General features: G+C 34.0%; 1 protein-coding gene and 1 long non-coding RNA gene across 3 annotated transcripts; both read left to right on the top strand.

Annotated features, from left to right (window-relative positions):
* Positions 1-15896: 15896 nt before the first annotated feature.
* On the top strand, positions 15897-29005 carry LOC127084514 (uncharacterized). Its single transcript, XM_051024976.1, has 5 exons — positions 15897-15920; positions 28002-28163; positions 28261-28351; positions 28437-28563; positions 28665-29005. The coding sequence occupies exons 2-5, from the start codon at positions 28018-28020 to the stop codon at positions 28760-28762; spliced, it is 462 nt and encodes a 153-aa protein (XP_050880933.1). The 5' UTR covers positions 15897-15920; positions 28002-28017; the 3' UTR covers positions 28763-29005.
* A 16429-nt stretch (positions 29006-45434) lies between these two features.
* On the top strand, positions 45435-46504 carry LOC127084515 (uncharacterized). 2 transcript variants are annotated; one of them, XR_007788724.1, is made up of 5 exons: positions 45435-45488; positions 45592-45753; positions 45888-45974; positions 46064-46190; positions 46292-46504. It is a non-coding gene; the product is annotated as an uncharacterized LOC127084515 (long non-coding RNA). The 2 variants fall into 2 exon arrangements; XR_007788723.1 differs by having other exon boundaries at positions 45888-46190.
* The last annotated feature ends 14444 nt before the right edge of the window (positions 46505-60948 follow it).

The raw sequence follows: 60948 nt of genomic DNA, 5'->3' as shown, positions 1-60948 counted from the left end.
TCAGCTCGAGAGCTCTAACATCCGCACCTGGACTGACTTAGCGACGACTTTCTACAAGCACTACCAGTACAATTCTGAATTGGCGCCTACTCGGCTACAGTTGCAGAATATGACTATGGGATCTAAAGAAAGCTTCAAAGAATATGCTCAAAAATGGAGAGATTTGGCTGGCAGAGTCAAACCCCCCATGACTGATCGAGAATTAGTGGACATGTTCATGGGTACACTGACTGGTCCATTCTACAGCCATCTACTGGGAAGTTCTTCAACAGGTTTCACTGACCTTATATTGACGGGTGAACGTGTTGAAAGTGGTATTCGAAGTTGAAAGATACAGGCAGCTACCTCCGCAAGCACCAAAAAGACCCATCAGGGAAAGAATGAATCAAATGCTGTGTACGGTGAAAGGAGTCGTAACAAGAAAAATCGTGACCATACCATTGGAGCAGTTACGATTGCAGCACCGCCATCTCAAAACTTCCAGCACAAACAAGACAGGCCAAGAAGGCAGTTTACCAAGATCAATATGACTTTAGCACAGGCACTGCAGGGTATGCTAAAAGCAAATTTGATTACCCTCAGAGATCCTCCTACGAATCCCAACACTACTTCTTCTCGTTATAATCCCAATGCCAGGTGTGCATATCACTCCGATAGCCACAGGCATGATACAAACGATTGTTGGTCGTTGAAGAATAAGATTCAGGATATGATCGACGCTGGTGAAATTGAATTTGATCCTCCAGGGACTCCTAATGTCATCACTGCACCTATGCCTAACCATGACAAGACTGTTAATGCTGTGGATGACAATTCTCACATTTCTAACGTAGCTGATTTAACATCTCCTCTCCTGATCATCAAGAAGAATTTATTGCAAGCTGGTTTATTTCCAGGTTGTGCTGAAACTTGCGATCGCTGTGTACTCCGACCCAACGAGTGCTTGAAGTTGAGGAATGGTATTCAACGGCTGATGGATGATCGCACAATTCTCTTCGAAAAGGTTCCTAAGGTGGAAAACCCTACTGAAGAAATATTTGTGATTGCTAGGTCCAAGGTTCCAGTGAAGATTACCGCTACCAGAGCACCTGTGAGGATTACTGCTGAGCCCAAGGTAGCTCCCCTAATCATTACTGCACCTGGCCCAGTACCGTATTCCTCCAGCAAAGCCATTCCGTGGAATTATGGAGGTGATGTTTACATCCATGGCATAAAGCAAGTTGGTAATGCTGCTAATCCTAATGACATTGTTGGGACTAGTAAAGTTACTCGAAGTGGAAGGATCTTCTCTCCAGAAATCTCACCTCCCGCCCCTGAAACCCGAGGAAAGGAACCAGTCAACCCTTCTCAGTCAGGGACACCCGTCGAAGTTGCTACCGAAGATGTTGCCAAACAAGAAATGGAAGAAATGCTGAAAATCATCCGCAAAAGTGATTTTGATGTGGTAGAACAGCTGGGGCATACTCCGTCTAAGATCTCGATGTTATCCTTGTTATTATCTTCTGAATCTCATGCCAAAGCGTTGATAAAATTCTTGAAGACTGCTCATGTACCTCAGGAGACCTCCGTCGATCAGTTCGAAAACTATGTTGCTAACCTGACTGTTGGCAATGGCTTAGGCTTTTCCGATGCTGATCTGACACCAGCAGGAAAGAATCACAATAAAGCTCTGCATATCTCCATTGAGTGTAAGGGGATCATCTTGTCTCATGTGTTGATCGATAATGGCTCTTCTTTGAATGTACTACCGAAAGCCGTGCTCGATAAACTTGATTGTAAAAGCATTGAACTGAAGCCTAGTGACATTGTGGTGCGTGCTTACGATGGTGCGAAGAGTGTTGTCCATGGTGAAGTGGTTCTCCCTATCAAGATCGGACCTCAAGTCTTCAACACTATCTTTCATGTAATGAACATTCGTCCTGCCTATTCTTGCTTGCTGGGACGCCCTTGGATTCATGGGGCAAGTGCTGTAGCCTCGTCTCTCCATCAAAAGCTGAAGTATCCAATAGAGGGTAAGATTGTCACTGTGTGTGGAGAAGAAGAGTATATTGTCAGTAGTGTGCAGGCCTTCAGATACGTCGAGATGGACGGCGAATTCTTTGAGACTCCCACTCAGTCATTTGAAATGGTTCACCCGCCCAGTCCTGTCCTTAAGCCAACTCCCCTTGTGCCCAAGGTTATCCGTGTTCCTCCTGCCATGATTTCTCTGAAGGACGCTCAAGCCGTGGTTGAAAATGGTGGTCGTATTGGTTGGGGTCAACTGATCAACGTACCATACAAGTCTGACAAGTCTGGTCTGGGATTTAACTCTGAAAAGATGGTCAAATATCAAATTAATGCTGTAGAAGATGCTGATAGCGATTGCGATCTGGATAGCTGGATTTTCCCAACAATTGGTGACGGACTCAATAATTGGAAGGCTGAAGACACTATCCCGATTTCCTTTAGTCAGGAGTAATTGTTATTGTCTATTTTAGTATTGCAAATTTTTTAGTTTTTACAATTAAACTTCTTAAAGCATTGTGTCTATGCCCGGGGCACAATAGCTAATTTGTTAAGGGTTTTGTCATTTTCATAAGCATATTCACATTCAATAAATCAATGGACTTTTTGCATTCAAATATTGCGCTCTTTATCTTTCCTGTCATCTTCCAAAAAAGCTATGTTTCTTACACACACTCACGTAACAAATTGCAGATCCATACCCACTCTGGATCCTGTTGATAATAGTTCTACTACTGTTCATTATGACTTTGAAAATCCGATCTACCAAGCGGAGGATGGAAGTGAGGAAGATTGTGAAGTACCTGGAGAACTTGCCCGACTGTTACTGCAAGAAGAAAGGATTATACAGCCGCATGAAGAGTCAATTGAAATTGTAAATCTGGGTACTGAATTGGACAAGAAAGAAGTCAAAATAGGAGCAGGCTTGAAAACAGTGTCAAAGGAAGATTGATTCAGATGTTACATGACTATATGGAGATTTTTGCTTGGTCTTATGAAGACATGCCAGGATTGGATACTGATATAGTAGTGCATCGTTTGCCAACGAAGGAAGATTGTCGTCCTGTTAAGCAAAAGGTTCGCCGCATGCGTCCTGAAATGTCCGAGAAAATCAAAGCCGAAGTTATGAAACAATTTAACGCCGGTTTCCTAGCCGTTACTTCTTATCCTCAATGGGTTGCTAATGTGGTACCAGTGCCGAAGAAGGATGGTAAGGTGCGAATGTGCGTAGATTACAAAGATCTGAATAAAGCGAGTCCCAAAGATGACTTTCCACTCCCGCACATTGATGTTCTGGTAGACAATACCGCTCAACACAAAGTATTCTCCTTCATGGATGGATTCTCGGGTTATAACCAGATTAAGATGGCACCTGAAGACATGGAGAAAACTACGTTTGTGACGCAATGGGGCACTTTCTGTTACAAAGTAATGCCATTCGGTTTAAAGAACGCCGGGGCAACGTACCAGCGTGCTATGGTGGTTTTGTTCCATGATATGATTCATCATGAAATAGAAGTATATGTGGATGACATGATAGCCAGATCTCATACTGAAGAAGAACATCTCGATCATTTGTACAAATTGTTTGAGAGGTTGAAGAAATACAAGCTGAGATTGAACCCGAACAAATGCACCTTTGGAGTAAGATCCGGTAAACTCTTGGGATTTATTATCAGTGGTAAAGGAAATGAGGTTGACCCGGCTAAGGTGAGAGCTATCCAAGAAATGCCAGTGCCCCGTACAGATAAGGAAGTCAGAGGTTTCTTGGGACGTTTGAATTACATCGCCCGGTTTATCTCCCATTTAACTGCTACCTGCAAACCCATCTTCAAACTACTGAGGAAGAATCAAGAGATGATATGGAATGACGAATGTCAAGAAGCTTTTGACAAAATCAAGAAGTATCTCCAGGAACCTCTGATCCTGATACCACCAGTTGAAGGAAGACCTCTAGTCATGTATTTAACCGTGTTAGAAAATTCAATGGGGTGCGTGTTGGGGCAGCATGACGAGTCTGGTCGAAAAGAGCATGCCATATACTACCTTAGCAAAAAGTTTACCGACTGTGAAACAAGATACTCACTGCTCGAGAGAACTTGTTGTGCTTTGGCCTGGGCTGCTCGCCGACTAAGACAGTATATGTTGAATCATACCACTTTGTTGATTTCTAAGATGGATCCCATCAAATACATATTTGAGAAACCTGCCCTCTCCGGAAGAATAGCGAGATGGCAGATGATTTTAACAGAGTATGATATCCAGTATACTACCCAGAAAGCAATCAAAGGAAGCGTGCTAGTCGATCATTTGGCTCATCAAGCAGTGGATGATTACCAATCTATGAATTTTGAGTTCCCAGATGAGGATGTCATCCTTGTTAATGATTATGAAGAACCTGGACCAGATGAAGGACCCGAACCGGGATCCCGATGGACTATGGTTTTTGATGAATCTTCTAATGCATTGGGCAATGGTGTTGGTGTTGTAATCGTTTCCCCCAAGGGTTCTCATACGCCTTTCACTGCTAGACTATGTTTCGATTGTACCAACAATATGGCCGAGTATGAAGCATGTATTTTGGGACTCAGAGCTGCTATAGACCTGAGAATCAAGTTTTTGAGTGTGTACGGAGACTCAGCATTAGTAATCAGTCAGATCAAAGGAGCATGGGACACTAAACATCTAAATCTCATCCCTTATCGAGAGCGGGTGTTGACGTTAATCCCATATTTTGAAGAGATTACATTCGAACATATTCCGCGAGAGGAGAATCAGTTGGAAGACGCATTGGCTACCATGTCATCTATGTTCAGAGTCAGATGGGACAATGAAGCTCCCATGATCACCATTGAACGATTAGATGAACCAGTATATTGTTATGAACTTAATACTGAGGGAGTAGAGGAGAAACCTTGGTTTCACGAAGTAAAAAGATACTTAGAAACTCAGGAATACCCGGAAGGGGCATCCATCAATGACAGAAAATTCCTGAGGAAGTTCTCCGCTAAATTCTTTTTGAGTAATGGAATATTATACAAACGTAATCATGATTCGACTTTGCTTCGTTGTATGGATAAAAAGGAAGCAGAAAAGATTATGGAAGACATGCACGACGGTATTTTTGGGACTCACTCTAGTGGACATACGATGGCCAAGAAGATTCTGAGATCAGGGTATTATTGGTCTACCATGGAAGCTGATTGCCACCATCACTCCAGAACTTGTCACAAGTGCCAGATCTATGCGGATAAAGTACATGTGCCTCCTGCTCCATTGAACGTGTTGACAGCCCCTTGGCCCTTTGCAATGTGGGGCATTGATATGATCGGAGAGATTAAACCTACCGCTTCTAACGGACATCGCTTCATTCTTGTTGCGATTGATTACTTTACAAAGTGGGTAGAGGCAGCCTCATTTGCTTCTGTTACCAAGAATGTGGTGGCACGGTTCATCAAGAATAGTCTTATTTGTCGATATGGCGTCCCTGAAAGAGTTATCACTGACAATGGCACCAATTTGAACAACAAAATGATTACTGAACTCTGCACGCAGTTCAAGATAAAACACCATAACTCTTCTCCGTACCGGCCAAAGATGAACGGCGCCGTGGAGGCTGCTAATAAGAATATCAAGAAGATCATACAAAAGATGACAGTAACGTACAAAGACTGGCATGAGATGTTACCATTTGCTCTTCATGGTTATCGCACTTCAGTACGCACTTCGACAGGGGCAACTCCCTTCTCTTTAGTCTATGGAATGGAAGCCGTTCTACCAGTGGAAGTTCAGATTCCCTCTCTAAGAATCATGAAAGAGGCAAGCTTAGATGAGGATGAAGGGATTCAGACTCGACTCGATCAGATAAATTTGATTGATGAAAAGAGACTCGCGGCTGTTTGTCATGGGAAGATATATCAGAAGCGCATGACCCAGGCATTTAACAAAAGAATCAAGGGACGGGTGTATCAAATCGGCGAATTGGTGATAAAGCGTATCATTCTACCACAAAGTGACCCCAGGGGCAAATGGACTCCCACATACGAAGGGCCATTTGTAGTTAAGAAGGTATTCTCTGGTGGAGCCATGATACTTGCTACGATGGATGGCGAAGACTTCCCACATCCCGTGAATGCAGACATAGTTAAAAAATACTACGCATAAAAGAGACCCGCTAGGTCGACGTACCTAGGCAAAAGTAAGGGCATCCCGGCGAACCAAAAGGGTTCGGGCAAAAATTAGGGATAAACATATAAAAAAATATACACCCGGCAAGTCGAAAACCTGAAAAGGCGGCTTGGGCAAAAAAGGGTATCCTGGTGGACTGAAAACCTGAAGAGGCGGTCCAGGCAAAAATTAGGGATTGAAAGCGTATGACTATGTCCCGTTCTCAGACGGCTTCATCCAAGTTCGAGGGAATGAACAAGCCAATCAATTCTATCCGACAGCAGGAGATGAGATGCTTGAAGACATAATGACAGTAGCGGAATTAAAATCGATAGGACTTTTCCTTCATAGCTTTTTCTTTATGTTCTCGACAATTTCCTCTTACTAGGATTTCTATCTCTTTGTACACAAATTGCCTGTTTATAGGCCCTCTCTCAAAATCAATACAATTTTATTTCCAAAAAGATACTTTTGTTTTACTTTTTCTGTTTTGTTTGCGTAAACGTCCATTGATTTAATTTGAATTAATATGTGCATTTGAATATGATCGATGTTTGTCAAAAATACATGCATAAAATAGAAATAGCGATTACTGCAAGACTTCAGGATCGAGGAGAAGGTCTAACCATGCTTTCCAATGAATCCGTTGCTAGTTCTATTCCCCAGCAAAGCCAGTTATTCCCCAGAAGCAATTGACATCACCGGACAGGCTGGTCATCTCTTCCATCCCCCAGCCCGACTCTGTTGAATATTTCTACCATCAGACGGAAATCAAGTATCCCTAGCTGAGAAAGGGTCATCAATACAAGTATCTCCAACCAGAAGATGGGGATTTATTTTCCCCAGGGAGTCGCCAAAAAAAAAAAAAAAAAAAAAAAAAACTTTTCAGACGCATAATTCATTCATTACATCATTTCACCATATACGCATGCATACATTGTTCGCATTTATTTTCATAAGCATAAAACATCCCATGCATCATGACATGGCATGGAGCTAACTTTATTTTTCAGTTAATTATCCTCCTGATACAGTCAAAACAAAGGTCCATCCAGACGGACATCTTTATCAATTACATTCAAGATTCAACTACATCTCTCAGATATAATCCATATGAACATTCATTCTACAAACACTCGGATATCCTCCTAATGGTGTCATCTTTAAGCCCATCCCAGATATTCATTGCAAATACAACATACACAAATACTATCAGATATAGCCTAGCGTACGGTTCATTCTGACTCAGCTCAATATATGACTCCTTCAACTCAGATACGATCTAACGTACGATCCATTCTGACCTTCAACTACTCCAATACGGTCTAGCGTACGACCCATTTGGACCTTCAAATCCTCAGATGCTGCCTAGCGTACGGTACATTCCGGGGTGTAGTCTAGCGTACGACTACTTTCTTCTTCAGATACAGCCTAACGTACGGTTCATTCTGCAACTCCAATACGGTCTAGCGTACGACCCAGTTGGACCCTCAAATCCTCAGATGCTGCCCAGCGCATGGTACATTCCGGGGTGTAGTCTAGCGCACGACTACTTTCTTCTTCAGACACAGCCTAACGTACGGCTCATTATGCCACTCAGATACGATCTAATGTACGATCCATTCTGACCTTCAAATCCTTAGATACTGCCTAGCGTACGGTACATTCCGGGATGTAGTCTAGCGTACGACTACTTTCTTCTTCAGATACAGCCTAACGTACGGTTCATTCTGCAACTCCAATACGGTCTAATGTACGACCCATTTGGATCTTCAACTCAGATACGATCTAGCGTACGATCCATTCTGATCTTTCATCCCCAGCAAAGTCATCCGCCTAATGAACAATTCACTCCGCTATTCAGATACGGTCTAGCGTATGATCCATTCCGATCCCTTATCCCCAACAACGTATAACACACTCTGACTCCCCAGCGAAGGCGACGGCCTAATGGATGACTCACTATACGGTCTAGCGTATGACCCGGTATGACACCCATGTCTTCAGATATCATCTAATGAACGACGCACTCTGAAGCTTTCATCATCAAACCTCTTGGATGGCATCTTTAAGTCCATCTTCATTAAGACAAACTGTTGATTAACAAGTGGAAATTTTGGGGCATTCTAAGTGTTCAATAATCTTCCACCTCCAGACCACGAATGGCATACATACCATCCAAATTCTCTCGGTTCAAGAAAATTGAACAGGGGCAGCTGTCATACCCCAAAAATTTGCCCGTTAATTTTGCAAGACATTTTTTAAGGCATCCCAACTTATTTTCCAAGGCATTGACCTTAAAGGAACCAAGACCCAGCTCACAGATGGCCAAATCTAGAAAATGACCCAAACTGGCAAGCTCGCTAGGCGAGCAAATCCTTTGCCTAGCGAATCCTTCGCTACAATACTCGCCTAGCGAAGCTTGCGAATACCAGAAAATTCTGGGCTTCATTCTGAGCCCATTAGGTCACAACAAACCATTATAAATACCAAGGACTTCATTCAGAAAACAGGACGAAAACAGAACGAAAACGGAAGGAAGACGGGAGATAGAGAGAAGGCATAGCAAAACCCTGGAGGCTAACCCAGAGAATTCGGAGCAACCCTAAAGGAAACCCTGAAGGAAGCTCATCCGCATCAAGGTCACCTCCGCCCAACTCAATCCGACTTGCCAATTCAAGGTTGCAATTCAATTGCAAACAGGTTTTGCATTACTATTACCGCTTTATGTTCTTAATTTGCATATGTGATATTATAATTGAATTCATAAACATATCTGAGGCTTTGCATGTGAATTTAAGTGTGCCTGAATATTGTGAATGCTGAACCAAGTGATTTGTGTATTGGACGCCATAAGGCATGCAGCAGGCTGAGGTCATATTGTTCTGAAATTCAAAACCCGCAGCCGCTCGCTAGTACGTCGCTAAGCGAGCATGTAGCGAGTATTCGCTAAGCCTTCGCTAGGCGAGGCAGAGGCGAACGTGACAGTCGCTAATATTTTGGGTGTTCTGTTATGTGCTTATTTGATCTGTTCTATGTTAATCATGCGTTATTTTGCCTGACATTCCTACTGCTGTGTTTTCCTTTGCGGTGCAATCCTCGATTGCACCCCCATTTGGTATTCTGACCTGTGTGCTGAATGTTGTAAGGGTTCACATATTCCCAGGAACAAGTAGCTTGCTAGGTATTCCACTTTATTTGTGGGATACCCTTGTGGGGATTCATCCTAATTATTTAGTTGATTTTGATGTGGAGATTCATCCTAATTGTTTAATCGATTTTAATGTGGAAATTCACTCTAATTACCTAATTGATTACGGCTATCTAATTAATTGTAAAACTTTGCCTTTAAATAAGTGATCTTGGACCTCTCTTTGTTACCCTACGACTCCGGTATTACGGTCATGTCCCGTGAATGTGGGGATACACTTAGCAAAGACCCTTCGATTAAATCATCACGTCCCTATAAAATAAATCATAGTCCCTCGGATGTTGCCTTCGAATATATGATTTCGTCCCTCGATGACCCTTCGTTGTAGCCTACGGTTAAATGATGATCGTCCCTTCGAATGCTAAGGTATCCTTACAAATGTTGCCTTCAATGACCAATCGATGACCCTATGATGACCCTTTTGCATCCAAAGGATAAGACTACTTATTTCTCAATAGTAAGGACAGTTTTACCCTCATAAGGATAGGAAAGGCCCATAAAGACCTTAGGCAGGTATAACTCTTAATTGCCGGCTCACCACCTAAAACATTTTTCATACCTCCCACTTTGCAATTACTAGAAAATCACCACTTGGTATACATTCATACTAGAATCATTGCCAAGTTATATTTTTCTAAACAGCTTTCAAAATTAAACGAGATAAATACTTTGTATATATTCATACATGAATCATTACAAAGTTAAACTCTCTTTTCAAAACATTTTCTAAACAACTCTCACACACTTTTTCAGACAAGAAAAACATAAGTGATCAAGCAATTAAGAGCCCATGGATAACCATGGATACAAAGGGTGCTAACACCTTCCCTTTGTATAATGTACCTCCCGAACCCAAAATCTAATTAAGGTCTTTCCTGTTCTTTTCCACCTTTCCTTATTGGATAAAAGAAAAGTCGGTGGCGACTCTTGCTATCCGCGACATTTGCTTTCCGAAGCAAAACACACAAAGTCAGTTCACCGTATGACAGAACTGGCGACTCTGCTGGGGACCCTTAAAAGGAGAGGTTACCTTAAAAACAAGATCACTTATTCAAATTGTCTGATTTACTTTTAAGGGATTGCTTGGGTATTTTATGCTTGAGTGAAAGATCCTACACTCGGATCTAGTGTACCTTAGGTAAGTAGCAATAGATCATCGCGACTATCCGGCGTATACGGGAATGGTCAAAATGATGGCTACGGTTAATGCGACACTTTGGATGTCCTGATGTTCCTCATGTTTACTTGAGAAAAAATTTGGCTCCCGCGCGGTGTCATCAAAGCATTAACCAGACCTTTAGAACCCTAATTGACTCATCCTAGCCATTAGAAAGTAGTGAGATAACTGACTTCGGTTCCGACTGGGGTTGGTTGAGACTCGATACTACACTCTTTGAGATTGGACTTTGGGGAAGCTTTGGTCAACCACTTGGTGTTGCACTGAAGTGGACTTAAGGAAAGGTCAATGATTTGAGATCCTTCTAGAACCCGGTTACTATTCTAGGACAGGTTGAACCAACCAAACTTCAGTGGGGAGGGTACTTACCTATGGAACTCATGCAAGCCTTAAAACTTAGGGGTGATGGTTGTGTGACTTGCTTGTTATTTACATAACATCATAACATCATAACATCATGGCATTGTACTAACCATTTCAAGGACATAGGGATTTAGCTTTGCTCTGTTAAACAAGTTATGGCTTTCAGGAAGACCATCCGGATCAATCTTGTAACGATCTCTCCTCAACTCAAGGATTTAGTGTCAGAACTTCCCGATCATGCTCAGTTCATCAAGAAACATGGTTCTCTCCTCAATTTGGTTACCACTGGTTTCAAAGAGGATATGATGAGGGTTCTATTCCAGTTCTTCGATCCCAAACATCATTGCTTCACCTTCCCAGATTATCAGTTGGTACCCACATTAGAAGAATTCTCCAGGATGCTTGGGATACCTATCCTTGATCAAACACCTTTCAGTGGTTTAGAAAAGATTCCGAAGTCTGAAGAAGTTGCCGCGGCTTTACACATGACAAAGTCCGATATTGAAACCAATTGGGTAACAAGAAGTGGAGTTAAGGGTTTACTTGCCAAGTTTCTGATAAGTAAGGCCCGAGAATTCTTAAAGGTTATGAATGTTCATGCTTTCGAAGACATTCTAGCGTTACTAATCTATGGTTTGGTTTTATTTCCTAATCCCGACCAATTCGTAGATATGAATGCTATTAAGATATTTCTCACTCATAACCCTGTGCCTACCTTGCTCGGAGACATTTTGCATTCCCTTCACACTCGTACTATGAAAAGGCAAGGGACTCTCATGTGCTATATACCTTTATTGTCTAGGTGGTTTATTTCGCACCTTCCTCAATCAGTCTTGAAGAATGAGCAGAATTTGAAATGGTCTCAAAGGATAATGTCACTCTCCCATTCGGACATCTGTTGGTGTCCTCATCTTGAAGAAAATGTTATCATCATCGACCGTTGTGGAGAATTCTCTAACATACCACTCCTGGGGATAAGAGGAGGTATTACTTATAACCCAACTTTAGCCCTACGCCAGTTTGGTTATGCTCGAAGAGACGGTCCACATGAAATAATCATCCAAGGCACGGCGTTTGACTATGACAACGATTCCCAAGGTCTCCGTCAAAGATTTGTACGAGCTTGGGGCATGGTGAAAAGAAGTACTTTAGGACCGAAAAACTCTATTCCTATGGAACCTTATCTCAGATGGGTACGCGCAAGAGCTCGTGAACTTGGCATGCCATATCTTGCAGTCGGACCGCTGATTATTGAACCAGAAGCTGAAGGAGGTACTTCTCAGATCATTCCTTATCCAGATATGCCTACCGATATTGAAGAGTTGAAGAGATCCTGGATCCAGTTGAGGGAGGAAAGGGATACTTTTGAATCTTAGTTTTGTGCTGAAAGGAAGAAAGTGTTAGAACTCACCAGCCAGCTTAATGAGGAACGAAGACTCAATACATATCTTCGTCCGAAAAGAAGCCGTCCCTGGGAGACTTGAGCTTTTGTTGTATTCTATTATTTATTATAATGAACATTGATTAAAAATTATTAATAAAAGTTTCCCTCTTTTTGGTGGTTTACGCAAAGTTAAATTCCAGGAGTCCTTGAAAACATTTCATACATTGCATAGCATAACTTTGCATAACAGGTATCCTAAAAGATCAATATTCTCACGGTCTTCCTTCTAAACAGAAAAATGGCTCTCGAACAAACTGTCAAAGATCTCCAGGCTCAGAATGCTCAATTCCAGGAGATGATGCTGAGCTTATCCAAGGGGCAGGAGGAACTGAAGGCTCTCTTGCTCGAGAAGAAGAAAGACCAGAAACCTGTGAGTTACATTAACCCGGGAAGAAGGCGTAAAGGACAGGCTGCGGGAATCAAGATTAGACTTCCGAAGGATCAAGAGGAGGAGACAGAAAATGATTCGGAAGATGAGAATGTTGATCCTCTCAACCAGGAGGACGACGAGGAAGATTATGAAGATGAACAGTACTCTCCAAAAGAGGATAAGTATAAGTTGCTGGAAGAACGTATGCTAGCTATGGAGGGTCAAAAGGCGCCCGGTCTGGATTTCGAAAGCTTGGGACTGGTCTCTGATGTGGTCATTCCTCGCAAATTCAAGATTCCCACTTTCACTAAGTACGATGGTGCATCTTGTCCTCAGATGCATCTGAGAGCTTATGAGAGAAAGATTCAGCCGTATACCACTGATAGGAAGCTATGGATCCATTTCTTCCAAGAGAGTCTATCTGGCACACAGTTGGAGTGGTATTATCAGCTCGAGAGCTCTAACATCCGCACCTGGACTGACTTAGCGACGGCTTTCTACAAGCACTACCAGTACAATTCTGAATTGGCGCCTACTCGGCTACAGTTGCAGAATATGACTATGGGATCTAAAGAAAGCTTCAAAGAATATGCTCAAAAATGGAGAGATTTGGCTGGCAAAGTCAAACCCCCCATGGCTGATCGAGAATTAGTGGACATGTTCATGGGTACACTGACTGGTCCATTCTACAGCCATCTACTGGGAAGTTCTTCAATAGGTTTAACCGTTGAAGACCTCACACTTTTCAAAACCTCCATTAGAAAATCACCACTTGGTATACATTCGTACTAGAATCATTGCCAAGTTATATTTTTCTAAACAACTTTCAAAATTAAACGAGATAAATACTTTGTATGCATTCGTACAAGAATCATTACAAAGTTAAACTCTCTTTTCAAAACATTTTCTAAACAGCTCTCACACACTTTTTCAGACAAGAAAAACATAAGTGATCAAGCAATTAAGAGCCCATGGATAACCATGGATACAAAGGGTGCTAACACCTTCCCTTTGTATAATGTATCTTCCGAACCCAAAATCTAATTAAGGTCTTTCCTGTTCTTTTCCACCTTTCTTTATTGGATAAAAGAAAAGTCGGTGGCGACTCTTGCTATCCGCGACATTTGCTTTCCGAAGCAAAACACACAAAGTCAGTTCACCGTATGACAAACATGCTTATATTTCCCCATGACACTGAGGGACTTTTCACCACAGTTGAAAGTTCCAATCATGGTGAAAATGGATTAAAATTAAATAAAAATAAAATTGCGGGTCCCAACCTATCACAATGGGTACTTCAAACAACCGGTGTTGTATGTCTCAACCTATCACAAAGATTACTTTAAATAACTGTTGTTGTATGTCTTTTAATAAATAAATAAAAATAAAAATGTAAGTGCTAGGATTCGAACTCATGACCAAGCGCCACGTTCCACCACGTTTGAATGTTCCAATCGTGGTGAAAAGTGACTTAAAAATAAATGAAAAACAAAAACGTAGGTGCTAGGATTCTAATCGTTGTGAAATGTCTTTTAGTAAATACCAAAAAAAAACGCCCATTTTTTTTATTACCACGGTTAACAGGAAGACTTTGTAAAATGGGTATTACGAAAAGTCTATTTTGTAGTAGTGTTTATTTGTAATATTCATTTATTGATATTGAATGATTAATGATTTTATTGGTTTGTTGTTAATGTTGTGTTAGTAAAATGTTTAATATTGTTGTTATTGTAAGAAAAGTTAATGTAGTTGTTGTTTGTAAAAAGTATAATGTTATTTTTGATGAGATTGAACATTTAATGTTTTTGTTGTCAATGAGATCGATGGTTTTAAGGTTTCATGTTGTTGTTGTTATCCTAATTGTTTCAAACGTGGTTCAAATCATAGGTGTTTAACAACTGGATACTATTCACAAAAGAAGACTTTAAGACGTCTATTAAAGTCAGAAAACTTTGGTTTTTTTCCTTTATTGTTTAATCATTCGTATATGTTTTAGTTTCGTTGTAAAAAAAAGTGTGTCATTTTGGCTTTGGTGTAGATAATGTATATTTTTGATATATGTAGTTTTATTTCACAAATTAGTCATTTGTTCTATTTCACAAAATGTATAATTTAAGTTCTATTTCAAAAAAATATAGGTTAAAATTAAAATTTTGTAAAATTAAATAATAATAATAATAATAATAATAATAGTTTTCCACTCAGTTAAATCACTAAACCCTGCATTACATCATATATAATAATATACCGAGAGAAAAAGTAAGGTGTACTTTCTAGTTTTGAAAATATAAAAAGTTATTGCTGAGAATCGAATCCATGACCAATATCTTTTTTTTCTCTCAATTGAAACTTTCAACTGAGGAGAAGTGTGGTGTGCATTCCAACTTTTCCCCTCACCCTTTGACACGAGATGATGAAAAATGACGAACTTTTCACAATTACCTAACTTCCTCAGTCGAGGTAAAATGTCATTTTCAGTCGAGATAGAAGACCTTTTTCGTAATATTGGTTTGAATTTAATATTTTTAAAATATATTACATAGACTTTATTGAACGAATGTATTTAATATATAATTATCAAAAATGATCTACAGTGAATCATTATCATATTAAATAAAAAACAATTTTATCATAATAAAAAATAAATAAATTTCATAAATTTTATTGAAAATATTAAAGTTATAATTGAACAAAATCAATATTAGACACCTTTAAGAAATATAAAAACTTAAATACAAATGTGTAATTTTGTTTATAGGGTCCTTTTTTTCCATTAAAGATACCCAATATCAAACTACATTTGTACATCCTATTGACAAAAGATTGTAAATCTTGATTCAATTCAGATAATGAACTTTAATTTTAATTAAAAATAATTATTGATCATATTCTTTATTTATTTTAATATTTTATCTTGTATTATTAGGCTTTTTTTTCAAGAAACATAAAAAAAATTGTCATCCTCATATTTTTTAATAAGCCATTTGTCATCCTTATCAAATATACATTGTCATTTTTATTTGCCTTTTTGGATGTTAATTTAATGAAAAATATATATAATTAAAGCAATTTATTGTATATGTAAAATATTGCTTTAGCAAAGAGTATATTTCCTCTATAAAAGTTGGGCAAAATTCTCATTTGAGTACTCATCTTTGTTAATCTTTGCTATATTTTTATTATTGTAAGTACATATAGATCATCAAAATCTAGCAAGCTTAGGACAATATTGTTTTTCTAAATTTTAAAATTGAAATTTAATTTCTTTCATCTTATTGTTTTTGTAGGTGCTTTGAAGAAATCATGGATCATCAAGCTCTAACATAATTGATAATCAAAGGTTGCCACACCATGAAAATGTGACTAATGTCACTTTGTCTAATATGGCCAATGGGGTCCCAAATCCTCATGGAGATGATCTAATTCTAGTTCGTGAGACTAGAATGTGAGTTAGGGTTTACAAAATTTCAAATTTTAAATATCATTCAAAGGTTTTTGCTATCTTAATCGTAACTTAAGGAAAATATCTTCATTGATTTCTTGCATGCACACTCATATTTTTCTTGCTTGTAGACGTTTACAAAATCGAGGGTATTCCAAAACCCCATCGGGAGAAAAAGAAATGTCATATCGAAAATCTGGAAGACAAAAAAAATACACTAGCTGTAATCTCATGATATTTCATTCATATTTGTTTATTTGTCAAAATTTAAAATTTCCGAGTGCTAATAACTCTTTAACTATGCAGGATATAATATGTAAAGAAGTTCCAATGACTAAGGTTTACACAAACTTTAAGTCTAAAATTAACACTTTGGAAGAAACATTATGTCAAGTCAATTCAAATGGGGAGATCCTAAATGGTAATTTGTTATCCCTTTTCCTCAATAAATATAATAATAACTTACTATTTAAAAATAAATTGAAGTCAAAATCTTGTTTGTAATTTGATGAAATTATTCAGTTGAGATGGATAAGCTGATCAATACATTGCAGCAGATGAGATTATCCAACGAGGCAACTGAAATAGAGTTCATTAGAAAGAAGAATGGAGGCAAATGAAATGCAACTTAATGTAGCAGTTTGTATATAAATATTATGATATAAATAACATTATTAAATAATATAATAAAAGTCTCTATCATTATGAATATTTATGGATTCATATGGAAATATGAGATAATGGTTTTCTAACCGTCATAAATGATCTTGATTTGTGAAATAACTTAAAAGTAAAATCATTTACAACAATTCTTCCATAAAGATACTTTTGTTAAAGTATGTTCGGATATATTTATTTGAGCTAATCTATTGATATAATTTTTGTAAACTTATTGAGTTGAATTTATAAATACAATCTATAATCCTTTTGTTTTTTTAAGTGTCCAGGTTATCCTTCTTTCAGCTTGGTCACTCCAGAGATCTCTCCTATGCCTAGTGTTTATATCAAATCGAGGAGTGGTTGGGATTTTACTGTAAGTTGTTGTAGTTTCTCTAGTCTTCTGATTGTAGGATTGCCCTCTTTATGCAGTTTTCTTTTTGGCCTAGGGTGTCTCTGTTTGGTGTGATTTTTACATAATTTTTATTTTAATGTGTATTTTTCTTAAACAAAACAAAAAATTACACATTTTGTAAAACAGAACCAAATGATTCATCCGTGAAACGAAATTATCTATACCAAAATTCTGGATTCACTAAAAAAATGCGTTAAAATTAATGACCACAAGGTTAATAATGACGGTTTAGAAATAAACGCTGCTTTAATTTCCATTTTAAAATATGGTTAAAATGACATTTTTTAAATTTAAAATAGTGGAAGTTTAAACAGCCCAAAATATCATTTTTTAAGAAAAAAATTAAATTAATTAAAATATAACTTTTTAAAATATAAATTAAACAATACATAAATTACAACTCATATTATTTCTGAAGACACAAATACATTTATATACATACATGTGTATTGTGTATTGGTAGTTTGAAGTTTCAATTATAACACATGCATAAGCTTATTTTCTACTATTCTCAACTGATCAACTCTCATCTTCTGCAAAACATGATTAATTCATGATGGTTACATCAGGCTGCAAAGCTGAAACATATATATGGTAATTCTTGGAAATCCCTCAAAATCTAAGGAGAATTTCAATCAATCTTGATGAACAAGATTGTTATTACTCACACAATGGCAATGAAAAGAAAGGAACAATGGAGAAAGAGAGAGGGTATAGAACGATGAAGGAGAAGAGTAATATAATTCTGCAGAGTTTCTCTCTACCCACAAACTGTGGAAAACTTCTTATTCACTTTGCAACTGCAAAATACTGTGAATACAATGTTATGAATGCTCTATCCACTTCTATTACAAAAATAAGGGTTACTCCCTCTATTTATAGATTTAGGTTAACTTGGACCTCAAGCCAAAACACAAAACTATAAAAGCCCAAAATAGCTAACACTACTTAACACAACACCTAATTCATTGTGTCTAAGCTATTTACATTCATCATAACTCTTAGCCTTCTGAACACTTCGACCTACACTCCCTTTGTCATGACGTCTGCAATCTGATTCTCAGTTCTGCAGTGTTCCACAATCATCTTCCCATTTGCTACCTGCTCTCGAAGATAATGGAACCTCATCTCGATGTGTTTGCTTCGACCATGTGCTATCGGATTCTTCCCCAGATTGATAGCTGACATGCTGTCGATCTTCATGGTAATTGCTCCATGACTCTTCGATGTTATCTCTTCGACCAGATTCACCATCCATGTTGCTTGACATGCACAAAGAGAAGCAGCTACGTATTTTGCTTCGCATGACGATAATGCCACTACTGGCTCTTTTCTCGAACTCCAAGCAATTGGTGCACCACCTAGCATAAACACATAACCAGCTGTGGATTTTCGATCCTCAGCATCACCACACTAACTTGAGTCGGTGTATCCCACCAATTTTCATTATTTTCCTTCATTAGTTGTAGAAAACAAAATGCCATAGTTGAGAGTTCCTTTCATATACCTTAGTATCCTCTTCGTCGCTGCTAGATGTGATACCTTTGACTTCTGCATGAACCTACTTACCATACCTACATTGTATACTAAGTCAGGCCTTGTGTGACAAAGGTATCGAAGTGACCCAATAAGTCTTATGTATTGGGTTGGGTCGACACCATCTTCATCTAAATCTTACGACAATTGTAATCTAGGCTCAGTTGGAGTCGAAGTTGGGTTGCAATCTTGCATCTCAAATCTCTTGAGAATTTTGCCTGCATACCTTATTTGATGCATCATCAAACCTCTACCACTCTTGTAGAATTTGATGCCAAGGAAATATGAAATGTCACCCAGATCTGACATTTCGAATTCCTTGTTGAGATCACCTTTGAAGTCTTCGATCTCCTTCTTGCAGCTACCTGTTATCAACAGGTCATCGACATAGAGGCATAGTATAAGCAATTGACTCTTACTTCTTCTTACATATACTCCATGTTCAGATTTGCACTTCACGAATTCCTTCTCCCTTAGAAAGCCATCTATCTTCTTGCTCCAAGCTCTTGGAGCTTGTTTAAGTCCGTACAGGGCTTTATGCAGCCTGTACACCTTTCTTTCTTCGCCATGTTTCACAAACCCAGCTGGTTGTGCAACATAAACTTCTTCTTCTAAGGGTACATTAAGGAATGCAAATTTGACATCCATCTGACACATCTTCCAGTTGTTCATGTTTGCTAGACCAACAACCAACCTGATTGTTCTGATGCTAGCAACAGGTGCAAAAACTTCATCAAAGTCGATTTCTTCTTTCTGAAGAAATCTTTTCGTCACAAGTCTCGCCTTGTGTCGAGTCACTTCTCCTTTAGGATTCAACTTCACCTTGTATACCCACTTCACATCAATTGCCTTATTGTCTTGGGGCAATTCGACAAGTGACCAAGTGTTATTGACTTCGATTGACTTTAGTTCTTCGTCCATTACTTTCATCCACTTCGAATCTTTCAATGCCTCAACTGCATTGACAGGTTCGACATCTGCGTAGAAAGCATAATGTACTAGCTCACCTTCTTCATCGACCATATCATTTGATGTAATCACACATTCTTGCAACCTTGCAGGCATGTGTCTTGTTCTTTGAGGTCTGCTTGCACTTGCTTCACCTCTGACTTCTTCCTGTCGAACTTCTCTTTCGACTTCACTAGCTGGTTCATCACAAAAGATTCTCACTTAATCTTTCTTGACATTCTCAGTCAAATCCCACTCATTAAGCTCATATATGATCATGTCCCTACTGATCACTACTTGCTTATTCATTGGATCGAACAACTTGTATCCTCCAGTCGAACGATATCCTATCAGGATCATCTGACTCGACTTGTCATCAAGTTTTCTTCTCAACTGATCTGGCACAAGGAGAAGATTAATATAATTCTGCAGAGTTTCTCTCTGCCTACAAACTGTGGAAAACTTCTTATTCACTTTGTAACTGCAAAATAATGTGAGTACAATGTTATGAATACTCTATTCATTTCTATTATAAAAATAAGGGTTACTCCCTCTATTTATAGATTTAGGTTAACTTGCACCTCAAGACAAAGCCCAAAACTATAAAAGCCCAAAATAGTTAACACTACTTAACACACTAGGTGGTTGGACACTTCCTTGCTCTGTCGAGCAACCTGCTTCGACACAAGAAATTACAATTCAACAGTAATCTCTTCCATCTTCGATTTTCTAAAAATGTTTAAAAAAACACATTGTAACGTATATCTCAACAAATGGGGCTTTAACCATTTCATTAAAAAAAACTTCCATACTACTACAATGTGAAAGATGTCAACACACTACAAAATTCGGAGATTCTAATATTGGTGTAAAAAGCCAATACTTGTAACTCACATTCTCAAACAACATTTATTTTGCGTATGCAAATTCTTGATAGAGAATTGGTAATGAATGAGATATTGGACTTAGCTAAGAGGGAGAAAAGAGAGTGTCTATTACACAAAATAGACTTCAATCAAGCATATGACTGTGTGAGTTGGGGTTATTTAAGATACATGCTTAGAAGACTAGATTTTGGCCCAAAATGGTGTATGTGGTTGGAAGCTGCAGTGTTTAGCATGGCAGTTTTGGTAAACGGGAGGCCTAAGACAAGGTGACCCGTTATCATCTTTCCTGTTTGTAATAGCAGCTGAAGGTTTATACGGCATGATGAAAAGTGATGTCAGGTTCAACATGTTTAAACGATTTCGGATGAATGATTATGTAGCTTATAACCTTTTGCAATTCACTGATGACACACTGTTGGTAGGAGAAGCTTCATGGGAGAATTTATGGGCATAAAAGCTTTGCTAAGAGGTATTGAGATGGTTTATGGTTTGAGCATTAACATGGTGAAGAGTAAATTGTATGGTGTTGGCATTAGAGAGAAGTTTGTACAGGATGCTTCCTTATTCTTAAGCTGCAAGAGGGATAAGGTACCTTTTAAACTCTTAGGAATATATGTAGACGACAATCCTAGAAGAATTGATGCTTGACAATCAGTTTTAAATCAGTTATGAAGTAAACTTTCAAAGTGGAAAGGCAACCATGCTTTTATCATTCTAGAGAGTTTGCAACCCTGCTTTTATCATCTCCCTGAACATATGCACATAAAAGGATGAATATGAATATCACATAACAAATTTCAGAAACCTCAAATAGAATATCCATCAACATGAATTGATTTAATAAAAAATTGTGATGTAACAAATATACATTACACACATACACCGCAAAATTACAACAATCACTAACTTTGCATTCGAGATAACTTTTCTCTCTCTTTGCTAAATGTTGGTTTGTTTGAAAAATCTGAAGATAATGTATTTATTCATCTAAACAGTTGTGAAATATTCAAATAAACATGCAGGAGTTTCATGATTTGGTGAAGTATAAGACAAATATGGTGAATATTCTACTTTTTTTATTTCTAATAGCTCCCTTCGTCTTCTAGTGTACATGACCTGCAACATGAATGAAAAATGAAGGGTACCAGTGAACCATCAATTGTAAGCACCAACAACTGTCTTCATCTGCATTGAACTTGGGCTCAGTTTGATCATAATCATCTATGTATAGCCAATTAAAAAAGTGTTTTTTCTTTTACTAAATGTTATCAAACTATGTTATAACATTGTTGATTTTGGTTTCATGTTCTAGTTAGTTTGCATGCTTGGATTAAAACATGGGTTTGCAATTAAAATTACCTTTTTATGGATGGTTCTGTTGGATATTTGAGTTGTAGATATTTAAAGAGTACCAATTCAAACTATTATTTTCATTGACAATGTAGATATTTTGTAGATTGCAGTCATTTGGTGGTAGTTTTTGAAAGTTTAAATTTTCTTGGAACGTAGTTGGAGTAAAAATGTTGTTTTATTTGGCCTTTTCATAAAATTTTCAAAAGGAATATAATGTGGAGCAAAATTTTAGAATAGTTAATTCAATGGAGTAGTCATATTCACGGAACAAGAAACATGCACATTAGCGTCGGCCAAAAGCCCATCGCTAAAAGACAAAATCGACCCTAAGGCGATGTAGCGTCGGTCTTGCGTCGTTGTCGGGGCGGACAACCTAAATTTGGAAGCAAAATGTAGTGTTGAGGTAATGCTAAATTTAGCAACGACTTAGGAAATGTGAAAGGGACGCTAAAACACAATACGGTGATATAGAACATGCGTGTTTAGGTGTAAAGTCGACTATTATCGACACTACAATTTATGTAGCGTCGGTCATTAGCGACACTATGGTATTGTCTTCATTTAGTTAACATCGGTCCTAAGCGACGCCACTATCTAGCTATAACTATAAAATGTCGATTATATGAGACACTATAGTGTTGTATACATGTACTCAGCATATGTGACATCCATTTAATTGTCTCAGGTGCAATACTCTCTTTAGAAACCCTTTCATTAAACCAAGTTATGAAAGTTTTGTTATGCTCTATCAACAAAAAAAATTCACTCATCCGGAGGAATTTTTCCTTGATAACACATTTCTGAATGGTCATGTAAGGTTGATTTTCACTAAGGTTATTCAATATATGAAAATGTGCTTGAAGAACTATGTCTCGGTCAAATGTCTTAAGATTTAAACCTTGAAAACATCTACCATCATATCGCCCATCATGACGAGACTCAGGAATTCCTATAGAGTTTTCTTCTGACAAATAGTTTGTACAAAACTCAATGGCTTCTTCGGTGATGTATAGTTCAACGATCGAAGCTTCCGGACGGTGATGATTCTTTGTATATCCTTTAAATTTCTTCGTGTATCACAGTATCTGATAGATCCACTGTAAATATACTGGATCATAAATTCTATTATCCCGTACTAGATGAACAATTAAGTGAAGCATAATATCAAAAAATGATGGATGGAAAATCATATATAATTGACACAAGATAGTTCTAACCTCATGTTCCAACTCATCTAAATTTCCAGTTTCAATGACTTCATAACATATATCATTGAAGAATAAGCACAATCAGGTTATAGTTACCCTTACATATTTTGGTAGTGCCACTAATAGAAGTTGTTGCATCAAGACATGACAATCAAGAAATTTCTAGCTAATTAATTTGAGATCATTCAGTGACACAATTTCTTCACAATTGTTGATTACCCTGGAAACAATCGCAAAAACTTATTTTCCCTTTTTTAGACATAGTGTGACATGCAGGGCGAAAACATGCTATATTTTCTATACCTTTTCGATATAACTCTTATCGTATACCCATCACCACCAAATCTTCACCGGATTTCTTTTTATCTTTTGTCTTTCCTTTAATGTTTAGAAGTATTTCAATCAAATCATCACATACATTTTTCTCCACATGCATGACATCAAGACAATGTCTTACATCGAGGCTAGATCAATATGGAAGATCAAAGAACATCGCCATTTTTTTCCTATATTTTTTCTCCATGGGCCCTTTTCGTTTCTTTTCAAACACAACACTAATGTGTTGTTGTCTTTTATAAACGTCCTTCCCGATTAAGGGCTTTGGAGAGATATCAAACTCTTGTTTTCCATTAAAAGCCTTCATCAATCAACGATACAGATGATTAGGTCTTAGAATTTTTTGATGTCCAAGGTAAACCTTGTTTTTTCCTTTTTTTTATTGGGAGGAAGCATGTACCATCTTCACATATTAGATGCGTTTTAGGTCCCTTTATGTTGTACCTAGACAAATCACCACATATGCATGAATGTCATTGATTTCAAAACAATATGGCATGCAGTTTAAGGTTATAACATGTATACGCATAATTAATTTCAACGCCTTCCTCCCACAAAATTCTTAAATCTTCAATCAATGGCGTTAAATAAACATCTATGTCGTTCTCTAGTTGTTTTGGACTCGAAATCATGATTGATAACATCATATATTTGTGCTTCATGTACAATCACAAAGACAGAATGTAAATTATGAGAAGAACATGCCATGAAATATAGTTAGTACTCAAATTACCAAACAAATTCATTTCGTCGGTGGCAATTCCAAGCCCAAGGTTCCTTTGTTCAAGGGCAAAATCTAGAAACAACTTATCAATTTTCTTCAATTTCAACAAATCAGCTACATGGGGAATTTTTCCATCACATAATCTTTCATCTGTATGTCATCTTGTATTATTTGCATCATTTACATTAGAAAACAGTCTCTTGAACCTTTGAGTTATCGGTAGGTACCACATCATCTTGGAAGGAACGCCTTTTTTAGCTACACCATCATCATCTTTAACACCATTGTACTTCTTCTTGTAGTGTGACCCCGACACATCAGACACTCCTTCAAGTTTTCATACTCTTTCCTGTATAATATGCAATCATTACGACAAGCATGTATTTTGATATAGTCTAAACCCATTAGACACAATATCTTCTTGGTCTTATAACTACAATTCGACAACGTGTTACCTTCTAGAAGCATTTCTTACAACAATTCAAGCAATTCATTAAAACTTTTATCTATCCAACCACATATTACATTAAGATTAAATAGTCTTAACACAAGTGACACTCTTGTAAAAAATTTACATCCAGATATAACGACTCTTCCATGCCACTTTTCAAACTATCTTCCACATGGGCTTTCTTAAAAGTATCTACTTCAATATCATGAATCATATCTTCTAGAGTATCATTCATAAATTCATCATCTTCAATTCTATGTAACGTAGGTCTTTTTTTGTCAATTAACCATGTCATAACTATTTTGTGTAATTTTGAAAACTTACATCACAGCCACAATGATTGAATATATCATTCCTTTGATGTTTTTGCATATTTCGTAAAATTTTACAAGGATACCAAAAAATCTCATTATCATTAGGAAGATTTTTTTCCGCGAATTAAAGAAATTGAATCACTTCATTTTCATACTCTTTACTAAATCTACTGCCTTTCATCCAACTATGATCCATAATAACATACAACTTCTGAAAGTAAAATAAAAATGATCATTTGAAAATAATACAACAAGAATAGTAAACAACAACAATTACAAATACCTGAAAAACAACACTATATTATACCCTAAGCTTCAAAAACCATGACAAAAACAATAACAATAAACAACAACAACTACAAATGAGGGGTGCGCAAAAATATGGTTAACCAAACTATATTAGTAAACTGAATTGCATTGCACCATAAAAAAATTTAACCACTTAAATGGTTAATGAACTGAACCATTTAATTCAAACATTTCTAATTCAGATTAAAACAAACTCATAATCAGTTTCCATTATAAATTGGTTTACTTATAAGAATAAGTTTTTAATAAAAAGAAAAAGAAAACTATTGAGAGTTAAAACTAAAAAAATTAAAAATTTGAAAAAAAAAATTATTAGGAAAAATAAAATATATATTTTTGAAATTAAAAGTAAATTAAAATTAATAAAATACATTTTTTTTAAAAACAATAATCTGATAAAGAAATATTTTGTGTTACAAAAAATAAAAAATCAGTTTCTTTTTGAAAATAAATATATAAATAAATAATTTCATTTGAATATAAAAAAAAACTTAAAAAAAATAATTTATTCTAAAAAATAAAATATATTAGTTTTTTCAAAACAAATTTTTTGAAATTAAAAAAAAAGTTCCAAAAAAAGTTCCAATTTTTTTTAATAAAAAAATGAAGAGACTGTGACATGCTGTTGAACCCAAGTGATAGGGGTTGGGAGACCTAAGCTAAAACCACTCCCACCCACGACCTTCATCTAAAAAATATTTGTTTAAAAGCACAAATATTTTTTATCTAAAAAATAAAAACAAAAATCAGAACAAAAAAAATATTAAAAAAAAGCAAATTAAAAAATAAGTTTTTTTTCTATAAATTTTGATTCCTAAAAATTTTAAAACAAATTTTATATTTTTTTTAAAATAAGTTTTTTTAAAATAGTTTTTTCTTAGAAAAATGAAAATAAATTTTAGAAAAATAAAAAAATTATTCCAAAATATTTTTTTCTAAGAAATAAAATAAAAAATAAAAAATATATTTTTTAAATTTTATTAAAAAAATACTCTATTTAAAATATTTTTTTTATAAATTAAAAAATTGGATTATAATTACAAACTAATCATAGACTAATATATAATTACAAACTGATTCTAAACTAGTTTTAAATTGAATTGAAACCATTTTAGTAGTTAACTAGATTTTTATTGAAGTGTTTATTGTAAATTGAACTGAACCATAAATGTAGTTTGATTGAGGGTAGTTCATGAACCATAAATACCCCTACTACAAATACCTTAAAACAAACTACATTATACCCTAAGTTTCAAAACCCATGGCAAAAACAATAATAATAAACAACATCAACTACAAATACCAGAAAAATAACACTATATTATACCCTAAGTCTAAAAATCATGACAATAACAATAATAATAACAAAAAAAACAATAACAATAACAACAACTACTACAACTACTACTTCTACTATTATAAATACATCAACAACAACAACATGGAGAGAGTTTAACATATCAAAAAAATGTTGGTTTAAGGTTCTAGTTTCCTTCTTCCTTGAAGAAGATGGTGTTTTAGTTAGTTAAGAGAGATAATAGTGTTTTGGTTGAATAAAAGTGTTTGGGCCTAAAAAGTGAAAGAAATTTAACATTCCGATGAATGAGTAAAATATTATTTAGAGCTTACACCTAGATTTTCAGAAAAAACGAGAGAATGAAATCGAAGTAAAAACTGCATTCAAATAAAATATTAATCAACTTTTAATGTGAGTTTTCGGAAAATCCAAGGTATAAGATAATTTATAAAATAATGGAAATTTTTTAATTCTAAGTAAAGAATAAATTTGCAGAAGTTAGGAATCGAACCTCAAGCTTTGAGTTACATAACCTGGTGATTTTCTACAAAATCGAGAGATAAGATTAAACTTTTAAAAAATCACGCGTTTCAGGTCATTTGGCCTCGGATTTTCATTGACTGACGTGAAAGTTTGTCATGAAATATATTATTTATAGTAGTGCATATTACATACAATATAAATTTTGTTATAATAAAAAATATATATATTTAATAATTTTATTAAAAATATTAAAGTTATACTTTAACAAAATATATATTATAGGTCCTTTAAAAAATATTTAAAATGAATATATTCAATTTATAATTTTCGACAAATGTCTTTTTGTTTATAGGATTCTTCTTTTCTTCGCTATAGATACTCAATATCAAACTACATTTGTACATCCAATTAGACAAAAGATTGCAAATCTTGATTGAATTCAAATACTATTGAAGTGATGTGGAATAAATGAATTTTAATTTTAATTGAAATAATTATTGACTGTATTCTTTATATATTTTATATAATTGCTATTAAATAAACTTTAGTTATTTAATATTTTAACTTGTATTATTAGGCTTTTTTTTCCTAGAAATATATTTAAAAAATCCGTAGTTAATGTACATTGTCATTTTTAATTGCCTTTTTGGAACTAAATATAATAAAAAGAAAAGTATATTTAAAACAATTAATTGTAAATGTAAAATATTGCTTTAGCAAAAAGTATGTTTCCTCTATATAAGTTGGATAAATTCCTAATTTGAGTACTCATCTTTGTCTACCTTTACTATCTTGTTATCATTGTAAGTACATATAGGTCATCAAAATCTAGCAAGCCTAAGACAATTAAGTTTTTTGAGTTTTGAAATTGAGATTTAATTTCCTTATCCTTATTGTTTTTATAGGTGCTTTGAAGAAATCATGGAAGGATCATCAAGCTCTAACATAATGGATAATCAAAGGTTGCCACAACATGAAAATGTGACTAATGTCTCTTTGCCTGCTGCTGAATATGAAGTCCCAAATCCTCATGAAGATGATCTAATTCTAGATCGTGAGACTAGAATGTGAGTTTGGGTTTACAAAAATTTAAATTTTAAATAGCATTCAAAAGTTTTTGCACACTCATATTTTTCATAATCTATGTTTTTTTCTGGCTTGTAGACGTTTACAAAATCGAGGATACTCCAAAACCTATCGGAAGAGAAAGAATTGTCTCATCGAAAATCTGGAAGAAAAACAAAATATACTAGCTGTAATCTCATGATATTTCATCCATATTTGTTTATTTCTCAAAAATTTAAAGTTTCAATTGTGGTAATAACTCTTTAACTACGCAGGATATAATAGGTAAAGAAATTTCAATAACTAAGGTTTACACAAACTTTAATTCTGTTCATAAGTCTGAAGTTAACACTATGGAAGAAACATTATCTCAAGTCAATTTAAATGGGGAGGTTCTAAATGGTAATTTATTATCCCTTTTCCTCTATAATCATTACAATAACTTGCTATTTAAAAATAAATTGAATTTACAATTTTGTTTGTGATTTGATGAAATTATTCAGTTGAGATGGATACAATAACCAATAAATTGGAGCAGATGAAATTATCCAAGAAGGCAACTGAAGTAGAGTTCATCAGGAAGAAGAATGGAGGCAAATGAAATGCATCTTAATGTAGCAGTTTGTATATAAATATTATGATATAAATATAAATAAGGATTCAGATATTATGTAAATTATTAAATAATATAATAAAAGTCTCTGTCATTATGAATATTTATAGATTCATATGGAAATATGAGATAATAAATTTATAACCTTCATAAATGATCTTGATTCGTGAAATAACTTAAAAGTAAAATCATTGACAACAGTTATTCCATAAAGATACTTTTGTTAAAGTATGTTCGAATTTATTTATTTGAGCTAACCTATTGATATAATTTTTGTAAATTTGTTGAGTTGAATTTATAAAAATAATCTATAATCATATTTATAATTGGTGGTGGAACCAGAACCTTGGTATGAATTTATTCCTTCTGCTTATTCACTCCAGAGATCTTATGTTTCTGGTGTTTATATCAAATCGACGAGTGGTTTTTTTTCTTGTAGGTGGTTGGTTGGTTTTTTTGTCTGGTGTTTCTCCTTCTAATTTTCTGATCGTTGGATTCCCATGTTTATGTTGTTTTCTTTTTGACCTAGGGTGTCTGTTTGGTGTGGGTTTTCTTTAGTGCACCATTGGTGCTCTTTTCCTATTAGAAAATGTTTTTTTTTTATCTTTGTAATTTTTTTTATTAATATATATAGTTTTAGCTACGCTATTAAAAAAATTACTATTAGAAAAGGTTCTTAAATAGGTTGAAAAATGACTTTTACCTCATTTGGATGAGCGAGCTAACGAAGAGTGTTACGGAAAATATGCAATTTTTCACCTTGGGCCAATGGGTGTGAAAAAAATTTGAAAACGCATCACTTTTTCACTTGATTGGACGTGTCAACTGAAAGAAAAAATTGTATTAGTGATGACTTCGGTTACCAACAATAACATTTTTGTATTTTCAAATTTGAAAGGCACACCACCATTACTCTTGGTTGGACTTAAAATGGAGATGAAAAACTCAACTTTTTCTTTCAATTGCTTTTATTATCTGAGTAGATAGGTGTTAGCGAAATGATTTTTACGTTGGTTGAGAGTACCAACCTAAGGGTTAACACCGAAGGTAAAGAGGCAAGTACACCTTCAAATTGCTTCCCACACAAATAAAAAGTCCAAATCAGTCAAATCTAATGCATCTAAAAAATATCTAAAAGGGTAAAATGAAAATAAAGTATTTGCAATTCAAAGCAATAATTTATATGTAATCAAACTTAAAATGCCTATCAAACAATAAATACCTTGAAATTAACCACTTTCTATAGAGTTTGCAACCTTGCTTTTATCATCTTCCTGAACATATGCACATAGCAGTATCAATATGAAAACTTAATAACAAATATCAAAACCTCAAATAGAATATCCATAAACATGATTTAATTCAATAAAAAATTGTGATGTAACTAATATACACTACACAAATACTCCAAAAAGGGAATGTCAAGTTATAAGTGAGAGGATTTGTAAATAAATAATTTGAAGCATCAGTTAAAGGATTTAACTAGTATTCACGAGACTCACTGAAACCGGAAAAATTTGAGCTACAACCTGATGACAAATTATCAACTCTCACTGCATTATCTACTATGCATCATACCAAATGGTCTAGAAGACAAGTTTTTTTGTTGGATGAAGGATCTTCGAAGATTTTACTAGAGATTGATTCTTCATGATTTCTCCTTGGTTTTAAGCCTCTAAAAATATTGTTTGTTGAGATTTCTTCCTAACTTCTTCTTTCAAATATTTCAATAGATGAAGCTTCTTCATCTTCTTCATATATTCTTCTTTATGAAGCTTCTACTTTATCAGACAATGAATCTTCTAAGGATTGTGTGTCCATTGGAATTGTTCTTCAAAAGAGACTATCGGAGTTGATTTTTCTTCCTCTTATTCAAAAGAGATCTTAGATAAAGTTAATAAAGATTCTTCTAGGATTCTGGAATTCACTTATTCATCTTTCAACACGTTGAATCATCTCCTTGAGCTTCTTCCTTCTTGGATTTCTCTCGATTTAAGGACATTTCTAATTCAAATTCTTAATTCTTAGATTTTTTTAGCTACTCAAGTACTAACATGTTTTTCTAAAATTTCCAATGATAACACAATTTTTGAAAATAACATCCACATTCATCTGGTGTTTCAACTTGTTTTCCTTGTGTGTTCATCCCCTTTTGTTTGATACCAGGAGACTCCATCAATCATTTCAAGGGTGCCCCATATTTTCTTGGAATAAAATTCAAACTTTCCCTTATATTCTTCTTTCCAAAGGAAATCATATTTATCTATTACTTCACCATTAACATAGTGAGTAGGGATAAATAGACCATTAATTATTTATCCCACAATTCAAGAATAATACTTTGAGGGAAAATTTTAATTCTAGCTTTCAATAACTTAAACATATCACCATTAAGTGGTGAAGGTGTGTTTAGGAAAATCCTGTTATTAGAAGAAATGTTGGAAGTCATCTTTCTCCTCAAATAATTAGTCTTTAAACAATAGTTAAACTCTCATGCCACTTGTTGGACATTTGACTCCATAGATAAGAGGGGAGGGGAGAATTTGGGAGGTTTAAAAGGAATTGATTAAAAACAAAATCATTTAGAGAATAAGAGTTTAAAACACTTTAAAACAAACAAGTAAGTAAGCAGAAGAACAAGGAAATAGATGGAAACCCAATGGAAAGAAAATAAAGTGAAAGAGATAAGGGATATAGAAACAACATCACATATTTATACATGTTTGACCTAATAATTTTACATACTCTTATTCCCAAGAATATTTATTGAGAGTATCCATTAACCTCAGAGTTTTCAATATGATATGCCCATGAACCCCCTTATACAAGGATTTCAAGTTTTAAAATGGCTTACTTCCAACAAAGCACGGTTTTTTAATGGATATGCTTTGAATCGAGATGAAGTTTTATATGGGCTATCATCTGAATCGAGATGGAGTTATATATTGCATATCCTTTGAACCAAATCGGAGTTTTACACGGGCTAAGCTCTGACTCGATAACAGACTTTACACAGGATAATCTCGAACAAACTGAGCTTTTAAAGTAGGTTGAAATCAGGAACCAATGTGAGATTTTACATAGGCTAATCCAAAATCGATATATCGAGTTGAGCTCATGAATCGTTGTGAAGATTTTATTAGCTAATCTTTGTGAACCAAACAAGATATTTTCTTATACGATAAACTTATGAACCAAACAGATGCTTCCTAAGACAAACCTCCAAAATAAACAAGAGCACTTACTAGTTTATCTCACAACCAAACAACTTATTATAGAAAGGTATCTTACTCAGGAGAAAATACACTCTTGGTAAATTAAAAGGAAGTCATTTCCCATAACAATGATCCTTATTTAAACAAAATATTACTCTCAAAGAACTAATGGCAAAATATACGTGAGAAAAAAACTAGAGATTTATGGAAATAAAGAGTGGGTGAAAAGTAGGATTAAGACCCATTTTCTAGATGAAATTAATGAAATAATATAAAATCTCTCTATTTATAGTCCACATTGATCTTTAAACTTGGAAAGACTACATGGGATAAATGAATGTCATAATGGATTAGGCCAATTGGTTATTTAACCTCAATAATCGATTGTTCAAACAAAAAATGGAAGGTTTTGATATTTTGCAAGTACTAAACGTTAAGAGACTATCCTAATCGATTTTAGACTCAACCAAATGGAAATATTTGAATATATGATTATGGGTAATTAATTATCCAGTTTTAACAATCCATCTGATTGATCGGACAATCCCCCAATCAGAGAGCTAGGACTTAAAAACATCTTTATGTGTTTTTTTACAAATAAAAGATACTTCTCAAAGGTTTTTAGTACGTGTGCGTTTTATTTTTTCAAGGTATGTACAAAAGTACCCTTGTGTCTTTACAAGACACTAGTCACTTAGGTGAACAAGACTAGATGAGCTTCCACACTTTCTCTCTTTCAGGACTTTGAAGCTTTAAGTCTTGGCATCACTATCTTTGAGTTTATCATCACACAATAACCTTGAATCTTCTAGATTCATGAGGTTTTAGATTTCTTCAAGTTGATTACCGTCATCACGGAGTCAAAAGGAGAAACCACTAGCAAACCTTAAAATCGAAGTCATCCCTTGAATGTCGTTTGACAACCACATTGTTGAGTTCAAAGAGATGACTTGATCTTCAAGAACATCTTCCACTAAGGATAGCTTGATGAATATATCCTGAGCATATTTGACCTCTTGAGCTATCTTCAATACATAATAACTTCACTAGATATCATTTGATATCAAGTGTTCTCTTTATCAAGACCAAATAATCAATTAGTTGATTGCAACTTTGTTATCAATAAACTCCAGCACCTTTGATCATCTTGGCAGTACCTGCAAGCACATAGATCCATAATATGATCCCTTATGCCTATGTAACATGTGACATATATATTTCCCAACCGCCTTTAAATCCCTCAAATCTTATTCTTAGTCTTCGTAATATAACTTTGTTAGTGGATTTATCCTTACCATTTGTTTGAGAGTGCTTCACTGATGTAAAGTGGTGTTTAACTCTTAGGTCTTGGAAGATATGATTTTGATTTTCTTCTATGAATTAGGTAACACTCTTTGTGACAATACATTGTAGAATTCCTTATCTGGAAAAAATATTTTCATTAAAGAAATAATGAATTCTCGTGGTTAATATCTTATCTAAGGACTTAAATCTGATCCACTTAATGAAGTAATCCACTCTCACTATGGTAAAGTGAGAAGAAAAACTTCTCCAACATTGTTTTATGTTTTGATGAAGATAATATCTCGAGATCAATTGCATTATCAAGAAGGAAAAAGATAGATCATAAATTGCAAAAGTGTCTCTTGCTACATGTCTTGGAATTAAAGTTATCAACAAAGAGACAAATTGATTTTGATGAATTGATCAAACACATAAGGTATATTTTACAATTATACGTTGATTAATACATTTGTTTCTCATAACAAACTTGCATATTTAATCTCTAAATGTTTTGAAGTATTTTGAAACTTATTAACATTTTTAACATTGGTTACAAACTATTTTTCAACTTTTCTATCAGCTGTAGCCAATTACAAAAATGTGTTAACCAATTACATGCATAAAAACTTTATTTATTTGGAAAAAAAATTAGTTGTAACTGATTAATCAAACCCTATAACTGTTACAATCATGAAATTTTTGAAGTTTTGTTTTAGCTTTAGTTGTAAGCGGTCACCACCGAATAAGTGGCACTTTTTTTCATGAAAAAATGCATTCCAACATTTTTCATACTTGGTCAGTAAATTATGGCAATAATTGATTATTCACTACTGTTTCAAAAGGTTGTTATCCATACTATAAATAGCTAATGTTTCTGAACTTCAAAACTTGCTCCTTCAAATTATTTCAAATTCAAACCTCTCTCATTTTCAACTAAATTACTTAAGTCAATACTTTTTGTAAAGTTTTCTGCATCAAAACTTTTAAGTATCATTAAAGTTTCACTCATTCATTTATGAGCATTTAAGTGTTACTCTTGTATATTGTATACATGGAAGGAAAGTTCAATTCTCAAGAATTGATACATATTCAAATCTTCATCTTTACAACATCCTATTTTTCTGGATCACTAAGTGTTAAGTGATCTTAGTTTATGACAAAAAGTGGTGTGCTTTTTATTCAAATGTAAAAATAAAGTGGTGTGTTTTCTTGTATTTTAGATAAGTCTATTAGTGACCTTCGCCTAAGGATTGTACAAGTTCTAACATAGTGAGATATCTCACGGGGTGTGAGGAGACTAGACATACCCTTATTTGGAAAGGGGAACTAGTATACATCTTAATGTCTTTCATTTTCCAGCACTTACTGTCTGCATTTTATCATTGTTTTCTTTTCTGAAAAAATAAGAACACTTGTAATCATTCTAAAATAGAAAAATTGTATAATGTCCAATAAATCTAATCCACCCCCCCCCCCTCTTAGATTAGTTTCAATACTTACATTTGACATCAAAGTAGGTTATAGGTAACATGTTCCTAAACATCTGACATGGCTTCCGCAAATCCAGTTTTTAGAGACGGTGGTAGTAGCAACAAGCCTCAATTATTTTGTGGTGAATACTCTTATTTCTGGAAGCACGGGGAGAAGAAGTGTGGGAGGCAGTAGAAAATGACCCTTTTGTTCCTAGTAGTGTTTTCAATGGTGTTGGGACAACAAAGAAAAAAGTTCATGGGATGAAGGTGATAAGAAAAAGACCCTCTACAATAAGAAAGCAATCACCTTACTCCAAGGGGCTCTAAGCATGAATGAATTTTTCCGTGTCAATCAATGTACAATGACAAAAGAAATATATGATACATTAGTAGTCACTCATGAACAAACCACTGAAGTAAAAAGATCAAGATTAAACACCTTATGTCAAGAGTATGAGTTATCAAAATGCAGCCCGAAGAATCAATTATTGACTTGTAGAAAAGATTTGTGCACTTGACCAATCACTTGATTGCTCTCGTAAGACTTTTACGAATGATGAACTTAATCTTAAAGTGCTTAGATATTTAACCAGGGAATGACGACCAAAGGTGATGGTAGTATCCTAAAAGAATAGTCTATCTACTATGCCATCCACATCTTTATTCACAAAAATTCAAGAACGTGAGATTGAACTTGGGAGACTTGAAAAGCATGAGATTCAAGAGAAGAATATTATATTGATACGGTGTAATTAATGACGTTCTTTAAGAGGAATGCCGAACATGAAATTTTTATTTGAAGTATTTTCTTTTTCCATGCAATTGTTTTCCATAGTAAACAAAAATGCAAGACTCTCGTATTAAAAGTTTTTTAGAGAAAAAGATAGTAAAATTAATAGTAAGTAGTGTAATATATTTTTTTTACCTTGTAAAGATTCAAATCAATTCTTCGTACATCTCTTTATCAATTCGCTCTTTAGTTTTAAAAAACTACAAATACATGACGAAATGTCATATCATCAAAGAAATACATTCAAAACACGTGACTCGTTTGAATATAATATAATTCATTGTGACATAAATAAATGTATACCTGGAGATTGGAGATTCTTTGTTTTAGTTTAGATTTAGGAGAACAACAACTCTGACCTTTTCTAAATTACCTGGATATCTAGTAAAAATAAAAATAATGGATTTAGTAAATATATACGATTTTATTTATGTACATCATGAATAGAAGTTAAATTCATGCATTCAAATTCTAGAGTCAAAATATTCCTAAATGAATAAAATTAAATTATCTTCATCCTTTGAGATATTATTTCTCTTTTCACCATTTTCCAAAGTTGTGTTTTATCTATTATCGTTGTGGAGCTCCAACCGGCAGAGTAAATTTTTAGATGTTTGATCTGTTTCAATAAGGATGATGAAAGCGTTAGTGAAAGAGTGGTGAAAATGCAAGAAACAGGTTTTTATACGTATTGCAGAAAAGGTAAATACAACTTATTGTCGAATTTGTCGATGGATGAAATTATTTGTTCATCCTTTCATGTGTTTCATTTATCTTCAAAGTCTCTTATCTAAAATGTATCGTATCTATAACTATCTATAAAGGGGATATGGGATTTTTGAATGACCTATTTTTCTTCCAAATTTATCCTTTAAGTAATTTTATATTTACTAAAAACACAACAACAATAACTACCTAGACTTTAGAATTAGAAAGACAAGAAATAATTATAGCAATAACTTCTGCATAGTTTTTATAATGGGGCCGTTTTATTATCTCTCAGAAGCAGTAACCATTACCTTACAACATAATGAATTTAATAGGAAGAGAGCATTTTCATTGTGAAACTCTGCAAGCATATTCAAAATTCTTCCTTTTTTTCATTTATTTGGTAATTAACTCCTCTCTCAAACATTCTTTGAAATTAATATTTACATACTCATTGCAAGCATAATTTTCATTTTATATGTGTTTTAAGATGTAACATAGTAATTGAATCCTCTCATCCAATACTCTTTTTTATCAAAATTAAATTTAATTTGCATAAACTCTAATGACTTTCATATTCTACTTTCAGAAATTTGCATAAATGTTTTTCATTTTGCTCTTATCATTCTTCTAAAGCTTCAATTGTTAGCCAGATTTATAACTTTTGTAGTGTTTGTAATTAATAGTGTATTAATTAAAATCATGGAATAACATTTAAAGATAAAATTCAAACATATTTGGAAGGAAGAAATTGGGAATGAGAAATCATATATTTCTGTAAATGGAAAAAGTGCAACAGCAAAATGACATTAAGTCCTGTCATTTATATATATGATACGCTATCAATTGATTTTCTATTTTACATGCATTTGTTTATTTGTTTTCAATTTTATTGTGATCAATTACTCCTTAAGAACTTTTAATACTATTCTTATTTCTTTTCAGTCATTCTCAATTCTTTTTTTAATGTATTAATATATCTTTGTTTCTTCCCTATTTGATATTCTTATTTGGCTAGACTTTCTACTGCTCTATATTTTAAAAAATAATTATAGAAGAACTCTTAATTGCTACTATATTTTTACATTTTCTTATCATTATTGTATTTCTATTTATTAAAGATATTTATTTGGATTTTTTCAGAATAAACACATTAAAATATGAAGGGAAGACAATAATCAGAAGGGAATAGTAATTACTTGATGTTAGAATTGTCCAGTGGATTGGATATTGTTGTTAAAACTAAACAAAAAACAAAAATATCTTTCTATGACCTTTAAGTATAGATAAATGAGACAAGTACTTGGTTATCTAGAAAACAAAGTGTTTGCTAATCGGGTACAATTTAATTTTTTTTCCATTCTACATCAATATGAATCTTTCCATCATAGATAAGTTTGTCTTTGTAAAGGTTGCTCTTATAACAGAGTATTTGTACTAAGTATAACCATGTTACAACGTAAAATACAATACACATAATTGATACAATATTGTTAGAATCTTTCTCTATTTAGTGTAGTTTCTTTACTATTCATATTTAGCACACAAGAAAATAATGAAAAACAAGAAAGACTTACACAGAGAAAATATAGTGGAAAATTAAATTTAGAGAGAGAAAACCATTTACTTCTCTAATAATAAACAAACACATTGGGAAAAATATGAAAACGTGCCTGTTATTTTTGCAACAAATACTCTTAAAACTAGAACTACATATTATTTTAATTATCTTACTTATTATAGTATCCTCTCACTTCTCAATTAAATTATCTTAAAATACAAATTTCAAAAGATTATATTTATTACTATTTTTCAACATAATTAATGAAATTATATTGCTTATAAATTACATGCATGTTTGGCAGTTATATTAACAAAATGGAAAATAATACCCGTTAGATATCAAGTCAACAACAAAGGGCAAGAAGGGCATAAAATTAAAGGAAAATGAGACAGAATATGAGCAACGAGCAGAGAGAAAATCATTTGTCGAGACGACATGAAAATTATAGGCGGCAGAAAGAGTAAGAGAACCAAGCTCAAAACATTTCACACTATAAACACTCAGTCGAAAGTTCCATTTCAAAATTTTACAAATATGATTTTTCCAAGATCACACTTTCAAGGAACTCATGACAGTGAAGTCGACCCGAGCAGAATTACACATGTTAATGATGTTGGAATTGGTTGGTGATGATCAATATAGATATTATATCGTACATTGTATAATTTTATTTATTTGTCATATCTCATTTTATGTATTTAAACCCGCAGATCATAATTGCACATCACCTAATCAATGAATCAACATGAATCAATCTGATACATGTATAAGAGATTTGTTTTAAGTATGTGAGCAGTAATTTTTACATGTGTATATATGTTAATAATGATTTTTGAATCAGATGATATGGATGTTGATGAAGCTTTGAGGATGCAATAATACCATATGTTAGCATGGATGCCAGAGAAAATGGTGCATCATCATATGTCTATCGAAAACATAATCCCCATTAAATATGGAAGAGAGGGATCACATGAATAAGATCCCATATGCATCTGCAATATGATTTATCTTATATGCCACGTTATAAACTCTACCAGATGTCCCATATGCTTTAAGTGGAACGAGTATGTACTAGTTTGATCTTAGTGATGCTTATTGGGTTGATGTATAGAGATTCTTAAGTACTTGAGAAGGACTAAGGACTCTATCTAATATACAGAGTGTGTTCTTAGTGATGCTTATTGGGTTGATAACTAGGGTTGGTGTACTACTTTGATCTTAGTGATGCTTATTGGGTTGATCACTAGGGTTAGTGGTTGAAAAAAATGAGTGTATTCTCATATTTAGTAGCCGACCTAAATAGAAAGTCACTAGGATTAGGGAGAGGCATATAACTTCATAGCGTTTGGGGTTCTTAAAAGACGGTCTAAATCAAAGTAGTGAATTTTCTTTCATCGGTAGAGTGTCCCCTAGATGTAGGTGTGGCTTTACTGAACTGGGTTACCAATCTCTTGTGTCACTTACCAACTTTCTACATTATTTATTATTATTGTCAAACTATTCTTATACTGGTTTTTAAAGTTGGACAAGTTGTCCCAACATTTGGTCCAACATTTGTCCCTTAAGGAATATAACGTCACTTGAGTCTTGGGCTTCTTTAATAGTTCTAACCTTCATATCAAACTTATTAGGTAGCGATCTGATGACTTCTCGACAAGTGTACCAATAGTATCGCAATAATAAAAGATCAAATCCACAGGATTGTGTTCGAATAACCCAATAATTATGCAATATAAAGGAAAAATAGTTAATGAGGGGGGTCAGGTGTTAGAACAGAAAAAAAATTACGAGTTTAAAATAGGAGTATTAAGATGGTTAGGTTGTTTATTAGAATCCCCTTATCCTCTTTTGTTGATGTATGATACCTTGTATGAATGGTCTAAACTTTATAATCTCACGGAGAACAAACAAAATTGATATAGCCGATCCCTCACGAAATAACTCATTAACCACTACTCTGAGCTTTTTATCCCTAGTCCGTCAACGTAAGTAGGATTAGATGATGTACATGACGTTAATTCCCTAGTCCACTACTCGGGGAATCATATCCCTATTCAACCAACGAAAGTAGAACAGTTGCCCTAAGTCCAACACATATGCAAAGGGTCATTAATCCATATGTGTCTAATATCAAATTAACAGTGTATCTCAAATAAAAAACATTAAGATTAAGAAACAACTTAATAAGATTATAATTCAAATGATTCATACAAATTCGAATCAACATATAATGGCAACAAGATTGAATAAGATTCATCATCACACAACCTAACCTAGAGAATCTTAGCTACTCATAGTCAACATTACAATACCAATTGAATAAAGAAGAATGGCATATGAGTTTCATTGAAGGATTGGCCTCCAATGGCTTCCAATGCTCTCAAAATCATCCTTTGATGCTGTAAAATCGTTCTCTCAGTGCCAAATTTCATAACCCTTGTGAAAGTTAAGAACCCCCCCCCCCCCTTAAAAATGTTAGAATGGACCAGAACATGTTAGAAAAAGGCCAAGAAAAATGACCACCACACGCATGATACGCGCGTGATGTAGTTCTTAATTCCCTATCGCGTGCGTGATGCTGCACAATGGTGGATGTGATTATTTTTGAAGCTTTGTGTTTTTCTGCTCCTTTTTCACTCAAATTTTCACTAAGTTCATAATTTGCACACTTGGTTATTTTTCCCTCATTCTTTGGTCTTCACTTCTCATATTTGCTTGACTTTCACTTGTTTTACTCCGATTCTTCAACTAAATATATGCAATGATGGACTATCATCGCAACCCTAAACTTGAGTCGTTGCTTGACTCAAGTAACTCATTTGTAACTACACATTTCAACAAATAACAAGTCATACAATAACAAACGAACATCACCAAATTAAATTTTTCTTTTACCTGACCATGTTCTAGCTTCCAACTTCTATCGGGAAAATTCAGAAAAAATCCTCAACATTGGCGAGTACTTAACCTGTCTCTCAGCTCACTATAGCACACCCAATGGATATGGTGATCACTCAACCCACATACAAAATCAATTAAACTTAGCTTGATTACATTCTAAAAAAGTTCATCAAAGAGACCACAACACACCTTGATATGTAGGCTAGTAATCCTATTTTGCTACCACTGAAAAGCTAATTTTGTAAACATTGGAGAGGATTATGACTTTGTAAACGTCGGATGGTAAGTATGATGGATCCCGTCGAACCTTTGAAAATTCCGCTATAACATGGGAGCAGGGCATATGAAAGGCTTGGAATTTTCTGCAGTCGCACCAACCTCTATCTAGTTCCACTCTGTTGTGTCCCCTAGACATGCCTTCATTGTGATTCATGGACTAAGCAACACTGTACCAACCTTTAGTACAGTCAAAAAATGTGACCACATGTGTGTTAGCTTTAACATCCTCCTCTCTAATGAATTTTATTAAAGCATCATTGAACAACTGCCCAGATTGTAACACTGAACTCCATTTGGAACGTCTCGTCTCAAACAACGCCCCTAGCCTGAAATAGGTTGCTTGCACTAAAGCAGTTATAGGTAGGTTTCAGATGCCTTTAAATACAGAGTTCATTGATTTCACAAGATTTTTGTCATGTGGCCCCAATGTTGACCGTTGTCGTATGCCCTAGTCCACTTCACCAATGGAATATTGTCGGTCCACCGTACTGCATCTATGTTTGATAATATGAAGTCTTTGTAGTAATGTTTGAAAGAAGTTTTTCTTAATGCATATCCTGCATTGACAACCTTCTTCTGTAACGTTTTGTCTTTGATCTCTCGCATACAATTTTGAACGATATGTCTAATGCAATAGACATGCGTCAACAGAGGATCCTTCTAGCCATTTTCAATGTTTTTGTAGGCACTCACTATTGAAGGGTGTCGGTATGATATCAAACATAAGTTAGGCTGAGGAGCAACGTGCAATCGGAGGTTTTTTAGGAAAAAACTCCATCCCTCAGTAGTCTCCCCTTCAACTAGGGCAAAGGCGATTGGAAAAATGTTGTTGTTGACATCTTATGCCACTGCCATCAGAAATGTTCCTTTATATTTCCCGTACAACCATGTACCATCAATTTGTATAATAGGTTTACAGAAAGAAAAACCTTTGATGCATGGTTGATACGCCCAGAGAGACAGTGGAATATTCCATTACCAATAGCACAATTCTCATTTGGGGTATACGGCGATAACGTTTCCAAATTGAAAATTGTTCCTGGAGTATAATGTTTAAGAGCCGCCAAGTATTTTGGAAGTTGTTTGTAAGACTCCTCCCAATTGCCATACACATTTTCAACCGCCTTTGTCCTAGCTATCCAAGCCTTCTTATATGATGGAGTATAGTTGTATTGTGTTATAATATGTGAGATTATTGTACTCCCATGCTTCACATGCATGCACCCTTAGCTTTGGGCCCTACTCCCATGCTTCACATGTTGCATTCACATGCTGCAAATTGTCAACCTATCTCATCTAAAATATTGCAGCAACTCACAACACTCAACATCTGCAACACTCAATATCTGTAACACTTAATACCTGCAACACTCAATCTCTTTGCCAAGGTCAATCTCTCTACAACATTATGTATGTTATCACTCATTCTTATTCTTATTCTTATTTCATAACAAAATGTCTCTATTGTTTATTACTTCTTCTTACTTATTTCTTACTTATGTTTTATTAGGACCCAATGAGATTTCGATGTCGTGTACATGAATATATACCACATGATCCTTTGATAGAACCATATATTTGAGGATGCGGTTTTGGTAATCTACTCAACATAGTTTCATACTCGGTTGACTACAAATTTATTCTTGCTTTGTTAGAGAGATGGAGACCCGAGACCCACACATTTCACCTTCCTTTCGGTGAGTGTACTGTCACACTTGAGGACGTCTACATGTTGTTAGGTTTATGTATCGATGGTAAGACCGTAAATGGTAGAGTTATCTAAGATAACACTATATGCGATGAATTGTTGAATGCCTCTTTGTCTGAATACACAACTATGGGAGAGACTTCTGGTCAAGCTAAGGGTCAAGGTATTAATCTAAAATATCTTAAACAATATTATGCAAGTATAACATTAACCGAAGAATCTATCGAGTATGAAAAGATAATTAAATCTCAGTGTTATATTATGATTCTATTTGGTAATTTTTTTATTTCCTGAAAGTACCGGTAATATGGTAAATATTATGTATTTGTCGTTGTTACGAAACATAAATAAGTAAGCACATATAGTTGGGATTTAACTGTTTTGTCCCATCTATTTAGTTTGTTGTATAAAAATGCCAGAAACAATACTTGTACGTGTTATTCATGTGTCTATTTGCTACAAGCATGAGGTTGGTCAAGAATGTCGTCACTCGCCCCGGTAAATGAGAAGCCATTCATATTCCCCTTTGCAACAAAGAAAGTTTAAAATTTTACCATCTAATTTATTATACTTCATATTAGAACTAATTGTAAATAATATTTTTCAAATCTTTTCGATCTATGTGGTCAGTTAAAGGGATGAACTACAACAGGTGTCTGAAACACGTTATAGTAGTCTATTGCAATCTATTAGACCACATTGGACCAGACGATGTAATACTACTATAAAAATCTACATTTGATTTTTAAAAGATTATCCAATTACATATCATCTAATCATGTCATATTCTTGTAAAGTTTATATGTAGGTCATATTTGGGTCTTGATCATCAGGTTAACCATGGTGATGATGCAGTTTGGACAACAAAAACACCAATTCTCCGGTTCACTACTATGTAGATGCACCAGAGTGACCATGTAAACTTGCAGTTCGACATGCAACAACAAATTCCAGAACCTTCGACATGTTTGGGAGATTGACATCAACAAAGAGTCGATGGCCAATGGGATTATTCCAACTGAAGAGACTTCGCAAAAGAGATATGGTGTCATTGGAGGACTCGACGGTAACACATCTTAAACGAACCAGTCATACATGGTGCTAGACCAACTCAACATTATATGGAATGGTTTAGGTCGGTTACAACGCCATAATTTGTGTATGAGTCAAGGTATTTGATTGATCCACGCCAATGAGTTTCGTCATCGTACACCCAATAACAAATCCTCGTCCAAGAACAATGTCAACCCACCCAAACCCAACGACCAACCTCACACCATCACCCAACCATATACACCCAACCACCAAACACCCAAACTCAAAACCAAGAATCAAACCCTAACCACTAACAACCATATGCATCCACCACAATAGTTTATAGCCCAGATGACTCATACGATTCAACGTCATGTCATCGTAGCCCCCCCACCAATGAACACCCAAACATCCCATCGCCACAACACCAAGCATTGTTTGACTTTAGTACACCACAGGAACCATTTATTCGTTTCCAAAATGATTCAATGTCCCAATTTGGGCAACCATACCGTCCACAACAGCCCAACTACGACAACATGGGCGCCGAACTCAATTATGGAAGCGTTGTTGGCGATAATCCCTCAATTATTGGGGACAAATGATGACAAATCTATCAAATATTATTGGACCTTCCACCAAACCTTCACACCAGCCATCATTGCATCATGTCAGCACTCAAAGACCCCAAACACCTCAGAAAAATCGTGGGAGACCTCAAAGACAGGCTAACGCACCTGGATGTGGAACAGGGGGGCGTTTCAATCGGACGGGTCAGTGAATTTCTTGTCAATTCTACGTATTTTTACTTTATAGTATAATACAATTTTTTAATTTAAGTATTTAATTTAATTAATTATAATTATAAAATTTTTTTAAAAAATGGTAGGTGCATGCGCCACATGCATTAGTGCATACACTATGAAGTATATGCATGCGCCAATGCATGTGGCATCAAGGCATGGATGCGCAAGCTCCAATAACGCCTAAGGGCAATGACACTGGAAGCATGCGCCAGCTCCAATGGCGCCTCCTTTGAATGGTAATCGGATCCGCCAGTTTAACTGACACATCAGTAGTGAAAGATGATTATTTTGGTAATTAATTTAAAAAATTGGTTATTTTGGTATTTAAATTGAAAAAAGTGGTTATTTAAAAAAAATCGAATCATTATCATATTGAATAAAAAAAATTATAATAATAAAAAATAAACAAATTTAATAACTTTTGTTGAAAATATTAAAGTTATAATTGAACAAAATTAATATTAGACACCTTTAATAAATATAAAAACTCAAGTACAAATGTGTAATTTTGTTTATATGGTCCTTTTTCCGAATAAAAATACCCAATATCAAACTACATTTGTACATCCTATTGACAAAAGATTATAAATCTTGATTCAATTCAAATAATGAACTTTATTTTTAATTAAAATAATTATTGATCATATTCTTTATTTATTTTAATATTTTATCTTTTATTGTTAGGTTTTTTTTTTCAAAAAACATAAATAAATAAAAAGTTGTCAGCCTCATTTTTTTATGAAGCCATTTGTCATCCTTATCAAATATACATTGTCACTTTTATTTGCCTTTTTGGGTGTTAATTTAATTAAAAGAAGAATATAAGTAAAACAATTTATTGTATATGCAAAATATTGCTTTAACAAAGAGTATGTTTCCTCTATATAAGTTGGGCAGAATTCTCATTTAAATACTCTTCATTGTTAGTCTTTGCTATATTTTTATTATTGTAAGTACATATAGATCATCAAAATCTAGCAAGCCTAAGACAATAATGTTTTTCTGAATTCTAAAATTGAGATTTAATTTCTTTCATTTTATTGTTTTTATAGGTGCTTTGAAGAAATCATGGAAGGATCATCAAACTCTAACATAATGGATAATCAAAGGTTGCCACAACATGAAAATGTGACTCATGCCTCTTTACCTGCTATTGAATATGAAGTTCCAAATCCTCATGGAGATGATCTAACTCTAGATCGTGAGACTAGAAGGTGAGTTTGGGGCAAATTTTTAATATCATTCAAAGGTTTTTGCTATCTTAATCGTAATCTAAGGAAAATATCTCCATTGATGACTTGCATGCCCAATGATTTTTTTCATAATCTACGTTTTTTCTGGCTTGTAGACGTTTACTAAATCGAGGATACTCCAAAACCCATCGGGAGAAAAAGAAATGTCATATCAAAAATCTGGAAGACAAATAAAATACAGTGTCTGTAATCTCATGATATTTCATCCATATTTGTTTATTTTTCAAAATTTTAAATTTTCTATTATGCTAATAACTCTTTAACTATGCAGGATATAATATGTAAAGAAGTTTCAATGTCGAAGGTTTACACAAACTTTAATTCTGTTATTAAGTCTAAAATTAACACTTTGGAATAAACATTATCTCAAGTCAATTCAAATGGGGAGGTTCTAAATGGTAATTTATTATCCCTTTTCCTCAATAATCATTATAATAACTTACTGTTTAAAAATAAATTGAAGTTAAAATTTTGTTTGTGATTTGATGAAATTATTCAGTTGAGATGGATACGATGATCAATAAATTGGAGCAGATGAAATTTTCCAAGGAGGAAAATGAAGTAGAGTTCATCAGGAAAAAGAATGGAGGCAAATGGAATGCAACTTAATGTAGCAGTTTGTATATAAATATTATGATATAAATATAAATAAGGATTAAGTTATTATGTACATTATTAAATAATATAATAAAAGTCTCTATCATTATGAATATTTATGAACTCATATGAAAATATGAGATAATAAATTTCTAACCTTCATAAATGATCTTGATTTGTGAAATAGTTTAAAAGTAAAATCATTGACAACAATTATTCCATTAAGATACTTTTGTTAAAGTATGTTCGGATCTATTTATTTTAGTGAATCTATTGATATGATTTTTGTAAACTTGTTGAATTGAATTTATAAAAACAATCTATAATCTTGTTTATAATTGGTGGTTGAACCAGAACCTTAGTTGGAGTGAAAAAATAATAATTTAAGTGAATATTTTTAAGAGTTCATTGTAGAATTTATTAAATACTTAGGTGTTTATTTTCAAGTTGAGCAGTTCAATTGAACCCCTCAAAGTGTTGGTGCAAAGGTAGAATGAAAGATGAATATTCTATTAAGAGAATGACGGCTACAAAAAACATGATAAAAGTTACAATGATTGTCACCCTATTTATAAGCTAAAACTAGGGTTACTAGAATATAATAAAATACTAAAATACCCTCTAACAAACTTAGGGCTAAGAAAATAATACAATTTAAATATGAATTAAATCTAATAAAATCTAATACCATCCCTTAATTCATATTCCATCAAAACTTGTAACACCAATTCCATCCCTTAATATGAGAAATTGGTCAGTCTTGATAGCTTTCGTCAGAATATCTGCCAACTGCTTCTGAGTGCTGCAGTGTACAACTTCTAACACTCCCCTCTGAACTTGATGTCTCAGAAAATGATACTTGGTCTCAATGTGCTTGCTTCTCCCATGCAACACTGGGTTTCTGGCAAGATTGATTGCAGACTTGTTGTCAATCATCAGCTTCAGAGGTTTGTTTACTTTAATCTTCAGATCCTGCAATAGATTCAGAATCCACACAGCTTGGCATGCAGTAACAGCACCTGCAATGTATTCAGCTTCACAAGTTGACAGCGCCACAACAGGTTGCTTCTTGGAACACCAAGAAATGGGACCTCCCAGAAATTTGAATAAGTACCCAGACGTACTTCTTCTGTCAACTCTGTCTCCACACCAATCAGAATCTGAATAACTCAGAAGTTCTGACTCATCCTTTCTTCCAGAGGGAAATAATACTCCATACTTCAGAGTTCCCTTGATATACCTCAGAATCCTGACTGCAGCTTGGTAATGGGACCACTTAGGTTTACTCATGAACCTACTAATCATCCCAACTGAATAACAAATATCAGGTCTGGTATTGCACAAATACCTCAGAGAACCAACCAACTGTTTGAAGATTGTAGCGTCCACATCCTTTCCATCAGAGTCAGAATCCAGTTTCTGATTTGTATCAGAAGGTGTGACAGCAATCTTACAATTCTCCAGTTCAAATCTCTTCAGAAGTTCTAATTCATACTTGAGCTGATGCAAAATAATACCTTTCTCAGAGTATCTGAATTCCATCCCTAGAAAGTATGTCATTTTGCCTAGATCAGTCATTTCGAATTCATTCATCAGAACTTTCTTGAACTTGGCTATCTCCTGTTCAGAATTTCCAGTCAGCAGTATATCATCAACATATAAACATACCAGAGTCATATTTCCTTCAGAAGTATGCTGAACATAGACACCGTACTCCATCTCACATTTCTGAAAGCCTTGCTTCTTGAAAAAAGAATCAATCTTCTTATTCCAAGCTCTGGGCGCTTGTTTCAATCCATATAGAGCTTTGTATAATCTGTACACCATCCCTTCCTGATTCTTTTTCACAAATCCAGGAGGTTGTGACACGTAAACTTCTTCTTCTAATGGACCGTTCAGAAATGCAGATTTTACATCTAAATGCATCAGAGGCCAATTCCTGTTAGCAGCTATTGCAATCACCATTCTGATTGTTTCATGTCTTGCTACAGGTGCAAACACTTCAGAGTAATCCAGCCCAGGTTTCTGTAGAAATCCTCTGGCTACCAACCTTGCTTTATGTTTGCCAATTGAACCATCTGGCTTTAACTTCTGCTTGAAAACCCATCTGACGCTGATGGCTTTCTTGTCTTTTGGAAGTTCTGTTAGCTTCCAAGTCTTGTTCCTCTCTATAGCATCAAGTTCTTCTTTCATGGCCTTCAGCCAGAGCTTCTGCTTAAGAGCCTCTTCTGTACTTATGGGTTCAGAGTCTACTAACATGGCACACTGAATAACTTCTCCTTCAGAGTCTACTTCAGTGTCTTGCAGCATGTCAAATTCTGCATATCTTCTGGGGATGTTTCTGACTCTTTGTGGTCTCTGAACTTGTTCAGAGTCTTCAACTTCAGAGTTTCTACCTTCAGATGGTTGACTTCCTCCAGAGCTTTGACCATCTGAAGGTTCTGGCATATTTCCAGAGTCTGAATTGCCACCAGAATTTGGATTACCATCAGAGTCTGGGTCATCAGAGTCTGGATCATCAGAGTCTGGATCATCAGAGTCTGAAACATCAGAGTCTGGAACATCAGATTCTGGATCACTATCAGAGTCAGAATCAACGTCAGAGTTTACTCCAACCTCAGAAATTCTGAACTCTGACCTTTCTTCAGAAGTTCTAACATCAGAATCAGATTGAGACTTATCCCAATTCCAAACTTCTGATTCCTTCACAATCACATCTCTGCTGAATTCAATTTTATTGGTTTCTGGACAATAGAGCTTGTATGCACCTGTACTGTGGTACCCTATCAGAATCATCACTTTGCTTCTATCATCCAGCTTCTGTCTTCTGGCTTCTGGAACATGTTTATAGCAAACAGAACCAAACACCTTCAGATGACTAACACTTTGCTTATCTCCAGTCCACTTCTGTATTGGAACTATTTCCTTCAACTTCTTCGTAGGACATCGGTTGAGTACATACGTTGCGGTGGCAACAGCTTCTCCCCAGAGCTTCTGAGGAAGCTTCTTCTCCTTTAGCATGCTTCTCACCATATCAAGCAAAATGCGGTTTCTTCTTTCAGCAAGACCATTGTGTTGAGGGGTATAAGGAGCAGTAACCTCATGCTCAATTCCATTCTCCTCACAGAATTTCTGGAATTCTTTGGAGTTATACTCACCTCCACCGTCAGTTCTAAGAATCTTCAACTTCTGACCACTCTGATTCTCAGCCTTCATTCTGAACTTCTTGAATTCATCAAACACCTCGTGTTTAAACTTAATAAGGGATACCCATGTCATTCTTGTGAATTCATCAACAAATAACACAAAGTATTTATTCCCTCCAATCGATGCTACTGGAAATGGACCACACACATCAGAATGTACAACTCCCAAGGCATGTTTTGCTCTTGGAGCAGTTTCTGACGCAAATGGCAATCGTGGTTGTTTTCCTTCCATGCAAACTTTGCATGACTTTTCAGGCTTCTTAATTGCAGGAATTCCGTGTACCAACTTTTTTGAATTCAGATGTTTTAAGATTCTGAAATTCAAATGACCAAATCTTCTGTGCCACAGCTCACTCTCCTTCTCAGCACTTGTTGCACTAAGACATTCTGAGTCTGCAGTTCTGACATTCACCTTGAATGTTCTATTCCTTCCCTGTTCTGACTCCATAATCAACTTCTGATTGCAGTCATACAACTTCAGAAGATTGTCTTTCATGGTAACTGAAAAACCTTTCTCAATTAATTGTCCCACACTCATCAGATTGCTTCTGATGCCAGGTACATACCACACGTTCTGAATCAATGCTGTTTTCCCATTGTTCAGAGTCACTCTGACATTTCCCATACCTTCTGCATTAAGATATTTGTCATCAGCACATCTGATCTTTGTCCTCTTTTCAGAGTCAAAGTCAACCAGCCATTTCTTGTTTCCAGTAAGATGATTTGAACAGCCAGTGTCCATATACCACCAGTCTATCAGATCCATATTATCAGATTCAGAGGCCATCAATAGCACAGATTCGTCATCAGAACTTCTGGCTATATTTGCTTCTTCTGATTTTCTCTCCTTGTTTGACCAACAATCTCTAGCAAAGTGACCAAACTTCTTACAGCAGTAACATTGGATTTTCTTCTTGTCATACTTCTCTTTTCCCTTCTGAGCATTCTTTTGTCTATCAGAGGTTGAGCTTTCTGACTTCTGACCACCATCAGATCTTCTCCTGGCTTCTGACTGCTTCTGATACCTCCTATCAGAAGTTGCTTTCAGAGCCTGTTGCTCTATTTCCCTTTCAGAAGTTCTCTCAGTCAAACGCAACTCTTGCGCTTCTAGACTGCTCTGCAGCTCTTCAATTCTCATGGTGCTCAGATCTTTGGAATGTTCTATTGCTACCACAATGTAATCAAATTGAGAGGTAAGGGATCTCAATACCTTCTCCATGATTGTTTCTTCAGAAAGAGTTTCTCCACACGCTTTCATCTCATTAGTGATCAGAATCACTCTGGAGATGTATTCAGAAACTTTCTCATTATTCTTCATGTTGAGATTCTCATATTGCTTTCTCAAGGACTGAAGCTTCACCTTCTTCACTGATGCGTCACCACCATAACATCTAACCAGTGTGTCCCACGCAGCCTTTGCTGTCGTTGAATCTGCAATCTTCTCAAACATATTTACATCAACACATTGATGAATGAAGAACAATGCTTTCTGATCCTTCTTCCTTACTTCCTTCTGCGCGTTTTTCTGTTCATCCGTCGCATCTGCTGCTACCTGAACATAACCATCAGTGACAAGATCTAGAACATCTTGAGCACCGAACAGTACACGCATTTGGATCATCCAACGATTCCAGTTTTTGCCGTCAAATACTGGAAGTTTGGTGTTCATGTTGCCGTTTCCGTTCATCTTTCTACCTTGCACAGTACACTCAGATTTCTCACACAGTGTTTCCCAACCCACAGAATTAAAAATTCTGATCAGATTTTGTTCAAGATTCAACACGAATCTAAGAATCAAAATCAAACACACAAGACCTCACGTTCACTCGTGTTTCCCGTGTTTCCCCAATGAATCCGAACCGGAGCTCTAGATACCAATTGTTGGTGCAAAGGTAGAATAAAGATGAATATTCTATTAAGAGAATGACGGCTACAAAAAACATGATAAAAGTTACAATGATTGTCACCCTATTTATAAGCTAAAACTAGGGTTACTAGAATATAATAAAATACTAAAATACCCTCTAACAAACTTAGGGCTAAGAAAATAATACAATTTAAATATGAATTAAATCTAATAAAATCTAATACAAAGACGGTGTCAAAACCTATTTAATCATATACATGATTGTGAATGGGATTCCCTCAAGTGGTTGTGTTTTCAAAAGTGCCCTCCTTTTGTTTTTTTTAGGTGTTTGGGTTCTCCTTCCTTCAGCTTGCTCCCATAGATCTCCTGTACCTGGTGTTTATATCAAATCGATAAGTAGTTGATTTTTTCCTATTGGTGGTTGTGGTTTGACGGATGGTTGGTTTTTTGGTTGGTGTTTCTCCTTCTAGTTTTCTGATTGTTGGATTGTCCTCTTTATGCGGATTTTTTTGTCCAAGCGTCTCTGTTTGGTGTTTTTTTTGTTTAGTGCACGACTAGTGTTCTTTTCCTTTCACAATAACTTTGTACTTGTTTTATTAATATATAGTTTCAACTTTGGTATTTAAAAAATTACTATTAGAAAGGGTTTTTACATAGGTTGAAAAATGACTTTTACCTCTGTTGGATGAGCAAGCTAACAATGAGTGTTACAGAAAATATGCAACTTGTAACCTCTGACCAATGGCCGAGAAAAAATTGGAAAAAGTGCCATTTTTCACTCGATTGGACGTGGCAGCTGAAAGAAACAGTTGCACTAATCATGAGTTTGGTTACCAATAACAACATTTTTGTATTTTCAAAATTGAAAAACGTGCCACTTTTACTCTTGGTTCCACTTAAAATCGAGATGTTAGCGGAAGGGTTTTTACCTCGATAGAGAATTCCACTATCGTGTCTGAAAAAAATTGGCTTTGAAACTACTCAAAGATCCTCAATAATTTTCTTCTTTTTCATCTCTATATTTCATCCCCATTTTTTTCCCTATTTCTTTTTGGATGAGTTGAATTAAATTGAGTGAATTTTAGATGGAGAAAGGAAAAATGAGGAGGAGGAAATTTGATCGAAATTCATAGTCAGCATCTTACGAATGAACGGTGTTTGTCGCTGTGTGCGAAAGAAAGAGATCTTTCTTTGAAGAACATACTCCTTCTCCGCCGTTATCTAAGAGGTTCCATTTCTCTGTTACTTCGCAGGTACTATTTTCTTCTTTCATATTATTTTTTGATTTTTTTGCTTTTATATATTTATAGAAAATGAAGATGAAGAAACCCCTCTTTGTCTCATCACATGATTATTAATTTTGTCTCTTGAAAATTTGGAAGTAGATGAAGAATGATTTAGGGTTATAAAAATGAGAAAGCTCTCCCTTCTCTATTTTCGGGTAATCTTTTATGTGTCGACTCCAATCATTTTTCTTTTATTCATGCCTTTTTTTCTTTTTCTCTTTCATCTTCTTCTCTTTTTTCTGTCTTCTTCTCTTTTTTTAATAATTCCTCATGCTTCTTATCTTCCTCCGTATTTTTCAATGATTTTTTTACAAACTATTTGTTGTAAATTAGTACGAAGAAGTAATAAGGAAAGATTAAAATGTAAGACCTATGAAATCAGAGATGGAGAAGACATCATATAAATTTGAACTCAGAGAAATGTTGAGACTGAACATATAACAAGAGGGGGAAATACTTTATAATGAAAAAAAAAAAGAAAAATTTCTAAATTGTGAGTAATAAACAACTTAGGGTTTTTTTTTATAAAATTTGTTTTATTTTCTAATAGCTTCTCAACTTTTATTATTTTATTTCTCTCTAATTTTGGTTACTCATTTTTCCCTCTTTTTTATCTTAGGTTCCATAGTCATCTCAAATTTTTACAACAAAGTTTTAATCTTTAATGTAAGAATATCATTTGCGAAGTTTTATTTTTTCATTTATGTACTTAAAGTTTTATTATTTGAGTGTTCTATAATATTCAACAAAGTTTAAATATTTTTAACTATCAAGTTTTTTAGAGTATACAATGTTAAGTTATATATCTATCAAAAGTTATGATCGGAATTTGGAAATTGGACTAAATATAATTGTTAATGAAAGAAAAATTGTTCAACACTTAAACAAGTTTTGTTAAAAATATTAAGTCCGTATATAATGGATTTTTGTTTGATTTTTGTATTTCAAAAACAGGATTCAAGGGAAGACAAAATGGTCAAAATCAATGTTGATATGAATTTCTTCTGATGAAGCAGTTACTATCATCAATTTGCTTATCTAACATTCAATAGTTTGTGCTTGAGTCACATCCTTGCCTTGGTTTCTAGAGTTCATCAATAGTTCTGAATCTATTTTTTTTTTGTTGAAGTTTTTTTTACTTAAGTGAAATATCAAATGGCTTCTCATATTGATTATAATAGACTAATGTTCAAGTTTATTGCAGTGGACAATGAGGAAACAAATAATGGAATTAAAGTGACGAATAATGCATTTTCATATAAGTCTGAATTTTGCAAGTTATATATTTTGACTGTTCTTTTAATTTGTAAATTATACTTGAGACTTAGGTTTTGTTTTTAGATTGATTTTTGTAGTCTGATTTGATGAACTTCATTTAGGTTCAACGTATACTGTTGCATCCATTTTACAAAATTTTAGGGAAACCCAATGTGTTAGTTGTATGATCTCATGTACAAGCAAGCATACTTATTGTTGAAGTGAAAAAATCCACTGAATGATTTTGAACAACTTTGATGATCATTTTGTTTCAGATTAAATTGTTGCCACAATTTCTCATTTGGTTACAGCTGTAGAAATATCTCAAGAGAGTGAAGTTCATGGTACTATATTTTTTTGTATTCATCTGAAGAAATGTTGTCAAGGGTCCCTCTTTTCAGGAATAAGTAGTTGTGAGCTCCTTAAACATGTCAAAAATAATTATATTAAATATAGTCTCTTTGACATGTGTAGCCTTATTTATATTAAATACAACATTATTTTCAAGAAAGTTTACTTTATATATATATATATATATATATATATATATATATATATATATATATATATTATAATGAATCTGAAAATTATATTGTATAAATAAATACTAAGATTGAAATTGGTTAAATGAATTTGTAAAAGGTGTCTCGCATACCCCTAGTCGTCATTTTCCCATTCTAATTTCCTTAATTATTATGTTATTGATTTTTTAATTCTTACATTAATATCATTCACAATTCTTCTATTTTTAAAGCAACTTTTTCATGTGTAATAATTATCATTTTAGAAACATGTTTTCCCAAAAATTATTTTTACTTCGAAGATTTTGTAACTAAATCCAAGGTTTCATTTCAGTTTTATCAAATACTCTTTCATCTCTCCATTTATATTCTTTTAACTTCAAATATAGTGTATCACTTCTTATTGTATAAATTACCAAATCCATTCATCCTTTAACTTTTCATTAAGGTGTATAACAAAATAATATATTAGTTACTAATGTCACCTCTTACTCAAAATGTGTATAACATAATAAAAAATAATAGAAAAGTTTAAATAATAAATAATGAGTATAAAATAATTTAATTATTAATTATAAAAATAAAAAGATATTTATTATCAAAACATCATATATTTGATAGAAAACTATCTATGATATTACGATATGATACAATAAAAAATTAAACTGACTTAACTCCTTCAAATAAAAAACATTTTGCTTCTATATAAATTGATTCAATCATTTAAGTATGATCATAAATCTAATAACAAAAACAACAAAAAATTTCATTTAAAGACAATTTTTTTCATTTTAACTATTGTTTTATGTAATAAGTATATGATATTAAAATTATAATTTATAAAAATGTTAGTATTTTTTAAATCATAAAATGCTAGGATTTATATTTGATGGAAAATCATCTATCATAACACATTATGATACAATAAAGGATTAAATTAACTTAACTCTTTCTAATAAAAATCATTTTGATTATATAGAAATTGATTCAATCAATTAAATATGATTTTAAATATAATAAATAACGAAAGAAATCTCATTGAAAGACAACTTCTTTTTCAATTTAACTCGTCTCTTTTGTAATAAGTACATATATTAAAATTTTAATTTATAAATTTTTTTAGTATTTTTAAATAAAAAATGTCAGCACTTATATTAAAAAAATGATATAAATGATTATCTTTATTAAAAAAAACATGAGACATAATTGGTGAATACACCAATTTTTTATGAAAAACATAAATTTATCATTCTTTTTCAAATTAAAACATCACCAAAAGAATGTGAATAACTGTTCAAAATTATGTGCTCAAACTTCGATTACACATTTGTTCGAATTAAATAACCTTATTTTACCTTTTTTTTATTTTAGTTTGCAACAAACTATAGCATATTATATATAGTCAATGTTTAAATTTTTTCAGCAACTTCTATATGAATCAATGTATGTTATATAACTCAATATGACATATTATGAATTAGTATGAATTTTTATTTTTTATAATCAGTTTTTTATCCTATTTTATTAATTGTTTATTTGTTGTTCATTATAAAATATATTTAATATATTCTTTATACCTATCTGTATTTTATTTGTCTTTATATTTTTTCTCAATATATTGGTATGTATTAAAAAAATTATATCTACTTGTATTGTATATTTTTTCAATATATTTAATATTTATTAATATACCTTCATATTACTTGATCTGGGCGAATGCAAGCAAAACAGACATGTAAGATGGGCCGAGTCTGTTTTGTGTCCCCGACGAACATGTATCTATTGATTCCATCAAGAAGATTATAGTTTATTTTTAGTCTATCAATTATAAATATGTTGTTCTCAATATTATAAAAAGATTATTTATTTCTTTTCAATTTAATTAATATATTTTAGTATGAGTTAAATATTTAGGAAAAAGATAACAAATAAATCATTCCCTCTAAAAACGACAAACGGGTTTCATGTTATATCGGCAAGCATTTTGACATTTTAAAATTAAAATCATGTCTGCAAGACAACCTAATATTTCATGATATATTCTAATTTGATATTAGAAATATAAAAATTAAAAGTTGCACATATTAATATATAAATGATATGTTTTAAAAATAAATCTATTAAAATTATTGACCTTCTTGATTTGTATCTTATATAGAGAAAATATTAATCAACACTAAAAAATGAAGGTGATCAAAGGGTTAACACTCAAGAGGCAAGTACCTTAAAATTGCTTTCCACACAAATAAAAAGTCTAAAATTAGTCAAATCTAAAGTATTAGAAATTCAAAGTAATAATTTAAATGCAATCAAACATAAAATTCCTATCAAACAATAAATACTTTGCAATTAACCACTTTCTACCGAGTTTGGAACCTTGCTTTTATCATCTCCCTGAACATATACACGCAGCGTAGTATGAATATGAATACCAGTTACCAAATATCAAAAACCTCAAATAGAATATCCATAAACATGAATTGATTCAATAAAAAGTTGTGTTGTAACTAATGTAGACTACACAAAAAACACTGCATAAAGGTTATGCCAAGTTGTAAGTGAGGGGGATTGTAAATAAATTTTTTGAAGCATCACTTAAATGATATGTATTCATGAGACTCGCTAAAATGGGAAAATTTGAACTACCATTACAAGAAAAAATGTTTTTAGTTAGGGGTTAAATCCCTCACTAATGTAAAATACCCATCACAAAACAAAAATTTACGAGGGGATATAACCCCTGGCTAAATAGGGCATCCCAAATAAATGGCTAGGGGATAAGTCTCTCGCTAAATGTAACTCATAAAATTCAGTTTGTTACACTGCAGGCGTAGGAGCAGACTAGTGGCACAGAGTGACACATACATGTTAGTTATTTTGCTAGGGGATAAAACCCTAGATAATGCATTTGTTCAGTTTGTTACACTGCAGGCGTAGGAGCAGACTAGTGGCACAGAGTGACACATACATGTTAGTTATTTTGCTAGGGGATAAGACCCTAGCTAATGCATTTGCATTTTTCATTTTGTAAGGGATAAAGTCCCTAGCTCAGTATGTTAGACATATGCGAGGGGTATAACCTCTACAAAATCATCTTCGTTTTAGAATTTGTAAGGGGATTAACCCTTATCTAATGTTTATATATTATATAAAAAATGTCATAATTATATTATTTTAATTATAATAATAAAATTATAATAAATAAATATGTAATTTTAAATTTTGTGATAAATTTTGTAAAATAAAATTAATAAATAAAATAATTTATCATTAAAAGTGAAATAAAAATAAACTATATCAATATCCACCAAATTAAAAATAATTCATGACAAAAATGAAATAAAAATAAATTTTAAAAATACATATTAAAATTTTCATACTTCAACAAATTTAATCAACGTTTTCCTCATCCTCCTGACCCCTTCCTCCAAAATCTTGATTCATATGCGAGGCCATAAATTGTTTAAATCTTTATGAGCGCTCATTTGCATTCACATTGCTTCCTCATACTCCATTGCTTTTCTCCTCAACTCTTCCTCCATCTCTGCTTGTCTCCTCCTTATTACTTCCATTTCTGCATTTCTTATTGCTGCTTCGCATGCTGCCTCGATATGCGCCAAATTTCTCATAGTTTCTAGCATATCAGTGGTTAATATAGGCGGATATGATGTTCCTTCTCTATCAATAATTCTCATTCTGAAACTCCTATAACGCCCCTTGATTTTTTTGGCACACCCTCCAACACAATACATTCTCTCATTTCTCCTCTTTCCACGAGCAATATCATACCAAGTCCGAAAATCCAAACAAGGATTAGTATGATATCCCAATGGCGGTGTAGCTAACTCAGGATGCTCTGATATAGTAAGGGCAAGTCGTCTATCATACTCTTCTTATAAAACTAAATAAACTAGATGTTATCATAATTTAAATATGGTAGGTATATACAAGAAATAAATAAAATGACTAAATATAAGAAAAACTTACTTGAGAGTTTTTTGAGCGTTCATCGACAAACTCTCAATTTTTCTTGATATAAGTCTCAGGATATATCTCATTAAGAAGCGGATCTCTACCGAACTCGTCACGCTAATTAATTGAAAACATAAGTAAAAAATTAGTAATTTTAATCTAAATTTTAAATGAAAATTTAAGTAAAAGATAAATAAATTTACCATTCTTCGTGCAATTTCAGCAACACTAATATTGCCTACTGCGTAGTTGCAGCCACCAACTTCAGAAGTTCTGTTTTTGTTTTTGTTGTTTCAGATACTTTCTTAAAGGTATATGAATTCCAATGGTCAATAAGATATTTAAATACATCTTCACCTATTCAACAGGGACATGTTCCTTACTAATTCTAACACGCCTAAGCGCGTCGGATATCGGGCAACACATTTCTAGTCAAAATTTTCTCTTACTTGAACATTATTTGTAATGTCCCAACAACATTTCTCCTACATTGTTTTATGAATTCAAAAAATAATAAATAAAGTATAATCATGAATATCTCAATAAATATAAAGGAAAAAAAATAATTACTTATATTATTCGGCCTTATACCTGAAATAACTTAAACTAACCTTCCTTCTCATCACTAGAAAGTGCTCCTTAAGTCGGCCAAAACTTTTCATACTTTTCTTTAATAACTTCTATTATACACAATACTTCCTGGTGTGATGGTACAAGATTAAACAACAAAATTTTAAGTTAGTATTGGCAAAAAACAACTCAAATTTAAAATTTAAAAAATAATATATATAAAACATAAACACTTACCTTCCTCAATCAGAGTGAATGACAATCTTCCCTTGTATTTCCTAATTGTTTGCGGAGGTGTATTTCTCATAATGCGTGTCCTCCTTCGCTCTTCATGAGCACTTTCTGGAACACTAGTATCTTCATGATCATGAGAACTGGTATCTCTATGACCATGAGCACTAGTATCATCCTCATCATCCTGCTCATCATGCATAGAATGCATGGGCGATTAATGTGGCATGCTAGATCCACCTACCTCCATACATGGCATAGAAGCCTACATGGAAGGCATTCTAGATCCACATGCCTCCATATATGCATGCGGGGTGCTGGGATGCATAATAGGTGTATATCCAGGAGAGCTAATAAAAGTTGGTGCAAATATGGGTGGGAATGAAGAAAAATCTGGAGTGGATAATAATCTGGGGAAAGATCCAGATATGGGTGAAGTAGAATGCATAGGCTGTGGAGTAGGATGCACATACGGTGAAGTAGGATGCATATACGAACGAGGCACCTGAGTTGAAAGTGGCATAGGAATAAATATACACGAATCATGAACCTCTTATACAATGAACCTTGTGCGGCGAAGTCCACCAAGGTAATGGATACATCAATCTATATTAAATCACTAATGATCTCAACCATTGCCTTATTTTTCACTGATCGCTTTGAATCACCCATGAATCATTCAAATGGATACATCCATATATATTAAACAGGTCCACCAAGGTAACCTTCATAAGCAAGATATATAGGGAGATGTTCCATAGAATCAAAGAAACCTGGCGGAGATATTTTCTCCATCTTACAAATAATGACAGGAATATTTTGGTCCAATTTAATGATGTCATCTACTCTTAAAGTTGACGCACAAATGTCTTTAAAAAATTGACTAATCTCAATTAGTGGATTAAGAACATGCTTTGGAAGTGAACTGAATGCAATTGGAAGCAATCTTTCCACGAAAATATGATAATCATGACTTTTAATTCCATGCAGCTTCCCAGTTTTTACGTCAGCACATCTTGCTAAGTTAGAAGAATAACCATCGGGCATCCTCAACTCATTTAACCACCGACATACTGCATTTGCTTCTTAGGGATTAATAGTGTAACAAGCCTTAGGTTTTAATAAATTTACATTTGGTTGAGGTTTCAACTCTAAGTCTTTTCGATTACACAAAAGTTCCAAGTCCTTTCTAGCCTTCTCATTATATTTTGTCTTGCCTTTGACATCCATCATTGTGTTAAATACATTATCCAAAAAAAATTCTCAATTTCCATAACACATCAAGATTATCTCGCAACAAATTATCCTTCCAATATGGGAGGTCCCAAAAAATACTTCTTTTTGTACAATTGTGTATGTCCCCAAATCCTTGAATTTTGCATGCTTTACCATTATCTGTGACTTTTGGTAGGTTATAAACATTATTCCATAATTCATCCGCTGAAAGACAAAGGGGATGGGGGAAGATTTTTTACTTTTTTTCCTTTTATAAAAGCATTCTTATTTTTTCTAAAAACAAGGTTTATAGGTAGGAACCTATGGTGACAGCCAAACCACAAACATTTCCCACCCATTTCCAAAGTAAACGCTTTTGTGTGTCCCATGCAATGCGAACATCCAATTTTTCTATGCGTACCCCAACCATACAA

The sequence above is a fragment of the Lathyrus oleraceus genome, chromosome 5, assembly GCF_024323335.1.
Source record: "Lathyrus oleraceus cultivar Zhongwan6 chromosome 5, CAAS_Psat_ZW6_1.0, whole genome shotgun sequence".
NCBI classification, from domain to species: Eukaryota; Viridiplantae; Streptophyta; class Magnoliopsida; order Fabales; family Fabaceae; genus Lathyrus; species Lathyrus oleraceus.
The sequence above is the reverse complement of the archived record's forward strand: the minus strand, read 5'-3'. Positions and strand labels throughout refer to the sequence as shown.

Bases quoted from the DNA above. Each gene is read 5' to 3' on its own strand.
- LOC127084514 (XM_051024976.1), top strand. From the start codon at position 28,018: ATGGAAGGATCATCAAGCTCTAACATAATGGATAATCAAAGGTTGCCA. The intron at 28,164-28,260 runs GTGAGTTTGGGT...TCTGGCTTGTAG, and splicing joins CTAGATCGTGAGACTAGAAT to ACGTTTACAAAATCGAGGAT. The intron at 28,352-28,436 runs GTAATCTCATGA...TTAACTACGCAG, and splicing joins AAAAACAAAATATACTAGCT to GATATAATAGGTAAAGAAAT.